At 53.2% G+C, this 66,896-nt stretch overlaps 6 protein-coding genes across 12 annotated transcripts in view; 2 read left to right on the forward strand and 4 right to left on the reverse strand.

Annotated features, from left to right (window-relative positions):
* Nucleotides 1–7,121, reverse strand: part of ZCWPW1 (zinc finger CW-type and PWWP domain containing 1) — a 25,236-nt gene extending 18,115 nt beyond the window's left edge. For both annotated transcript variants that reach the window (XM_059414535.1, XM_059414534.1), the window contains exons 1-5: nt 6,957–7,121; nt 6,465–6,543; nt 5,308–5,422; nt 4,856–5,007; nt 4,525–4,647 (exon numbers count right to left, since the gene is read on the reverse strand). In XM_059414535.1, coding sequence (XP_059270518.1) covers nt 4,525–4,647; nt 4,856–5,007; nt 5,308–5,422; nt 6,465–6,543; nt 6,957–7,121 — 634 coding nt within the window. The remainder of the gene's footprint in view (nt 1–4,524; nt 4,648–4,855; nt 5,008–5,307; nt 5,423–6,464; nt 6,544–6,956) is intronic.
* An 8,478-nt stretch (nt 7,122–15,599) lies between these two features.
* MEPCE (methylphosphate capping enzyme) lies at nt 15,600–20,749 on the forward strand. The gene is made up of 4 exons (XM_059414537.1): nt 15,600–18,264; nt 19,494–19,712; nt 19,885–20,011; nt 20,144–20,749. Exons 1-4 carry the CDS (start codon nt 16,582–16,584, stop codon nt 20,194–20,196), a joined length of 2,082 nt encoding a protein of 693 aa, XP_059270520.1. The 5' UTR covers nt 15,600–16,581; the 3' UTR covers nt 20,197–20,749.
* Nucleotides 20,750–21,711: 962 nt separating this feature from the next.
* PPP1R35 (protein phosphatase 1 regulatory subunit 35) lies at nt 21,712–22,956 on the reverse strand. Its single transcript, XM_059414538.1, has 4 exons — nt 22,596–22,956; nt 22,263–22,515; nt 22,043–22,179; nt 21,712–21,959 (listed from the first exon to the last, which is right to left on the reverse strand). The coding sequence occupies exons 1-4, from the start codon at nt 22,824–22,826 to the stop codon at nt 21,786–21,788; spliced, it is 795 nt and encodes a 264-aa protein (XP_059270521.1). The 5' UTR covers nt 22,827–22,956; the 3' UTR covers nt 21,712–21,785.
* A 21,982-nt stretch (nt 22,957–44,938) lies between these two features.
* On the reverse strand, nt 44,939–49,454 carry SPACDR (sperm acrosome developmental regulator). The gene is made up of 4 exons (XM_059414542.1): nt 49,295–49,454; nt 48,701–48,864; nt 48,192–48,515; nt 44,939–45,375 (listed from the first exon to the last, which is right to left on the reverse strand). The coding sequence occupies exons 2-4, from the start codon at nt 48,752–48,754 to the stop codon at nt 45,142–45,144; spliced, it is 612 nt and encodes a 203-aa protein (XP_059270525.1). The 5' UTR covers nt 48,755–48,864; nt 49,295–49,454; the 3' UTR covers nt 44,939–45,141.
* Nucleotides 49,455–49,932: 478 nt separating this feature from the next.
* Nucleotides 49,933–60,681, reverse strand: TSC22D4 (TSC22 domain family member 4). 2 transcript variants are annotated; one of them, XM_059414540.1, is made up of 6 exons: nt 60,214–60,681; nt 58,731–59,766; nt 58,126–58,191; nt 56,252–56,412; nt 51,016–51,064; nt 49,933–50,621 (listed from the first exon to the last, which is right to left on the reverse strand). In XM_059414540.1, the coding sequence occupies exons 2-6, from the start codon at nt 59,490–59,492 to the stop codon at nt 50,412–50,414; spliced, it is 1,248 nt and encodes a 415-aa protein (XP_059270523.1). In that variant the 5' UTR covers nt 59,493–59,766; nt 60,214–60,681; the 3' UTR covers nt 49,933–50,411. The 2 variants fall into 2 exon arrangements, with proteins under 2 accessions (XP_059270523.1, XP_059270524.1); XM_059414541.1 differs by lacking the exon at nt 58,126–58,191 and having other exon boundaries at nt 60,214–60,674.
* A 3,270-nt stretch (nt 60,682–63,951) lies between these two features.
* The window catches only part of NYAP1 (neuronal tyrosine phosphorylated phosphoinositide-3-kinase adaptor 1), an 8,373-nt gene continuing 5,428 nt past the window's right edge, over nt 63,952–66,896 (forward strand). For 4 of the 5 annotated variants that reach the window (XM_059414543.1, XM_059414546.1, XM_059414545.1 and 1 more), the window contains exons 1-2: nt 63,952–64,043; nt 65,317–65,468. In XM_059414543.1, coding sequence (XP_059270526.1) covers nt 65,401–65,468 — 68 coding nt within the window. In that variant the 5' untranslated portion in view covers nt 63,952–64,043; nt 65,317–65,400. Of the gene's footprint in view, nt 64,044–64,176; nt 64,280–65,316; nt 65,469–66,896 lie in introns of those variants that run through there. The other variant, XM_059414544.1, reaches the window with a different exon arrangement.

Consider the following 66,896-nt stretch of genomic DNA (forward strand, 5'->3'; position numbering starts at 1 on the left):
ATCATGTGTCCTTGATATGATAATATACAATCTGGAAACTTTGTATACATAAAAACAGAACAATACCATCCCAAAAAGCCAGAACAAACCAAAACAAAACAAAAAGAGCTGCCAATAATAGTTTTTTTTATGTTTACAGAGGAGACCAAGCAAGACTACAAAAAAGAAGGGGAGAAGAGGCCAGGGACCATAAAAATAAACACAGATCAATAAAATAAATGGTTGGTGTGAAAATAATGAATACTCATGAGCAAATGAATTGGGGAAAAGTCATCCTAATGATATAGAATTAGGTGTTTATGTGGCTTGGGATAAAATTTCCAATGACAGCAACACATAGTTCTTTCAAGTTTCCTTTCAAACAACTTAGATAAGAGGATGATGTGCTCCAGAAGGCTGAGGCTCACGACACAGCTCTATAATGCAGATTCACAGATACCCTAAGAGCATTTCAGTGGACACCCGTTTCCTTGGGTTCTATGATTCTCCCTCCTTCCATTTCTCCCTCACCCCCTCTTTCTGGCAGCTTCCTCCTCCTTCTCCACTCAGTCTCCAAATGTTGGGGTTCCAAAGCCCAGTCATGGGCCTTCACTCCTATGCTACACTTTCTCCTAAGACAAGCTCACGCATTCCTACAGGTTTGAGACCCATCTCCACACCCGACCATACACAGATGTATAATACTTCCGACTTTTGTTCTGAGCTCCAGATTCCCACAGCCACCTCGCTCTTCGACATCACCATTTGGACGTCTCACAAAGATCTCAAACCTAACAGGCCCAAACCCAAATGCTTGATCTTATCCCATAAATGTGTTCTTCCTCCACTTTTCCCCACCTTCTCTCATGTAACTGCTCAAGCCAGAAACCAAGCCTCTCTCTCACACAATATCCAATTCATTACCAAGTTCTGACAAGTTCACCTCTAAAACATATCGTAAAACCATCCACTTTTGTTTCCACTTTCATCATCCTCATCCAAGCGACCGAAGTACTAATCCTAGGACTCACTCGTCTACTCTTGTCCCTACATACTTCATTCTCCAATGAATCACCAAAGGGAGTCTTTTAAAACATTAATTTGATGACATCACTCCCCTGGGGAGGACTTGCCTGTGGCTTCCCACTGCATGGAGGATAAAATCTTCACTTTGTACATTCATCCAGATCCACTTTCCTGCCTTGCTTCCCCTTGCTCTCTGAACTCCAATCACGATCCTTTTAATGCCTGGATTATACCAAACTGTACTCTCCCTAAACTCTTTCTCCTACCCCTGCTCCTCCTTCAGATTTAAGCTCAACGGCCATCTACCTACAGCTGCATTCCCTGACGGGCCCAGTCTCGATTAGGTCTCCCTTATTTCCTGCGATGACACTCTATCCGTTTCCCTCACTTCACACAAACGAACTGTATTTATTAGATACTGCCCTTTCTCTTTCCTACTTCAGGAGGACTCGCCTGTCCCTGGCAACTGGCAGAAACTGGCAGAAACAGGAAGACCAGTCGTTTATAGCCAGAGGCTTATACAATCATGACAATCACAATTCAACTCAACTGCCTAAAAGGAGTGGATTTTCCATTTCCCAGGGAAAATCCAATCCTTCCCTGATACCAAGAGGTGAGGGAGATGGACCACCACCACCCAGACCACCCAACTGCCCACAGGAGACTTACACCTCCAGCTCCTTATGTTACCATGTCATTATAACAAGAGAAGTTTATTGCTTTGGACTATCCTGTGTGATGTCTACAGTTTTCTTTTTCTTTTTTTTTCTTTTTCAGAGTTTTCTTTCAAGTATGTACAAGTCCGTTTTTGATGCAAGCCTGTTTTCTCCAATTGTTAACTATATTTATTTTCAAAAATTTAAACATACTAACATATCATTTGATCTCTTTTATTTCTCATTCTAAAATTTCCCAAAATTGGGGTTCCTGAGTGGTTCAGTTGTTATCTGTCTTCGGCTCAGGTCATGATCCCAGGGTCCTGAGATAGAGCCCCGCATCGGGCTCCCTGCTCAGCAGGAAGTCTGCTTCTCCCTCTCCCACTCCTCCTGCTTGTGTTCCCTCTCTCTCTGTCTTTCTCTGTCTGTCAAATAAATAAAATCTTTTAAAAATCAATTAATAGGGGCGCCTGGGTGGCTCAGTCAGTTAAGTGGCTGCCTTCAGCTCAGGTCGTGATCCCAGGGTCATGGGATCGAGCTCCACATCAGGCTCCCTGCTCAGTGGAGAGCCTGCTTCTCCCTCTCCCTCTGCCTGCTGCTCTGCCTACTTGTGCTCTCTATCTCTCTGTCAAATAAATAAATAAATAAATTTTTAAAAAAATAATAGTAATAAAATAAAATTTCCCCAAATTACCATGGTTATAACTTATAGTTCTTTATTACCTAATACACTAAAACCATGAGTTCTATGAAAGAAAGGATTATCTAATTTGTTCACCACTGTATTTCTAATACCTAGCACGCTGCCTGGAATAGAACATAAGGCATTAATAACTATGGTTAAGGGACGCCTGGGTGGCTCAGTTGGTTAAGCAGCTGCCTTCGGCTCAGGTCATGATCCCAGCGTCCTGGGATCAAGTCCCACATCGGGCTCCTTGCTCTGCAGGGAGCCTGCTTCTCCCTCTGACTCTGCCTGCCACTCTGCCTGTGCTCGCTCTTGCTCTCTCTCTCTCTCTGACAAATAAATAAATAAATTCTTTAAAAAAAAAAAAAAACCTAATGGTTAAAAGAATAAATAAATCTATATCCATGCTTTATCTTCCTTCCTTCTAATCTCAAAGGCTAAAGTGTCCTAAGAGTAAGGCCTTTGGCTCTCTTCTCATTCCCTTCAATTTCTCCTTTTTCTTTCTTTCTTTCTTTCTTTTTTTTTTTTTTTTAAAGTAGGCTCCATGCCCAGAGTGGAGCCCAACACAGGGCTTCAACTCACAACCCTGAGATCGAGACCTGAGCTAAAATCAAGAGTTGGATGCTTAATCCACTGAGCCATCCAGTCACCCCAACCTCTCCTTCTTCATAAACAATTTTCCTTTGGCATATACATACGCTAAGGACACACAGGTCAAGTCTCTTTCTTTTAAAAGAAAGTTAAAAATAAAAGAAAAAGAAAAAGAAAAACCTCTCAACTCTATCCACTCCCCTCTATTTACCATTTTCTTTATTCTGGTTTTCACATCTCAACTAATTGAAAAAGTACTTATTCTTCAACTAACTAAACTGGCAATTCACCCTCACCAACCCATATGGGTGGTCTAGTCAAGACCCTAGTAATGTCCTAATTATAATATCACTGAGCATTTTCAAATCTTTATCCTCTTTGATGTGTCTGTAGCAGCACTGGACAAGGATAAACACTCCTTCTTTCTTGAAATTCTCTCCTCCCCTGGCTTCTGTGATGTCATACTCTCCTAGACTTCCTTCTACCTCCAAAAGTTTTCTCTTAGTTCTTCGTTTTCTCCCCATGCAGCTCATTCTCTGCTCAAGCCCAAACGTTATGTTCCACCTAAAAATTATGGGGTTTCTCCCCGTCACTTTTCTCTTTGCACTCCGTGTCTTCATCTTAGAATTCATCCAGATTCCCAAACCTGTATTCCTGGCCCAGACCTCTTTCTCAGATGCTAAAGCTCATCACAGACCCCCCTAACTTGTCCAAAGCTGAATTCACCATCTGAAATGTGTTCTTTCTTCTATAGCCTCCATTTCAAATGATGGTTCTTTCAGGTCAGAAAACAGGATCATCCTGAAGACTTCACTCTTCCTCACCTCCCAGATCTCATTGGTAACCATATCCTACTGATCTTTCCTCCTAAAAATCCCAACTTTGTCTCTTCCTCTTCACTGCTACTGTCTATCTTCCTCCCTTGGATCACTATTTCTACGGGTCTAGTTGTGTGGCAGGGTGAGCTTTCTAAAATACTAAATCTTACCAAGTTTTCCCTATTTAATGCCAGTGGTTCCTCTTTACTTTTAAAATAAAATTCAGATTCCTTAGCCTGATATGTAAAACCCTTTATGATCTGGCCCTTACATGCCTCTAGCCTTATCTCCCCCTACAACTTCCTACCCCCCCACACACACCCAAAAGCTACAACAATTAGCTCTCCTCCATAACTCTGCCAATAAATATCACTCTGACTCCCAACCCCACCTCAGTTCACCTGACTAAATTATAATTCTGACATATGGCTCAAACAGTATCTTTTCATGGAAACTTTTCCAGATCTACTCCCGACTTGCAGCTTTCTTGTTTGCCTTCCGACAGGCGTAGAACAATTTCTTCTGAGTTCATTCAGCACCTCCTCAAATTCCTGGTATACAGTAAGCACCCAACAACTACGGATTATATGGCTGAATAACTGAATTAATGAAATCTTTCTCTTCCACAGTGGATATCCCTGACAAGTAGCTGTGAGAGTTAAATTACAGTCTTTGCAGAAGTTCCTGCAGCAAACTAATCCTTGCCTCTCTCCATCTCTATCTTCGATTTTCAAGCCCAGGTATGTTTTCCAAATCATGCTGAGCTCACCAAAACCACTGCCTTCTCCCTTTTGTTGGTTCCTGGTCTGAGAATCATCTTGAACTGGTTTTTTCAGTTGGTCCTTCTGTCTCTGCTCGTGTGTATTTTGGGCCTTTTCCATTTTGTCATCTTCTGGGAAGACAAAACAAAACATTGTAGGGGAGGGAGATGAGGACAATCTCTGTAGATAGTAAGGGCCGGTGAAATAATGGAAAAGGAATCATAGCCTGATAGTTTCAAGTCCTGGGCTGAAGATTCTCTGCCTGCCCACCATCCCATTCCCTGATTCCATGCCAGAGGTTCTTGAGCCAGATGTCAAAGTACATCTGACTATACTTACGGGCTCCCTTCTTTCCTTTGCTTAGGGAAGTTCTGTTGAATTTCTTCTCAGAGGGGACAGGATCTGGCTGGCCTGGCTTAGACATCTTTATCACAGAGCTTACTCCAGCTTCCTTAGTGGCTGAAATCTCTAGAATATGAGGTACCATTACCCTCTCTCTGAAAATAATATTTTTTTCTTTAATGAAAAGGCAAAAAAGGAGGAATTTGTCATACCCTCCTTTTGAAAAGAACCCAAGGGTAAAAGTGAGGATGATAGAAGAATCCCAGGCTCTCTAAGGCCTCCTGAGGTCATGTTACCCATCTACTTGCCTATTTTTCCCAATTCAAACAGGTATCTCCTCTGAGCTGAGAGAAATCCATAGAGATACAAGAATGACTAGACAACCAGATAACCATGTACCAATGCTAAGTGCACCCTGTGAGCAACTTGCCTCGCTGGGATAAACTTACCCATCAGCATTATCATTTTCAGTAGAAGAAGCAATTCCTGGTTCCTTGTCTAACTGGGTGCATCTTATGGGCTGGGCACAGGAAGTCTCTGTAAAATCAAGGCTAGATCCCATCTCTCCCAAAACAAAATTCTATAAGCAGAGAAGCAATTAAGAAAATACTGACTCTGTTATTTCCAAACAGCAGCCTTCCACTAAAATGTCTTCCACTGATATCTGGAAGACTCCACCTCTGGGGTTTTGTCATATCACGAACTTTAAGCCTTTAAATTCTCGGGAAAAAACTACAAATCTGTATCTTTCAGCAAGCCTTTCCAGGGATAGCCAGGTAATGTCAATTTTATTTTGTGTACAGACCAGAAATTTTACATATTGTGTTTTATATAATTTGTTACTGAAACTTTGTCTAAGAATAGAAGTACATCTGGGGCATCTGGTTGGCTCAGTGGGTTCAGCCTCTGCCTTCAGCTCGGGTCATGATCTCAGGCTCCTGGGATAGAGCCCTGCATCAGGCTTTCCGCTCAGCAGGGAGCCTGTTCCACCCCACACCCCACACACCCCACACCCCCGCCTGCCTCTCTGCCTACTTATGATCTCTCTTTGTGTCAAATAAATAAATAAAATCTTAAAAAAAAAAAAAAGAAGAAGAAGAAGAAGTACATCTAAGAATAGCTAAAAATGTCAGACTATTCCCCTTCCCCTTCTCCTCAGGTCATATGGTGAAGTGCTCAGGGCCTACTACAGAGTTCTTTATTCCAAAAGTCAAATCCCTGAGCATATGTTAAAACAGTATTGGAAACAGAAATATACAAGAGTAGATGGAAACTAAATTCTTCCAATCTGAGAAATACAAATTATCTTTTCTAAGTAGATTGTAAACATGTAAAAAGGAATTTAAGTTACTTTTTTTTTTTTAATCTGAGACTGTATTTATATTCAAGTCAAGGTAGCTCACTTTTCTAAGAGCCTACACCTCCTGTCTAAGGTGGTTTAGCTATAGTCCTGTTGATAGAAGATGAACTATTTAAAAATATTTCAACACCCATCTAGTATTTCCTTACTTAGGAAACTGGAGGGAAGGAGAAAAGCTGTCAACTTACTCTACCCCTCAGATAACAGTCTGTCTAACTGAAATTCTTCTCTTACTATAAGCCATACCCAAGCACTCCTGGAGGGACTTCCGTAGCACAATCTGGACAATCTCCTCAAATTCTGCACTGGTGAGACTTGATCTTTCCTGCAGAGACAAGGGCAAAGGAGGAAACCCACTCATCTTTCCCCAGGCTTCCTCTCTGACAAGTCAGGGAAGACTCCTTTATATGAGGCAGTAAGTTTGCAAGGTTGCAAGCATGAAGTCAATGTCCCTAAGGATTCTATAAACTCTACCCCAGATTTCCTGAGAATAAAGGAGTCAGAGAAAAGGAAAAGTTTGTAAAGTCTCTGACCACTTCTACTCTTACCTCCAACCCATCTCAACCCCTACCATTATTTCAAGCTAAAGGCTTTCATCAAGATTTTTTATTCTACCTCTTTGAGAAGAAAATAGAAGCCCCAAGAAAGGAATAAGAAACTGCAAGTTCCCCTACATAAAAGATTGTCTGGATATCTAGGCGAAACTGTCCCACTAGAGCCCATCAATGAGACTGATACCTTTTCTTTCTTCTCTACTTGCTTGTCTTGAGGTTTTCCTTTATTCTCCTGGCCACTGCTTGGACCATTTTCTGTGGTTGCTTTCTCTTCCTTCTTCTCTAACCTGGCCTTTGGGGAACTGATCCCCACAGTGTCCTCTTTGGGTGGTTTAGGGCTATAGCACATCAGGCTATGCAATTTGGGCGCAGGTGGGGCAAAGGTTTTCTTTGGCCCCTTCCCACATGCTGAAAGAAATTTGATTATCCAATGGGATTTTTGAAATATAGAGTCTAACACAGAAAATGTTTGCACTGCCCATTGACTGGGCTTGTCCTAATTATCAGGAGAGCTTTTAACATAATCAGATTACCAGGCCTCTCCTCTCCCACCGCACCCCACCACCGCCCCCACCCCGAGATTCAGATGAAATAGTTGGGAATGAGGCATCAGAATCTGTTGTTTTTACAAGACCGTCTAGATTATTCTGATGCCAAGTTTAGAAACTACTGAGTAGTTCAAAGGCGACAAATATCCACATGCAAGAAGATGAGTTATTCAAAAGGAATTTTTAAAAATTTGCTCATTTTAACTTAAAACAGAATTTTATGGGAGATTAGAAAGATTGGGAGAAAAAGAAAACAAACTACAGCGAAAATTACACTGACCCTCCCAGGTATAAGTAATATCTTTATCTTCTGAGTTTCCACAACACTTCGTGCCTCTCTGGTGGCATTTACCACATTCAAATTTGTGTTCTAGATATTAAAATGTCTTTTGTTTCCCTATGAGCTCCTACATTTCCTGAGCTGGACTGCTTCTAAGTCACATATATTTCACTCAAAGTTTCTAGAAAAGTTAAAGTGCATGCAAACTATATATGGACTGAGCATCCCTTTGGTGGGAAGGGCCTCGAGATGACCAAAGACAGAGGAAAAAGGGAAAACTGAGAGAAACGTACAAAATGTGAACCTCCTCTACTCTGGACTCACCTTCTTTGCTTTGCAACGATGTCATTATTCAGCTCAGAAGCTACGCTTTGTTTGTGCCTCTGTTAGAAAAAGGAAAGCAACTGCTAGAATTCCAATTAAACATGATTTTCAACGTTCTTCTCTCTGTCTTCTTGGGCTCAGGCTCTGTGCCTGGGACTCCTGAACTACATTTTCTGCCCTCTTGACTATACTTCTGCCTTTTCAGTGCCAATCACATGCCAGAGGATAATGAGAGTTACTGTTTTAAAGATAAAAAACGATCCCTAGTGTTTTAAGTGCCTAGAGTCATGTCCAACATAAGGCAGGCACTAGTCAACAGTGGAAATGATAATGGTAGTGATGCATTAAAAAAAAAAAAAAAAATTCAGGGGTGCCTGGGTGGCTCAGTGGGTTAAGCTTCTGCTTTAGGCTCAGGTCATGATCTCAGACTCCTGGGATCGAGCCCCGCATCGGGCTCTCTGCTCAGCAGTGAGCCTGCTTCCCCCTCCCTCTCTGCCTGCCTCTCTGCCTACTTGTGATAGATCTCTCTCTCTCTCTCTCTCTGTCAAATAAATAAATAAAATCTTTAAAAAAATTTACTGAGGAAATTTTGAAGATCTTATTGGCTTTATATAACTTCATGAATTAGGCAGCATCTGATCTAAAAGATACAAAGTAGCTCAAAGAAGCTGTACGAAATGAAAGACTTGTACTGGCAGGAGAAGCAGGAACAAGGAAGTTACACTAGACACCAAGGAAAAAAAAATTAGCTAGAGTTTTCTTCATTAGCATAAACTCATCTCACAAGGTTCTCCTAAATACTTAACACACAAATAATCTGGCAATTCTCTGACCTAATTCAGAGGTCCCTATCCATAGGAAACCCCCCCTTTTTAACATCACTATACTCTTTATATGCCCTTTACTTCGATCTCCTAGTCCAATAAATTTTCCATCGTGCTGAATTCTAGCAATCTCTCTCGATTCATGGCTCAAAAATATTTGGCAACCAGCAGAGGTCCCCAGGGAAGCTAGTAATAGGAATCTAACACCTTCAATCTATATCCTACAGCCATCTTCTCAGGTGTTCTATACTACATCAGTATGCTTCGTTATCACTACCAAAATTGTGACTAATAATAATAGATGACACTTACTGAGCACCAGCTATATTCTTTACCCTTAACATATGTCATCTTATTTAAATAAGATTTAGTCTTATTTAATTTATTTAATTAAATAATATTTAATCTTATTTAATAAATAAGATTTAATCTTACTTAAATGAGATGACATATATAAACTTTATAAATTTAAATTTATGAAATCTGTACTTTTTTACCCTTGAGAAATTGAGGCTTAGGGGGATTTAGACATAATAGGTAATCGATAGGTGATAATTGATTTGAACCCACCTGATGTTAAAGTTTGCACTATTATCTACAGCATGCTATATCCCAACAGTCTAATTCAGTGCTTCAAACCCATTTTAATATCACAGCACACATAGAAAGCATCTATTAAAAATACACACTGAAATACCCCGAAAATTGTATCTCTGATATTCTGGAGTAAAAGGATCAGGCTTTTCACAGCCATAGACAACTGAGGGTTGGGAGTAGGGGGACCTCCAGCCATATCAAAGGCTAAAGAGATCAGTATCTGCACACAGCCGTAAGCCATTTGCTGTCTAGCAGAGTGCCAAGACTCATCTTGTAACATTGCAGTAATTTGTACATTATTTTCCAATTTGCTTTTCACTATTGTGTTGGGGACTGCCTCCGGCCGGGAAAGTCCCCACCATTACAAGAAGGTGCTTGGCTCACAGCTAGCAAAGTATGCGGCAAGTAAACAATGAACTTTCTGGTGCATTGTCGTCCTTGCGGGCCGAGGGCGACACTATTGAGACTATTTCTACACAGCAATTAGAAGAAAAAAAAAAAAAAAAGAAAAATGTCCTTAGTTTTATCAGCCTAAACTTCTTATAACCCTTCCACCCAGTTTTCTTTAGGCTTAACACATGTAAGCCATTCTTATTTTTATTTGTAGCTCTGGGAGGGTTTACAGAGGTCACAAAGTGCCAGCTCCCCTTTTTTACAGATGGAAGAAATAAGAAAAATGCAATTAAGTGATTTGCCCAAAGCCTCAGTGTTAATACATGGTAGAGCCAAGATGAACCCAGGCCTTTTCCTCTAAATTCTACTAATAACACATCTATTCTGCTCAATGATCTCATTTCTCACTGTTGGTTTTAAGTAACTTGAAGGCCCTGGACCTAAAACTCAATCTTCCAACTATGTCATCTCCCAATATAAAGAGACCCAAAAGCAGCATTAAATGGATCTTCTATAAAAGATATATACACAACCCTTTAAAGGATTTGACTGTTTTAAGACCATCAAATGACTAAATTATAGTGAACAATCAGTTGATCAGGGTATGGAGTTCCTCCCCCTAGATCCCAAGATAAATTCAAAAGATATTGGGTAGGGGCACCTGGGTGGCTCAATGGGTTAAGCCTCTGACTTAGGCTCTGGTCATGGTCCCTGGGTCCTGGGATAGAGCCCCACATCAGGCTCTTTGCCCAGCGGGGAGCCTGCTTCCCCCTCTCTCTCTGTCTGCCTCTCTGCCTACCTGTGATCTCTCTATCAAATAAATAAGTAAAAACTTAAAAAAAAAAAGATATTAGGGGCCTGACTTAGTATGTGTACAAAATGGCTAAGTGTATTTTCAAATTATCTTTGGTTATTTTTTTGTTCCTTGTCTTACTTCGTAAATGTGAATAATTCAGGTGTGCAGTTCTGTAGCAACTACTTTTCTTTTGTATCAAGGAGCACATTTCCTCACTATTTCCATCTTAACTCATCACCACCAGCCCCTAAGTCTATTTACTCTAAGAAAAAAAGGCAAGCAGGAAATCGGGGGAGAAGTACTACAGAAAATTGGTCTTCTTTCTTGATAATTCTACATAGAAGCTAGAAACTGATAGGCTGTAAAATGAATATTAATTTGACCACAAATGACAAACACTTCTCCCAGATTCCAGAATTCCAAAAAAGATCATGAAAAGTCCCTATGAAGGTAATATAAATTACAAGGTGAGCTATATACTAAATGGGGAAAGCAAAATGAAAATTAGTGTATTTGAGATGACAACATTTGGTTTTTTAAAATGTGCATTTACATAATATGCTTGTATATCCATAAACTGTCTCTGGAAGAATACACAAGCAGCTGACAAAAATGTCTCTATGAAACAGAACTCAGTGGCTGGGGGTAGAAGAGAGATTTTTACTGTACCCCTTGCATATTTCTAGCATTTTATTATATGCCAATGTTACCACATCAAAAGTAATTTTTTAAATTCCAAATTCTTTAAATAGAGTGTTTTGATCCACCTAAAAATGCAAAATTTTCCAGCACTTAGGTTCAAATCATTACCTAAACCTATACTGCCCTCTCTAGGCCAAAGTGTGTTACTGGCGCCCCAACCAACTGTCTAAAATCATGGATCACTGTTAATAAGATACAGTAAATTTAAAAGCAGTATTATATAATAATTCTCCATAATCTTTTTTTTTTTTGGTGCAGAATGGTGGTTTATTAAAGCACAGGGACAGAACCCATGGGCAGAAAGAGCTGCTGCCCTGGGGTTGTTAATTCCCCTTAATCTAGAGTGTGGTTGATGAAAAAACATTACTTTTAAAGAAAATATCTAACCTGATCAACAGAGAGGGGAAAGCCAAGAAGTCCCTCTCAGACAACTCAAGTCTCTGTTCCTCTGTTTCAGATGAATTTTCTTCTTCCACAATAAGAAATATTAAAATGTAGTGCAGAGAGAGAAAATTTTTTTTAAAAAAACAGATAGTTAAAAAATACACAAAATACCACCAACTTTCATCTGACCAGCTACTAAATGACCAGGGGCTCTGGAGCCAGGAATAACATCTGAAGGCTTTTTGGGTTTTGTTTCGTTTCTGTTTTCACCTCAGATTGGGGGACAGGGATCCAATAGAGCTTTAAGTATGGAAGTAAAATAAAATTCCACTAATCAGATCCTATCCACTCAACATAAGAAGGGTGAAAATGTGGAATAGAACTTGGAAATAAAAAATGAAGGGAACCAAAAGATGGTGAATGAAGTGTTCCCAAAAATAGTAAGTTTTCTTTCACTTAAAACACTAAACATCATGGGGTGCCTGGGTGGCTCAGTGGGTTGAGCCTCTGCCTTTGGCTCGGGTCATGATCTCAGGCTCCTAGGATGGAGCCCCACCTCAGGCTCTCTGCTTGGCGGGGAGCCGGCTTTCCCCACCCCTCTCTGCCTGCCTGTCTGCCTACTTGTGATCTGTGTGTGTGTCAAATACATAAATAAAATCTTTTTTTAAAAAACACTAAACATGGGGCGCCTGGGTGGCTCAGTGGGTTAAAGCCTCTGCCTTCGGCTCAGGTCATGATCCCAGGATCCTGGGATCGAGCCCCATGTTGGGCTCTCTGCTCCGCAGGGAGCCTGCTTCCTCCACTCTCTCTCTCTGCCTGCCTCTCTGCCTACTTGTGGTTTCTCTCTCTGTGTCAAATAAATAAAATCTTAAAAAAAAAAAACAAAAACAAAAACACTAAACATCATGATGGTGATTTTAAGATGAAATCATCTCCTTCAGCAGTTCTCAAAGTGTGATCCAAAGACCCCTGGGGGTCCCCTCCCCTTTCCAACTACTAATCCATGTTAGGATGGATTTTCTCATACACTTCAACCAAAACAAGATATCATAACAGATTGAATTCAGAAACAAATAAAAACCTAGCTGTCTACTACTAAGCCAGACATGAAAGAGACTTGCAAAAATGTAAACCACCACCCTTCTTCACACTAAATTTCATTCGGGAAAATATGTTTTTCATAAAAGTGTCATTTATGGGGCGCCTGGGTGGCTTAGTGGGTTAAAGCCTCTGCCTTCAGCTCAGGTCATGATCCCAGGGTCCTGGAGTCAAGCCCCGCATCAGGCTCCCTACTCATGGGGGAGCCTGCTTCCCCTCTCTCTCTGCCTGCCTCTCTGCCCACTTGTGATCTCTGTGTCAAACAAATAAATAAAATCTTTTTATAAAATGTAATTTATGTAAACACATGATTATTAATTATAACATAGTTATTTTAAAGTTAAATAATTTAAATGTTCTCAGTTCAAGTTCTAATATATTTATACCAATAGATGTAAAAGACATACATGTAGCTATAAACCAATCTTTGGAATCCTTCATAACTTCTAAAATATAGGAAGGTTCTGAGACCAATAAGCTTCAGAACTGATCTAGCTAAGTAACAATTCAGTCATGTTAGTATTTTTCAGAAACCCTTAACCCTCTTCCCCCCATTTAGAAAGTACTCACAAATTCCTCTCTCCTATCAATTATTCCCTCTTTCTATCATTCCTGGAATCTTTGGTCTAAGAGAATACATGTAAACCCTGCAGAATTGTCCTTAGACGCACAGTCTGCACAGGCTCCACTGAGCCTGGAAAACTTTAAAATCTCCTTTAAGCTAGAGTCTGATTGTCGTTTGGCATCAATGTTTAATGGCATTTGGACTCCTGCTTATTTTCATGTTCCCATTAACAACCATAGTGGAGTTAACTCTTTCCTCCTCCCCACCTCTCCCCTCAGCAAGCATAATTTCTCAAGAAAGAAGATAAAAACAAGATTCCGGCTACCTTTACTGCCCATACCTAACAAGACACCTACTGTGGTAACTACCTGAACTCAACCCTGTACAGAATCTTCTCAATAAATTAAGGATGAGGGGCGCCTGGGTGGCTCAGTACGTTAAAGCCTCTGCCTTCAGCTCAGGTCATGATCCCAGGTCCTGGGATCGAGCCCCACATCGGGCTCTCTGCTCAGCGGGGAGCCTGCTTCCTCCTCCCTCTCTCTCTCTCTCTCACTCTCTGCCTACTCCTCATCTCTGTCAAATAAATAAATAAATAATCTTTTTAAAAAGTTCCCTCTCCCTAAAAATAAATAAATAAGATAAATTAATGATGCACTGAAGCTTATTCGTTCAGAGGGCAAAGATTCGGCCACTCAGCACCAAAATCCTGGTTTTCCTTCGTGAGCGCTGATTTCACGCGGACTCTCGCTACCTGCCGGCTGCAACACTTTCACAAGGTGCCCGTTCCCGACCTCTCAGTCGCTTTTCTGGGTTGTTTTCACTTAAAAGAGCACATTGCCACGAACCCCGCCAGATCCCTGTCCCATCTCCCCTCACAACAAGGGGTCGAGGTCTGGAACAGTAAAAGCCCTAATTCCGCCTTTGAACCCAGAGGGAAAAATTTCTGAGGATCCGCATTTTCCTCGCTCTTTTCTCTCACCAACTCGCTCCTAGGACGGCAATAACGAGCGAAGGTGCCACAGAGTCCAAAGTCCTTCACTCCCCTCAGTGGCTAGAACAGTGGCTTGCTGGCCCCTCTTCCACCTCAAGAACCCCCGCCACGAGATCATTTCCCCTCAGCTGCCCGCCCGCACCCCCACACCCTGTGGGGAGCCAACAGCATCCTCATTCCCGCTCAGCCCGTCGTCGCCCGCCACAATATTGGGTCACTTTTGTCTGTTTGCTGAGGGCAGGTTTGCGGTAGGGATTCTAACGAGGGGTAAGAGCTCGTTGTCGTCCTGAAGAGAAAACTCCTCAGGCGACTGGCGCGAGGACTGGCAGCGCCGGAGAAGAGCCAGCTACCTTCTGGAACAAGGAGGACCTAAAGGCAAGGAGCAGAATGAGCCACTGCAGCAATTCTGCAAAACCCACCAACCCCGACCCAGTATCCCCACCACCAAGGAAAGGCGTGAAGACACGCACTAGCGGCGTTGCCACCCCGGCGGCAGGCTTCCAGGACTGGGGCTCATGCGCAGTTAAAGCTGCTTCTGCGTTTGCGCAGCTGCTACTTCCGCCATCTTCCAACCGAATGCCCCGTAAAACTACAAATCCCATAATCCTCAGTGGCCTCACTTTTTTAGGCGGCAGAAGCAGCGCCTGATCGCTCATGAAGCGCTTCTTTCTTTTACTAACTTTTCTCTCTACCCCAGACGGCCTTTTCCTTCCTCTTTTCGTTCCCTGATTCCTGTTCTTCCTTTTAGATCCTTCGCGCCCTATCTTGATATTTTAGTGGAGACGATCCGCAACCCCACTCTCGCTTCTCCCGCCTTCTTTTCTGCCACAGGACCCACTCCCCAGGCACTGTTGGCAGGGAGAACGCGGCACCTTAGCACCCTGTGGAAAGGGCGCCGAATAGCTTCTTCCCCATTGGCCGAAGCAGGGGGCCCAAAGCAGGCCGAACCCTCTTCCCCGCCCACACTCCTTTTTATATAAGGCTGCGTGAAGGGAGCGTGTGTTTGGGAGGGCCTGCGTGCGAGGTGGCGGTGGTGGTAGTGAATGTAGCGCTACTGGTGGCCGTGGTGGGCGTCTGGTCGCAGTCGGCGGGCTCGGGGCTCGCGCGCAGGCGTCGGGCGGTGGGAGGAGGTGCTGGTGCCAGGGCTGTGGGTGTGGATGCGGAGAGGAGGGCGTGGTGTCCCCAGGTGATCGCGATTGGGGTAACGCGGAGGAGCAAGAAAACGACTCGGCCATTTCGGGGGAAGAGGAAGTTGGACAACATCGGCTGTTTTAGTGCCTTTTTTTTTTTCAGTTCAGCAGAGAATATTTCCCAGGGGGGTGAGTTACAATGACTTATGGTATTTTACTGAGAACAGTTCGTAGGAAAACTATCTGTACGCTCCTCTCTTTCCCTTCCTCTACTTTTAGATTCACCCCTCCGTTCCCTCGGAAGCCTTTCTAAGGAGGGGGGGGGGGTCGATCGAATTATGAATAATTCATGAGGCCCACCCCCCATCCTTTGGCCACGCCCCCTCCAGATCGTGCTGACGCACGTTGCGTGTACCAAATCTGAGGAAGAGACGTAACAGTCCCCGCCCCTAAGGTGGAGGGCGGGGCATCATCTCCAGCACGTGCTGCATCTACCCGCGCAAGCCCAAAAGGGTGTGCGCAGGCGCTGCCCGCTAGGGGGAGGAAGGAGGCGGGGTAGGGAGGTTGCTGGGTTTAGAGCCGGGCGGAGACCGCTGAGACTCATTCCTCAGGAACAAGGGTCGGGTGTCAAGGAGACCTTTTCACACCAGCTCCCCGTCCCCCGCCTACGGTGGGTGGGATCGCGCGGCAGAGACAAAGGATATCAGTAGGGACGGACATAGCTGCGAAGGGAAGTAGGGTGTCAGTTTGGGGTGGTGGGCTTTTGGGGGGGCTGAGGTGGGCTATATTTAAACTCCCGGAGCCGTTAAGTTGGTTCGTACTCATGCGCGCGCAACCAGGGTGGTGGCGGAGTGCGCATGCGTGATTCAGGGGCGAAAGGAACGCGCTCTAGCAGTGCGCGCTCGCGGCGAAGCGGTAGTGGTAGAGGAGAAAGGGGTCGGCGCACGCGCGGTTGCTACCTCGAGTTGTTCGGTTCTCGCGGGCATCTTGTTTTGGTCTCGCGGGCGAGTGGGGCGCGCTTCGGGGGAGGTGCTTGGGCGCGAGACTAGGCGAGAAGAGCAGGGCTGCGCGCGCACCCAGGGAAGGGGGGAAGGGAGCGGGCTCTAGGGAGGGGGGGTTAAGCCCCCAGTTCCCCCCCCCCCCGTTGCCCTCTTCTGGGACGGAATAAGGGGAGGAAATGATCGAGATGGCGGCGGAGAAGGAGCCGTTTCTGGTGCCGGCCCCGCCGCCGCCGCTCAAAGATGAGTCGGGCGGAGGGGGCGGCCCCACGGTGCAACCGCACCGAGAGGCCGCCTCCGGGGAGCTCTGCGGCGGGACGCAGCGTGGGCCGGGCCCGCGCGCACACTCGGCGGGAGCCCCAGCTTCTGGGGCCGGCAAGGAGAACCCTGGGGCTACATCCACTCGGGGAGGCCAGTCGCAGCAGCAACGAGGGGGCGGCCCCCAGGCACAGTCGCATGGGGAGGCCCGCTTGTCGGATCCTCACGGGCGAGCAGCTCTCCCTGACGTGGGGGAGGAGCGACGGGGAGGGGGCGGAACAGAACTGGGCCCCCCTGCCCCTCCTCGACCCCGTAATGGCTATCAGCCCCACCGGCCCCCTGGGGGAGGCGGGGGCAAGAGGAGAAATAGTTGTAACGTAGGTGGGGGTGGTGGAGGCTTCAAACATCCGGCCTTCAAGAGGCGCAGGCGGGTTAATTCGGACTGTGATTCTGTGTTACCCTCCAACTTTCTCCTGGGGGGTAATATCTTTGATCCACTGAACCTGAATAGTCTCCTGGATGAGGAAGTGAGCCGCGCACTCAATGCGGAGACCCCTAAGTCATCTCCACTTCCGGCCAAGGGGCGAGATCCAGTGGAAATCCTCATCCCCAAAGATATTACTGACCCGCTCAGTCTCAATACTTGCACTGATGAGGCTCAGGTAGTTCTGGCATCGCCACTCAAGACTGGTCGGAAGCGGCATAGACACCGGGGACAGCACCACCAGCAGCAGCAGGCAACTGGAGGGAATGATAGCCACTCTGTGCTCCCCACAGCCCCCCTCACTCCCTCACTCCATGGGGAGGGCACCACACAGCAGCAGCGGCATAGGGGCCAGAACCGGGATGCCCCCCAGCCGTATGAACTCAACACCGCCATCAACTGCAGGGATGAGGTCGTGTCTCCCCTTCCATCTGCCCTACAGGGTCCCACAGGCTCCCTTTCAGCCCCTCCAGCTGCCTCAGTTACCTCTGCACCCCCGTCTTCCTCCTCACGACATCGCAAACGTCGCAGGACTTCCAGCAAGTCAGAGGCAGGGGCTAGGGGTGGAGGCCAGGGTCCCAAGGAAAAGGGCCGAGGGAGTGGGGGAGGCCGCCACCACCACCACCACCACCATCACCACCTCCACCCACTACCTGCAGCGGGCTTCAAAAAGCAGCAGCTCAAGTTCCAGTATGGGAATTATTGCAAGTACTATGGTTACCGCAATCCTTCCTGTGAGGACGGGCGCCTTCGAGTGTTGAAGCCTGAGTGGTTTCGGGGTCGGGACGTCCTAGATCTGGGCTGCAATGTGGGCCATCTGACCCTGAGCATTGCCTGTAAGTGGGGTCCATCCCGCATGGTGGGCCTGGATATTGATTCCCGCCTCATCCACTCGGCCCGCCAAAACATCCGACACTACCTGTCTGAGGAGCTGCGTCTGCCATCCCAGACTTCTGAGGGGGACCCCGGGGCAGAGAGTGAGGAAGGGACCGTAACCGTCCGAAAGAGAAGCTGCTTCCCAGCCTCACTGACAGCCAGCCGGGGTCCCATTGCTGCACCCCAAGTGCCCTTGGATGGAGCGGACACATCAGTTTTCCCCAACAATGTTGTCTTCGTCACGGTAAGAGGGTCCAAAGGCTCTTGGGATAGGGGCCAGGTGTGAAGATGAGATTAAATGGGAACAAGACAGAGGAAAGTTAAGACCCAGAGGGATTTATGCATGCACTCTGCTAGAACTGGATCCTTAAGGGTCTGAGTCTGTGAATGTCTGCTGAGGTTCTCCTTTTCTATAACCTGGAAAGGTGGGGCCTCTCACTTGGGCCCCTTTGTCATGACTACTGGCCCCAAGATGGGGTTTGACTCCTTTTGCTCTGCTCCTGGCCTGGACTGTAACCCAGACCAGTCCACCTTCCCTTGCTGGCTGCTGCTGCTTGCTAGATTTGATCCAGATGGAAAACTGCCCTCCAACGCACTGAATGAAGGTGCATGAAGGGACAGGTGTCAGACGTGGCATGTCTTGGGGTGGGTGGAGGGATAGGGTAGTGGCTGACTAATTTTGATAGGGACCTAGATCCGGAGTTGGTTGAAGAGTGTTGGTGATCAGGACCTCAAGTGACCTAGCCGGAGACCATCTCATGTTGACCCTAGATGGTGGGATAGGGAAGAGTCAGAGTGCTCTGCAGGAGGGGAGGGTACTGTCTTCACGGAGTGTCTGTCCCCTGACTACACAGAGCTCTCCACAGAACACTCTGGTTCGGCCATCTGCCGGAACGGTTGGTGCTGGCGGGTTGGGTTAAGCCTGCAAGAATGAACTTTGTGAGTGTATCACCTAGAAAAGGTTTCCTGAGGGCTGGGGTTCTTTACTTCTCCCTGAGAAAGGAAATGGGCCTGGAACTCTGCCAGCCACAACTCCAGGGAAGGAAGCACAGGTTGGTTCCCTTTCAAAACCTGGGTTAGGTCCCTTTGCATAACATTGAGTCACTCGGCTTCATGTTTGTGGGGTGGGACAGCGTCTCCGGAGAACCCCTGTTCTTATTCTAAAGTTTCACCCCAGTTTTGGAGACCTCGTGGGTAGTGTGCTCAATTTAAAATTCTCCACGCTTCCTTTTCGTTTGGCTTACTAGCAACAGAAAGCAGGGGCAAGAGGGTGTAAACAAAATGAGACCCAAGAGGGCACCGTTTGGGAGTTAGTCTGACAAGTGTCAGAGAAGGTTGTGGCCAAGGGCTGAGGCAAGGCTGTTAGGACTTTCTGTCTTACAGGCTGCAGAGCAGGTTGATGGCGGGTGGGCGGGGGTGGGCAGTGGTTCTTTCATTGCCTCTCTTGACCTTGCCCCCCATTCTTGCCCTTAGGGGAACTACGTGCTGGATCGCGATGAGCTGGTGGAGGCCCAAGCCCCCGAGTACGACGTGGTGCTCTGCCTCAGCCTCACCAAATGGGTGCATCTGAACTGGGGAGATGAGGGGCTGAAGCGCATGTTCCGCCGCATCTACCGGCATCTACATCCGGGGGGCATCCTGGTCTTAGAGCCCCAGCCTTGGTCGTCCTATGGCAAGAGAAAGACGCTCACGGTGAGTTGGGATTCGCGTGGATATTGGGATACCCTTCCTTTAGCTGGGGCAAGAAAGGCCTCGAGGAAGCAGAAAGAGAAGTACTTGCTGAACGAGGTCCCCTGGGTGGGTATCATTCTACACCAGGGGAGAAGCCAGCAAGCTGAAGCGGTCCCCTGCCTTTCTTCCCCAGGAAACAATCTATAAGAACTACTATCGAATCCAGCTGAGGCCGGAGCAGTTCAGTTCGTACCTGACATCCCCAGAGGTGGGCTTCTCCAGCTATGAGCTTGTGGCTACACCCCACAACACCTCCAGAGGTAAGGCTGGCTGACTTGGGGGAGGGGGGGGAGGCCAGGGTCGGTGAGGTGGCGGGTCCCGGCAGAGAGGGTACAGATGCTGTGGAGTGGGGAAGTCCCGCCAGCCCTACTGATGGCACACTCTCTCCTTAGGCTTCCAGCGCTCTGTGTACCTGTTCCACAAGGCCCGTTCCCCCAGCCACTAAGTGGCCCCCTGAACAGAAAGTGTGAAGAAGCTGCCCACTGTTCTTAAGGATCTGGGGGAAAGGGAAAGTATCCCAGGGTCTTTCCTTTTTGGCTCCAAAAAAAGAGTTTCCTTTTCATGGATCTGCAAAGAAAGCTTTTCCTGTGTTGCTGCCCCAGCCTCCTCCCTACACGTCTGGCACCCTAAGCAGCAAGCCCAGCTGTGCTGGGGTCACCAACATCCTCTCTCCCCCAGCTCACCGGGCTGGATGGCATGGACTGTTTGCTGACCTCTGTTCTCCTAAGGGAATGGGAGGTGGGGGGGGTATCAAGTTCTCTGGCCTCTTCCTCCTGTTCTCCAAAGGAGATTTCCGTTTCTCCTCAGCCCTTGTCCCTAGCTGCATTTCAGCGGACCACAGATAGATGGACTGAGGGTTAAGAGGGGGAAGTCTGGCAGGGAGGCATGCAGGTACTGTGAAAATCCTTCCCTCTGCTGACCCCCACCGGGAGGCGGGGTTGGGTTTGGAATGTAAGAACAGCACAATAAATTTGATGTTTAGGGCAGCGGCCCCCATACTTGTGTCTGGCACTTTCTATCTAGTGGGGAAGGGATGGTGCCTCCTGTTAGAACCTGTGCTTCCTCTGCCCAAACGGGAGTCTCAAGAAGACAGATTTTTCGGTGGTTGGAAAGACTGAGTGTTGAATGCTAGTCACATCTACACGCAACCAAAGAGAGCTCTAATCAGGAAAAAGTGTAAAGTGAATTTTTATGTGAAACTTGAAGCAAAGAGTCCATCTCCCCTCCCCCCAAAAAACCACTGACAATTTTTTGGTGGGAGCTTTGGACAGAAGGCTAACTGTAGAAGAATTAACAGTGGCACTGAAGTGGACCTAGAGAAAGTCACTACTGATGGGACCACCCACCCACCTTTTTTGTGCTGTGCAACTGGATGAATAGGCAATTAACATGAAACTCTAAAGCAGTTCAAGTGTTCCTGGAACCGTGAATATTCACCAAATACTGAGCCCTCTTGGATCTGGTGTAAACGAAATAAGCAAAGCCCCTAGAGGTAAAAGGAAGGAAGGAATTTCAATAACTGGGTGCAAATAGCTAGCTGTCTTGCAGGCTCCTTGAGCCAGGTAATTAGGGAAGGACTCCCTGAAGTATACAACAGAGGAGACCCACCCACATGTCCCAGTGATCAGAACTAAGTAGTGCGGGGCACCTGAGTGGCTCGGTGGGTTGAGATTCAGACCCAGCTGAGCAGAGTGTGGAACCCACTTGCAATGCACTCCTACCCCCCACTTTCCTCCCCCAACCCCTCTCAGGCATGCTTTCACTACCTTAAAAAGAAAGAAAAAAAATACTGCAAAGGAACAAACGTGGTTCTAAGAAGTCCGGGGAAGAAGAGGTGGGACAGTGTGCTCAACCTGCCATCACTACCAAGTTCCGAAAAGGCCAAAAACTGGACTCCGGGACAGCTTCCCACCCTGAGGCCTGACCCCATCTTAAGGCTCCCAAGAAGAGTCCCATTTGTTAGCAAAACCTTTTTATTCTGAAAAATAGTTTTAACACAAAAATATTAACTAGCAATCCAGGGAGCCTCCACGTCTACGCTTCCCAGCGCCTCAGTGTCCGGTGCATGAGGAAGGTATCCTCTGAAGGGCGGGGCCGGAGTTGAAGACGGAGAGGAGGCAGACCATCCAGGGTCAGGTGTGGAGACTCATAAAACAATGTTTCTGGGTCACAAAGGATGGTCATGTCTGGCCCTGACCCAGGTGGCTCCTGTTGGGAAGTGGAGCCCAAAGCAAGGTTACACTCGGGAAGGGGATAGGGGCACCACACGGAAACAAGCCCAGGTCCCTCACCTTTGGGGGCGGGGCTCGGGCCTGCGGTGGCAGCAGCGCCAGTTTCTCCCTCAGCGCAGCGTTTAGAACCTGTTCCTCGGGCACCTGCAGGCTCACCAGGTCTCGGAAGAGCCGCTTGGAGCGCGGCACGTTCAGCCCTGAGACCGCAGGGGGAGCGGAGGTGAGCGGCGCCTCTCAGCCCCACTTCCCGCGCCCCACCGGGCGTCTCTCTCTCTCTCACCCTCGGCCACGCTCTCCTCCAGGCCGCAGCGGGTCTGGAACGACTTTCTCAGCTGTTCCTCCACGGCCTTCGCCGCATCGAACTGGCCCTCGGCTGCAGCCCGCGCGGCCTGCAACTCGAGGCTCAATGCCAGGCTGCTCTGCTGCGCGGGCGCCCCCAGGTCCTGCGGTGCCGCGGGCTTCTCGCTAGGTGCTGCGGCGGCCGGCGTGGGGTCGGACCGCACGGGGGAGAGCGGCGCCAAGCGAAAGCGGACCTGGGAGCAGAGAGCGGGACGGTGAAGAGATGGGCGCGGGCTTGTCTGCCGGCTGGCGGCCAGACCTTCCCCCAGCTCACCTGCCGCCCCTTGCGGGCCCCGCCCCGCCGGTCCGCCCGCCCCTTCCGCCGGCCGGGGCAGCCGCTCGGCTGCTCGGGGGTCTCGGACCGCGAGCTCAGGCTCAAGTCCAGGCCAGGTTCGGGCACTGGGGCTCTCGGCTCCGGGACGCGGGGTTCTGGGGGGGGCCCAGGAGCCGATACGGCCTCCTCCCCTTCGACCAGCTCCTGCTGTGCCCCCCCACAGCCCATCATCTTGGTGTGGCTGCCGGGATGCAAGGTCTCGGGAGGCCGGGGGTCACGGGACACGAAATCGCCACCACCAGCCCACCTCCGCCACCCCTCCCGAACGCCGCTACCGGAAACCGCTTGCCCCTACCCAATGGGGCGGGAAGACCAGCCCCCGCGCCATCCCATTGGCGCTACTAAGCGTCATTTCCGTTGCTCGGCTCCCTTTCTCCCGCGAGCTTCCGCCCGCAAAACCTCAGCCCCGCCCCTAAACCAGAGTTTCGGAACCGCCACGGGTGGAGGCCCTACGGGTCCTCACGAGGGCCACTTCGCCTTTGAAACCTGGACGCGGCGTCTTTATCCTGCGGGGTGTTTACCTGAGTTCTGCCTGCTCGAGTCCAGAGTGTGTCTCTCCGTCCCTTCTGTCGAGGCGCCAAACAGGACAGCTTTAGGTCAAGGGGCCCCGCGTTGGCCCTCCCTCGTCAGTGCCTCCGCAGCGTCTCCCGGCCTTCCGGGACTGGGACCGAAGTGGGACCAGTAGAGCTTCCCAGGATGAGTGAGCGCGGGGCTCGCAGAGCCCAGTCCCGGGCTCCTTCCAGGAACTCTGGGCGTTCGTGGTTGCCCAGGCGAGGACTGCCTCATTGCGCCTTAGGGCCTTTTGTGACTTTGTCCCCGTGGAGGGCTCCCTAAAATATTCGTCTTTATAAAAATGGGTATCTGGGGGCGCTTGGGTGGCTCAGCGGGTTAAAGCCTCTGCCTTCAGCTCAGGTCATGATCCCAGAGTCCTGGGATCAAGCCCCGCATAGGGCTCCCTGCTGGGTGGGGAGCCTGCTTCCTCCTAGCTCTCTGCCTGCCTCTCTGCCTACTTGTGATCTCTGTCAAATAAATAAATAAAATCTTTTTTTTTAATAGGCATCTGTAGATGGAGTACAGTTTTTAAAAAGAAAGTTTCGGTGGATTTATTCTGGACTCCTAGACAGGGCAGGAGACTGAACTGCTTGTCCGCTTCCTGGGTTCCTTGGGGCAGGTCCTCTCAGTTCTGTGCGCCTGTTTCCTCTTGTGCAAAATGTGCTAACTCGGGCGCATGCCTCTTGAGGCTCTCCCCAAAAGGGGTTAATAGTCAGTCAACAGGCACGTTCTGTATACCACTCTGCAGTTTTTCACAAGTTGTTTTTTTTTTTAAAGATTTTATTTATTTATTTGACAGAGATCACAAGTAGGCAGAGCGGCAGGCAGAGAGAGAGAGGAGGAAGCAGGCTCCCTGCAGAGCAGAGAGCCCGATGTGGGGCTCGATCCCAGGACCCCGGGATCATGACCCTAGCTGAAGGCAGAGGCTTTAACCCACTGAGCCACCCAGGCGCCCCTCACAAGTTTTATCTTACTAGAAACTGCTATGGAAAATCAGGTGGAAAGCACAGCTGCCCTCATTTTACACACACAGAATGTTTGCGACGATCTCTGGGGTGACGCACTGCAGGCTTGCCTGCTGAAGAGAGGAATAAGAAAGTATGAAAATTCCCTCTACTGTTCATTTGTGAGAGTAGGGAGACACAAATGTAAATACTTTTGGGGGGCGGTTTAGAAGTGGAAGTATGACAACTACTTTTAATGGTTGCTGACATTGAGAAGGAGAGAACCGGGGTGCCTCTGGTGGCTCAGTGAGTTAAGCCTCTGCCTTCTGCTCAGGTCATGATCCCAAGGTCAGGGGATCGAGTCCCACTTCAGGGTTCCTGCTCAGGGGTGGGGAGTCTGCTTCTCCCTCTGCCTGCCGCTCTCCGTGTTTGTATGTCTGCATGCGCGTGCTCTCTCGCTCTCTCTCTCTCTCTCTGACAAATAAATAAATAAAATCTTAACAACAACAACAAACCTGCCCCGAAATCTTAAATTGTATTCAGCAGTCATATTAGGAACTGGTGAAAATTTGTAGGGTAGAGCATAATTATGTTGATATATCAGAAATGGAATTATGGCATAGTTGAAAGGAAATACACAGACAAAATCAGTGGTGTTATGCAAGTTCCTTTCGTCTTGAATTTAGGAAGTAGCTTAGGAACTCCTGTTGTATTTTTAATTGAAAAGTATATTCTAGGGACGCCTGGGGTGACTCAGTAGGTTAGGCGTCTGCCTTCGGCTTTGGGGTTGTGATCCCGGGGTCCTAGGACCAAGTCTCACATCAGGCTCCTTGCTCAGTGGGGAGCCTGCTTCTCCCTCTGTCTGCTGCTCCCCCTGTTTGTGATCTGACATGTAATGAATGGGATCTTTAAAAAAGGAAGGAAGGAAGAAAAGTATCCTAATTCTTTTTTTAAAGGATTTTATTTATTTGACAGAGTTCAAGCAAGGGGAGTAGCAGGCAGAGGGAAAGGGAGAAGCAGGCTCCCTGCTCAGGAGTCCCAGGACCCTGATCATGACCCCAGCCGAGGACAGACACTTAACCAACTGAGCCACCCAGGTGTCCCAAAAAGTATATTCTAATTCTGTCCACTGAAAAGCCATTAGAAACAATGATGGACCCAGTAAGCACCTGCGGTCTCCAGAATGTGGTAGCTAATTTCATATCCCTTGGCACTTCAAACCCTTTACACATCTTTATAGCAGCTTTATTCATAATAGCCAAAAACTGGAAACAACCCAAATGTCCTTCACCAGGTAAAGAGTTAAATTATGGTATATCCATTCCACAGAATACTACGCAGCAATCAAAAGGAACAAACTTTTGATTTATGACAACTTGGATGAATTGGGTAGGTTATGATGAGCAAAATAATAATAATATTTATTACATTATTATATATAATGATATGTGATATTATATTATAATATAATATTATTATATTAATAATAATAATTATTATTATTATCAATGCCAATCCCAAAATATCACATGCCACATGGTTCCATTTATGTCACCAAAATACAGAAACGGAAGACAGATTTAGTGATTGCCAAGTGTTAGGGATAAAGGGGAGGGGGCGGAGGGAGGGAAATGGGCATGGTCATAAAAGGGTAATACCAGAGATCCTTTGGTGTTGGAACTGTTCGTTTTCTTTACTGTGCTGGTAGCTGCAGAAACCTACACAGGTGATAAAATTGTATAGAATTAATATATACACAGAGTACAAAAGTAGGAAATCCAAATAAGATTGGTAGATTATACGAATGTCAGTATCCTTGAGATGGTAGAGTATAGTTTTGCAAAATGTTACTGTCTTTGTCTGCTCGGGCTTCCCTAACAGAATACTATACACTAGGTGGCTATAAACGACAGAAATTTATTTTTCTTTTCTTTTTTTCTAAGATTTATTTATTTATTTGACAGAGAGAGAGAGAGATCACAAGTAGGCAGAGAGGCAGGCAGAGAGAAAGGAAGGGAAGCGGGCTCCCTGCTGAGCAGAGAGCCCGGTTTGGGGCTTGATCCCGGGACACTGGGATCAGGACCTGAGCTGAAGGCAGATGCTTAACCCACTGAGCCACCCAGGAACCCCCAGAAATTTATTTTTCATAGTCCTATAGGCTGGGAAGTCCAAGATCAAGGTGCTGGCAGATTCAGTGTCTAGGAAGGAACCATTTCCTGGTCTATGGATGGTTTGCTCACTGTGTCCTCACATGGTGGAAAGGGAAGGGAGTTCTCTGGAGTCTCCTTCATAAGAGTAATAATCGCCTGATCACCTCCCAAAGTCCCCACTTCCAAAGACCAACACACTGGGGATTAGGTTTCAACAAATGGATTTAGGGTCGGGGGAGGAGACACAAATCTTCAGTCTCCAGCAGTTACCGTGGGGGAGCACTGAGGAAAGTGTACTAGGTATCCTTCTGTGTTATTTCTCACAACTGCATGTGAATCTACAAGGATCTTAATAAAAATGTGAATTAAGGGCGATGTTGGTTTGGGGAAGAGGAGCAGTGTGTGAGGGCGGTTGTGTAGGGAAACAGGACTGGCCAAATGCGGATGATTGCTGAAGATGGGTAATGGGTATGTGGGGAGTTACTATAATATTTCCCTTACTTTTGTATATATTTGAGCATTGTGATGATAAAAAGTTTCATTTGCTTGTTTAAAGGAAGCTGAGGTCGCTTTGGCACATGGGAAGTGTCAGAGCTGAAACTTGAAGGTACTCCACACGCCTGGGCCAAGCTGAGGGATGTAGAGGCCCTACAGGAGCCCTAGCCATGAACTCGGTATGTCCGGGTGCTCCATTTCAGCCTTAGAATGTAGCCACTACCTCGTCCTAGGCCCACACACAGAAATAAGAACAAGCCATTCGTGGGTGCCTGGGCAGCTCAGTGGGTTAAGCCACTGCCTTCAGCTCAGGTCATGATCTCAGGGTCCTGGGATCGAGTCCGGCATCGGGCTCGCTGCTCAGCAGGGAACCTGCTTCCTCCTCCCTCTCTGCCTGCCTCTCTGCCTACGTGTGATCTCTCTCTGTCAAATAAATAAATAAAATCTTAAAAAAAAAAAAAAAAAAAAAAAAGAACAAGCCATTCGATTTGCCGGCCTATGGGAGGCCTCCAGGAAGTAGAAAGCTCCTCGGCAACTGACATTAAAGAAGCAATACGAAAGTGAGAATGGGTGGGGGGAGAGAAGCGAACGAGGGGTCCCAGTCCTGCCCCCACTCTTCCTAAGACTTTGTTGGCTGGACCAGCTGAGGGGCTTAGAATTGCTTTTCCTCTTAAAAAAAAAAAAAAAAAAAAAAAAAAAAAAAAACAGGCGCCTGGGTGGTTCAGTAGGTTAAAGCCTCTGCCTTCAGCTCAGGTCATGCTCCCTGGGTCCTGGGATCGGGCCCCTCATAGGGCTCTCTGCTCAGCGGGGAGCCTGCTTCCCCCCTCTCTCTCTCTGCCTGCCTCTCTGCCTACTTGTGATCTCTGTCAAATAAATAAAATCTTAAAAACAAAACAAAACAGGGCGCCTGGGTGGCTCAGTGGGTTGAGCGTCTGCCTTCAGCTCAGGTCATGATCCCAAGGTCCTGGGATCAAGACCCGCATCAGGCTCTCTGCTCCGCGGGGAGCCTACTTCCCCGCACCCCCCACCGCCTGCCTCTCTGCCTACTTGTGATCTCTCTCTCTGTCAAATAAATAAATAAAATCTTTAAAACAACAACAACAGCACTCCCCTTTGAGAAGGTTCTGACGAGAGACTCCTTCTCTACTCTTAACTCTAGAGTCTCCTCAAGGTGGCATGTTCTAGAGCTGTTCAAGGTGGCATGTTCTAGACCCTCTTCTGCAAAGAGGGATTTCGATGCCATGTCACACCAAACCAAGCCCTGCTGGGGACGGCAGAAGGTGGGAAGGGGGAACCCCGGAGGAAGAAGTTAGGAGAGAAATTTAAAATATGGTCCAGGAACTGCCCATCCCCCACACTCCAAGCAAAAGAGGGGAGAAGGAGAGAAGCTTCCCTGACCCACCACCTGAGATTGCCAGATTCCTCCCTCTACTGCCCTCCCGCAAACCCACGCCGCGGAGGTCCCACCTCTGCATCATCTCCCATCCAGGGAAGAGGGAAAGGAAGGGGTCATGCTTGAGGCCCTTAGGTTCTGTCTTCATGGATTAGACCCCGCCAGGTATTGGGGTTCCCTTTGGTCATCTGGGAGGGGTGATCCCAGACCTGGATCCTCGTTTGGGGAAAGTGAGTCTGAGTGCTGGCAGGGGTCATTCAAGGTCATCCTGAGCTTCTGCTGGGCCAGGTGCTATGGCGGGGTTGGGGGGGGGGGTAGGTAGGACTGGAGACAGGATGGAGTAGTCAGAGGTCCTTCAAGGGACCAGGCTGCTGAGGGGCAGTGGGATGTCTCCAGTGCAGTGACCCACAGAGTGGCTGGGACCATTGCAGAGGGCAGCTGAGGAGCCCTACCAGGGAGGAGGGGCCAGGGGAAGGGCAAAGTCCCCATAGGAAGCTACTCTCTGGTACAGCCAAGCCAAGTCAAAGAAACGAGGCAACAGCCCTCCACCACCCCCCTTCTGCAAACCCCACCCGCAAGGACCCTCACTTCCCATCTCCCAAACTGGGAGCTGCCTACAGGTGGGGGTCAGCCCAGAGACATGTCCACACTGTGCCCCTGACACACAGGGAGTAGTGAAGAGTGAGTCTCTGACTTGGCACTTCCAATGGCTGTGATCCACGTCCACACACACATACACACACACACACACACACACACACACACACACACCCGTTCCGAGCCCCCTTTCCCATCCTGCCTCATCTCAGGGCTGACAGGGTAGACCCTCCCACTCCCAAAAGGTCAAGTCTGAGACACCGTGGCCTGAGCGCACCGCTCCTTTCTCCTGATCCAGGGAGGAGAGAGCAAGGTCAAGCTGCAGGCCAGCGAACTGACCGCAAGCTTCTGACCTGCCCCCTCCCCTCCCCCAGCAACAGGGAAAGAAACAAGGGGGCCAAGATGAGACCCCTTACATGTGAGTCTCCAGGGATAGGGAGGTGAGGCCGGCTTCTGGGGTGGGCAGTTGAGGGTGGGGAATAGGGTTTCATGCAACAGAAGTTGTCTACAGGCTGGGCAGCGTCCAGGAGAATGAAGAAGGGGAAACTGGAGGAAGCTGGGCAAGTAGAAGCAGATGTGCAAGGCTGGGGCGTGCAGAACTGAGTGGAGCTGGGCTCAGCATGGCGGAGCCTACTGGGGGTGACGGACTGGGCTGGCTGGGAAGGGAAATATCCTTAATGTCAACATAGGGAATAAAAAATGAGCATCTGGGTGGCTCAGTGGGTTAAGCCTCTGCCTTCAGCTCAGGTTATGATCTCAGGGTCCTGGGATCGAGCCCCGCGTCGGGCTCTCTGCTCAGTGGGGAGCCTGCTTCTCCCTCTCTCTCTATCTCTCTGCCTGCCTCTTTGTCTGCTTGTGATCTGTCAAATAAACAAATAAAATCTTTAATTAAAAAAAAAAGTGGACGCCGGCTACTTAGGGCCTAAGAGAGCCCGGGGAGAGGCTGGAGTTACAAGAAAGGGGATGGAGGCCATGAACAGGGCCGATGGGGTTAGAGTCACGAAAGATGCAGCCACAGTCCGGGAAGATGGGACCACGTGTCAGGGGGAATTTTTGCAAAAGGACATGCAGGAAGCTGCTGGCCTTACCTTGGGACACAGATCTCTGCTTAGCAGGGAGTCAGGACCTCAAAACAATGAGCTGGAGGCAGTGTGTTACTCAACGTGACTGGACACTGAGGCGATGTTGGGGGTTCTCAAGGGCGAAGGGTGATTTCAGGGAAACCTCTAGATCAGACAAGGAGGGTGCTGGTGTGAGGCCCTCCCATAGCCCGAGGGCAGCTGGTGCAAGAGAAGGATCAGATTCCCTCCACCCCCCGCTCTGTAGTAGCTCCAGGACCATCTGCCCCATGCCAACCAAACAGGACATGACAGGGGGGCGGCAGAGGTGCCGTAGGCAGAGAGGAGAGATGGAGGTCACGGGGGCAGAGGTGAGGTAGTGGGGCCTTGGGACACTACAAAGGGACCGAGTGGTCCCCCGCAGTAACCTCAGCTTGGACAGCTATGCAGAAACTTAAGGAGGGATGCGGTGGAGAGGGAAGGAGGAGGCTGAGGGGACCCAAAGTCTGGGGCCAGAGGTTCCAGCAGGGGTCCAGGCTGGCAGAGAAGGAAACTGGGCCCAGTGCCCGCTGGTGTCCGTCACTGCTGAGCCTGTGGGAGTCTTGGGGAGCAAAGGGACTTTTCTCCCCAGAACTACTGGGACATCGGGCCCAGCCCCCCACAGACCTCCATTCTCTCTCATTCAAAGCTGAAGCCAGCCTCCAAAGCCTTCCCCTTCCGGGCCTGTGTCTCCGCCCCCACACTGTCCCCACCTCCCCCACGCTGCCCCCATGGGTTGCCCAGGCACAGACTGGTCTCTCTCAGAACCTGGGGGCTCAAAGCAGAGGAGACATCAGAGCTTAGGAGACCCCTGGTCTCCATCTGGTAGGGCCAGAGGGCCAGGGCCCAGGGCACCTGTCTGCCACTTAGGCTCAGACAAGGGAGTGGGGGCCCGTGTTCCCCAGAGCCCAGGACAGGGTCTGCCACACGGAGAGAAAATAAATGTTTGTCAAATAAGAGTAAAGTACTCTTTTCAGGTTGTAAACACTAGCCCTGATTCCAACAATTTGGGATTAATTTAATTTTTTTTTTTTTTAAATAACCAAAATTTCTTTGCCGCTCCGTCGCTTGAGAGGTGGGGTCTGGGTCCCTTCCCCTTGAATCAAAGAAGGCTTGTGACTCAGTTGCAGCTTCCCTGAAGAAACTGTGCTGCCGCCAAGCCTCTAGCTGAGAGCTGGAGCGGGAGAGGGCCGGCCTGGGGAGAGCTGTGCTAAGGGTTCCCGGTAGGAACCCGGTGGCCTCCTTTTGTTATGTAAATTAAGGAACTCTCAAGATAGTAACCATCCCTTTCATCCTCTGCCCCCCTGCTGCCAGAGAGCTCAATGCCTCATTTTGGGCTGGTTTGCAGTAACTAACCTTGGCCTAGGTCTCTAAACATATTTCTCTCCCTTCTGGACTTCAAATGAATGTTAATACCTACATCACAGGATTGCTGGGGAAACTACAAGGAGAGATTGAACGGCTTTCAGAACCTCCTTTAAGCTAGGCATGCTGCTTAAAGCAAGACCCCGGGGGGTGTCCTGATTCCCATTTTGCAGGTGAGGAAATAGATCTTCCAGCACAGAGGCCAAGCCGTCTGCTCCCTGGCATGCGGCAAGTGAACATAGGTAAGAGACCATATACTCGTGTTCTTTTCAGAGTTGCAAAAGATAACACACATCTGAAAGCATGAAAATCCACAACTAGTTCCTCCTTTCCATCTGTGGGCTCCTGGACAACCCATCCAAACACCCCCTGGCTGGGGCCCTTCTCACCCCGCATTGCAAACATCTGTTCACCCCCCTCTCCGCTGCCACCTAGCAATGTCAGGGACTCTGGGGAATTCCCTTTCGCACCGGGCAGACCCCAAACGGACTCGGTAAGTGTTTGTCAAGTAAGTGAAAAACACACCATCCGTATTCCATTATTACTCATTGAATGGCTCCTTCATTCATGCTACAAATATCTTTTGAGCAGCTACCCGAAGATTTAGGCACGCGGTACGGCCTGCCTTCTTTTCATTCTACCAATCACTGTGTGTTTGTTGGAGGTCTTATTCACATTTTTTTTTAATTTTTAAAAATGATTTTATTTGTTTAAGAGAGAGAGCAAGCCGGTGCCCAAGAGGAAGCAGGGGGAGGGAGAGGGACAGGCAGACTTTGCACCAAGCACGGAGCCGGACACAGGGCTTGAACTCACAACCCTGAGATCATGACCTGAGCTGAAACCAGAAGTCAGAGGCTTAACTGACTGTGCCACCCAGGTGCCCCTAAGAAATTACATTTCTTTTTTTTTTTTTTAAGATTTTATTTATTTATTTATTTGACAGACAGAGATCACAAGTAGGCAGAGAGGCAGGCAGAGGGCGGGGGGTTGGGGGGAAGCAGGCTCCCTGCGGGGCAGAGAGCCCAATGTGGGGCTCGATCCCAGGACCCTGGGATCATGACCTGAGCCGAAGGCAGAGGCTTTAATCCATTGAGCCAGCCAGGTGCCCCAGAAATTACATTTCTAATAAACTCCCAGAGTCATCCTGCTGGCCGTGGCCCATACTTTGAGAATGACAGCTGGTAAGTGATGATGCCCCAGCCCATCCCCAGGGGTCTGACTACCCAGGTTCTTACCCACAACCCCTAGTGCTTCCCAACCTACAGGTGGGGCAGGGGGTATGAAAGGGGGCTCTCGGCAAATACCATTTGGGATGCACAACTTGGGGAGAAATGTGGTCGTTCCCCTCCAGACTTTGCTGGTATAGGAGGCTGAATAATGACCCCCCAGAGATATGAGGCCCCATCCCTTAAAAGAGGAAGGCAAAACCGGAGATGTGACACAGAGGAGGAGGAGACAGTGGGACAGAGATCCGGGTGATGTGGCCACTAGAGGCTGGATGAAACAAAAAACACGTTCTCTTCTGGAGCCTTGGGAGGGAGCCCAGCTCTCCTCACACCTTGATTTCAGCTCCGGGAAACTGATCGCAGACTTCTGGCCTCCAGCTCTGTGGGAGGATGCATTTCTGGCGTCTGACACCACCAAGTTTGTGGCAACTTCTCCAGCAGCCCCAGAAAACTAACTCAGCTGGGGGAAAGGTCTGGATTGCACCCCAGGCTCCAGCCACCGTGTTCCCCGGGATCTCAGCCACACTCTTACCTTGGCAGCGTCCCCATAGTGGGAAGGATTTGGTCTTGAAGGACCATTTTTGTCCTGAGAGGGGTTCGCCAGGCTCCAGAGAATTGTCAAAGCAAACAGCTGAAGGCAGAAGAACGAAGAATGGGGCGTAGGAGACAGGCAGAGTGCTGGAGGCACTGGGGAGGGGAGCCTGCTGTTGACATGATAGAGGAATGACTGACCGGGGTGCGGGGGGTCCTTCTGTGTGGCGAAAGAGATGGGGGAGCCCTATCAGCTCCATGGGAAGAAGTTAATGGGGAGGGTCTATGTCTAGCCATGCCCGTCCAGTGGTCTCCAACATCTTAAGATCTGGGGTTGGGGTGGGGGGTGGTCACGCAGCTGGTGTCTGATCACATCCACAGTATCAGGTAGCCGTGGTGACCAGGTAGCATGCTCAAGAAACCGAGGCCTTGGGGCGCCTGGGTGGCTCAGTGGGTTAAGGCTCTGTCTTTGGCTCAGGTCATGGTCCCAGGGTCCTGGGATCGAGCCCCACATCAGGCTCTCTGCTCCCCCAGGGAGCCTGCTTCCTCCTCTCTCTCTCTCTCTGTGCCTGCCTCTCTGCCTACTTGTGATCTCTCTCTGTCAAATAAATAAATAAATCTTTAAAAAAAAAAAAAAAGGAAGGAAGGAAGGAAGAAAGAAAAGGAAATCGAGGCCTTAGACACTGAGTTTTAGGAGAGTGAAACCCTGGGCTGTGTGAGCAGAGCCCTAGGAATCAGCACCGGACCCCCACAAGTTTGTCTCTGCCATGCGCAGCAGTGTCAGTCCCTCAACCTAAGAAAACCCCCAGATTCCCAGTACCTTCCCTATCCACATACTAGGCTGAAGAAAGGCTTGTTGCTCTAGGGCCAGCGGGCTGAGCAGAGAGCGGGAGTTGAGTTAGTGCTGGGCTGGGGGCATGGACGGGCTGCGAGGAAGAACTGGGTAGCCCAGCAAGAAGTGAACTTGGCAGAGAAAGAGGCCTTCCACACCTTCCACACCATGTGGGGCAGCTGAAGAAGTGTGTGTGTGCACAGATACCACATTTGCAGCCCCAGGTCCAAAGTCTGCTCTTGGGGACAGAGAGAGGAGTAGGAGGGACTCACATCCCACACAGGACTGGGCCTGGGGCCAGAAGCCAAAGGACCGGCCTCCCAACCCGAGTCCCCTCCAGCAACACCATCTGTCTCCTTTTGGGCCTCAGTCTTCTCATTTTTAAAGCGGGGGGGGGGGGGCGGCTATATAAATTGATCTCTGAGCAGCCTATATTCCAGACAGGACATCCCCTCCCCCAAACCACACACACACACACACACACACACTCACAAAGTTCAATCTTTTGCCTCCACCCACGGCCTGGTCTCCTCCTCTTGGCATCTCCTGCAACCAGCCCCTTCCTCTCTCCTGCCTAGGACCCTCCCTTCTCCCCAGGATTCCAGCATCTCCCTGCCCCACTGGCCAAGGCAGCCTCTCCATCCAGCCCCCCAAGCCTCACTCCCAGCCTTGAGCAGCAGCACAGGACGTCTGTACAGATGTGCCCACAACAGCCAGGCCCACCAGGCACCGCGGGAAACAGCATGTACTCTGATGCAACTTGAAAGAGTTGAGCCTGAGGTCCTGGCTGCTCCTTGGCAATAGAGAAAATCCTAGAAGCACAAAGTGGATGCAGGGATTGCCGGAGGCATGGAACAGGTTCTGTGCTTTGGGAGCCATCCAGTGAGCAAGGAACTGAGGTAAGACAAGGTACAGGCTCAAAGGGAGGAAGAGAGGAAGCCAGCTTTCCAAGAGAGCCCCACCACAGCCCGAAGCTAAGCCGGCACACGGGGCACGGAGACCAGAGTCCCCTAATCCCATCAAACTCTCTCTTCCTTCCCCACCCTCCGGCCAGGGGTCCCAGTCTAGGGTGTCCCCCCCGCACCCAACGCAGCCTCGGTATCCCTCCCTTCCTCCACTTCCAGGAGACTGGCCCTCCATAGCCTTTGCTCCTCTTTTCCAGACCCGAGGCCAGCTTCTGTCACTCCACTCCCAGCGTCACCTCTGCCCCACTTGGTGCTGGAACCATCCATGCAATGAGCTCGGTGGTCCTGAGACCATGTCCCCCCTCTCAGATCTCCTCCGTGTCCACCCTCAAATCTGCGGGGTGCCCAGTGTGGCTCTGGGAAGGGGAGGATTCCTCCCTGTAGCCCATATAGTATCAGCTTAGAGGCTCAACAGGCCTGGCTCATGGGTCTCGTTCCCCTGGCCTGGGCCCCACCCCCCAGGAATCCCACCAGGAAAATCTCATCTTGCTCACAAGACGCTCTCGCCTCTAAGGGGTAATGCTCTCCACGACACTTAAAAAGGCTTTCGTGTCCAACTCTGTGTGTGTTTTAAAATAAAATAGCCTTTGGGGGAAAAAAAATGGCAGATGAGGTGACCCCCCCACCCCAACACACACAGATCCCACTGAGGAGTAGTGCCATGCCCTGTCACCTGACATTAGATCCCTTGGGCCGGGCTCTATGAAGACCTCCTTGCTCCTGCAGAAAGCCCAGTGCGATGTGGAATCTGGATGCCAGATGTACCTGCTGGGAAGAGGAGGAACAAACTTGGAGAGGCGGCCACAGGGAACACTAGGGCAGCCCAGAAGACAACTTTGGGCAAATCATAAAAATGTGCCCCCTCGGTAAATCCCTTCACTGACATGCAATGGAAAATTGCCCTAATGTTTCGAGAGATCTACCTTGATTATAGAGTTGCACAGTGCACCACCTACACAACAGTAACACGTGGCCCTGAAGGATAGAGTGGGGCTGAGAGAGAGAGTAACATGGGCTCCAGCCCGGCAGACCTGTGTCCTATCCTGTATCACTAGCTCTCAGAGGAGTTACCAAACCCCCCCCTAAAGCGCAATTTATTGATTTGGGAAAGGGCGGTGATGGCTTTAAAACCTAAGGGATGGCCTGCCTTCAGGACTAAACGAGATGATGGATACGCACACAGCCCTGCTAGGCCTGAAGTAAGGGGCCCGTGGTGGTGGACATGGCAGCAAGACAGGAGCTGCTGACACTCGGGAGGAAAAGGGGACAGGGGCCGGCTGTCCCCGGACAGGGTACGGGTCTCACTAGCTGGGGGGCGGGGCGGGGTAGTCGTTTTTACTAGAAATGAACTGTCCCATGGAACCCGTATGCCACGACCCACGTCGCCACGGCGGGCGGACCCTGCAGACACCAGGCAGAGGCTCCTCCGTGGGCTAACGCCGTCGGGGCCACCAGGAGGAGGGGCGGGCTCACACAGCGTCCCCTCCCTGTGCGCGGACACGGCCACCTCCGCCGCCGCCGCCGCCGCCCCCGCCCCCGCCAAGGTCGCTGCCAGCTCCAATCCCGGGGCCCAAGGAGGCGCGGCGAGAGGGCGGTGGCGGGGCCCGGGCGGAACCCGCGTCCGCGCTCCGCAGCGCCACCTGGAGCCCAGGAGCGTGAAGTGACGGGTCGCGCAGGTCCCCCAGCTAGGCGGCCGCCCTGCTGTCGTCCCCAACTCCCTCCTCACCCCAGATCGTGGTGCCTTCGGGCCGGGTCTCTCCCCACCTGCAGCCGCCGGACCGAGGGAGGAGGCCGGAGAGACCCCAGGGCGGCCAGGGCCCCCGGGCTTTGGGACTGACGTCACGGCGTTGGGCGGGTGGCCAGGTCTGGCACGCACTGCCCTCATTGTGTGCCCGTCCTCCCCCTTACTCAGTGACTTCAGGGTAAAGTGCAAATTCCTTCAGTTTCCAGCTTTATATACCCTCTCACCTCAAGGGGTTCCTCAGCCACCCCCACCTTCAACTACCCGAAATCCTTCCATGACGTTCTCCCAAGGCGGCCTCTGGGGCACACGCCTCCTCCCTCTTCAAATTCATCTCAGGTTAAAATATAGTTCCCAGGTCTCACCTCAATCCCTGGCTTTGAGCCCAGGAATCTGTATTTTTAACAAGCTCCCAGGTGATTTTGATGTGTCCTAGACTTCAGAATCTGATGGTCTGCACGTGATTCTCCAACTTCATCTGTCTGGTTGAAACAGATTGCTGGGCCCTGCCCTCGGAGCTTCCGATTCAGTGGGGCTGGGGTAGGGTCTGAGAGTCCGCATTTCTGCCAGCTTCCGGGGTGCTGCTGGCCTGGGACCACACCCTGAGAACCACTTCTCTAATATATTTAGAAGCCCTGTTCACCTGTTGCCATTCACTAGGTACCACGCCCTGTGCCGGGCAATTCACATTCCTACAGCCACGTGAAATAAATATTTACCGTAATTTCTGGATAAGGAAAGTGAGGTTCAGAGAGGTTCACTCACTTGTTCAAGGTCACAGAAGCCAGGAAGGGCAGGATTGGAACCCAGGTCTTTCTGAGTTGGCTCCGCCTCCTGCGCACTGCTAATTATCTGTTGGGGCGGGGGGGGGGGGGGGGGCTTGGTCTGTCTCTAGAAGTCAACCTGGCACTCCTTGCAGCCTGAGAAGGTACAGGATAGGGCTTTGAAGTCCCCCTCCCACACTGCCCTGGGTTCAGGGGACTGAGTTTGCTGGGCGCCAGGTTCTCTGCCCAGACGGCTCATGAAGTAGGCACAGAGAAGCCAACTTGGGGTGTGTGCTGACCCCTCCTCCTTTGCTCGCATTCCCATTGGGAGTGGAAGACCCTCTGACTTCCCCCTGCTTGGCCCCAGTTTCCTGGACATTCACCAGGGAACAGGAGGAGGGGGCACAGAGAAATGGAGGCAGGGCTGCTGGGTCCCGAGAGGGGAAAGTGCCAAACAGGTGCCCAGGTCTTGGAGCTGTTGCCGCAACAGGTCCTGAGTAGTAAGCACCCTGTTATCAGAGGCTGTGGATGGGCTGGAGAAACGAGCAGGTAGAGGACAGTGTGTGTGTGTGTGTCGAGGGAAAGAATGAGTCTGGGTGGGTTGTTAGGGATGAGGAGGGCTCTCCCCGGGGACTCCCTACTCCTGTCTATTTCACACCACACCCGGGGGACTCCCTACTCCTGTCTATTTCACACCACGCCCTTCTTTTTTTTTTTTTTTTTTTAAGATTTTATTTATTTATTTGACAGAGATCACAAGCAGGCAGAGAGGCAGGCAGAGAGAGAGGGGAGGAAGCAGGCTCCCTGCGGAGCAGAGAGCCCGATGCGGGGCTCAATCCCAGGACCCTGGGACCATGACCTGAGCCGAAGGCAGAGGCCTTAACCCACTGAGCCACCCAGGCGCCCCTCACCACGCCCTTCTGGACAGCCCTATTCTCCCCTGCCTCTCCCTTGCAGCACCCCCCACCCCACTTTGTGCTTCGTCCTGCTCTCCCGCGGGTCTTAAAGATCTTCTTGGGAAGGGGAGCCCAGTCAGGGACACCAAAGGGAGTGAGTCTGAACCCCAAAGCCCATGCTGAACTCATCGAGCAGACAGGCCAGGCCCAAGCAGTGCAATCCCAATGAGTCAGCCTTCCCGACCCCAAACATCCACTGCACCCCTCTGCATTCCAGGCTCTGTGCTGAAGTAAGCCCTGGGACACAGCCCAGAGGACCCGGGGGAGGGGGCAGGGACTCCGGAAGGCCTGTCCGAGGTAGCTGGAGAAGCAGCAGCTGAGAGAAAGCCAGGCGGAAGAATGTGGGGGAACAACTTTCAAAACTGAAGAATCAGCATTTGCAAAGGCCCAGGGTAGGAAGAGGAAATAAATGGAAACCAGCCAAGCACTGTGCAAATGACAGCACAGGCAAACCTGGAGCGATTAGGTCAGGCCCGTGGGCAGGGACCCCAGCCAGGAGCTGAGGTAAGAAGCTTGGATTTCATCCTAACTGCTCCAAGACATCCTAGAAAGGTCTTACATGGAGAGATGCCATGCTCCGAGTTACACCAAAAAGATCTCTCTGATCCCATAAGAAATTTCAAAACTCGGGACACCTGGGTAGATCAGTCAGTGAAGCAGCTCAGGTCATGATCTCCGGGTCCTGGGATCGAGTCCCACATCGGGCTCTCTGCTCAGCAGGCAGCTTGCTTCTCGCTCTGTCTACCGCTCCCCCTGCTTGTGGGCTCTCTCTCTTTCTGACAAACAAATACATTTTTTAAAAAGTCAAAACTCTATCTGTGTGGAAAAAAGACAAGAATTAATAAGTGTTGGCGAGGATGTGGAGAAAGGAGAACCCTTGTGCACTGTTGGTGGCAATGCAAATTGGTGCGGCCACTGTGGAAAATGGGTGTGGAGGCTTCTCGAAAAATTAAAAAGAGAACCACCATACCATCCAGCAAGTCCACTACTGGGGATGTATCGGACGGGGAAACAAAAACACTAACTCAGGGGGCACCTGGGTGGCTCAGTGGGTTAAGCCACTGCCTTCGGCTCAGGTCATGATCTCGGGGTCCTGGGATCGAGTCCCGCATCGGGCTCTCTGCTCAGCAGGGAGCCTGCTTCCCTCTCTCTCTCTCTCTGCCTGCCTCTCTGCCTACTTGTGATCTCTCTCTGTCAAATAAATAAATAAAATCTTAAAAAAAAAAAAAAACACTAACAAAAAGATAGCTGCCCCTCCATGTTCACTGCCGCGTTTTTTATAAGCTCATTGGTGAATAAATGAAGAAACTGTGTGTGTAGAATATTATTCAGCCACAGAAAAAAGGAAATCCTGCTATTTGTGACCACATGGATGGAACTTGAGGGCATCATGTTAAGTGAAATAAGCCAAAAGGGGTGCCTGGGCGGCTCAGTGGGTTAAGTGTCTGCCTTTGGCTCAGGTCCTGATCTCAGGGTCCTGGGATCGAGCCCCTGCATTGGGCTCTCTGCTCAGTAGGAACCCTGCTTCCCCCCCTTCTCTGATTCCCTCTCTGCCGGCTTGTGATCGCTATCAAATAAATAAATAAATAAATAACATCTTAAAAAAAAAAAGGTCAGAGAAAGACAATTACCAGAAAAGCTCACCTCAATAATGAATGAATTTTTAAAAATATAGTGTATATATACCCAAATATTTTTTGTAAAGATTTCACTTCTACATGGGAAAACCGGATATTATTTCTGATGATTGCATGTGAATCCACACTGTTCCAGAATAAAACGTTAGAAGAAAAAAAAAAAGAGGACTGTTAAAACATCTGCAACTTGCAGGGTGCCTGGGTGGCTCAGTGGTTTAAAGCCTCTGCCTTCTGCTCAGGTCATGATCCCAGGGTCCTGGGATCAAGCCCCACATCGGGCTCTCTGCCCCGCAGGGAGTCTGCTTCCCCCTCTCTATCTGCCTACATGTGATCTCTCTGTTAAATAAATAAAATCTTTTAATAAATAAATAAATAAAATCTTTTAATAAATAAATAAATAAAATCTTAAAAAAATAAATCTGCAACTCGTATTCCAGAAAGGGTTAACCCTCTTGCTATATAAAGAGCTTCTAGATATCGCTAAGAAATAATAATAAAAATAAGCATGTCTACAGCACCCAATCCATGGCAAGTCCTGTTCTTTTCTGTGCATTTTTCTGTGCATTAATGCATTCAATCCTCCCAACATCCCCGCATTACCTCCGTTTTGCAACTAAGGTAACTGAGGCCCAGAGGGGTTAAGCAATTTGCCCAAGGCCATAGAGCTAGTAAGTGGTAGAGCCAGGACTCAAAAACCTGGTAGTCTGGCTCCGGAGGGCAGGCTCTTACGCTCTGTATTGAACTCTGCAGGCCTCTAGAAAAGACCTGTAATCCAGTGAAAAACTGGCAGAGCATATAAACAATAAAGGAAAAACAGCTGGGTCTTAAACTCGGAGGTGGAGAGAGAAAGCCAGCGAGCGAAGGGTGCTATGCAGCCCTGCATCCTGGGGACCAGGATTCTCAGGGCCTCCTCCGCCCCAGCCTGAGCCAGCCGCTGCCACACCTCAGCTGTGCACTCCTCCTTCAGCACAAAACACCAAGCCTGTCTTGCAAAACCTGCCTGTCTACGGCCACTCACCCCCAGGAGGCACTGAGGGAAAGGGAAACGGGCAGAAGGCCATGCCTCAGCGATCACAGGGACACAGACCCAAGCAGCCCCCAGGGAGGTGGGAAGACAGGTTCGGGGCGGGTGGGCTCAGCTTTCGAAACAAAGAGGACGGAGAAGGGAAGAGGCAATCTCTACCTTTGGTCCATTTCCCCCTTGGAGATCTTTTTTTTTTTTTTTTAAAGATTTTATTAATTTATTTGACAGAGAGAGATCACAAGTAGGCAGAGAGACAGAAGGAAGCAGCAGAGAGCCCGATGTGAGGCTCCATCCCAGGACCCCGAGATCGTGACGCAAGCCAAAGGCAGAGGCTTAACCCACTGAGCCACCCAGGTGCCCTCCACCTTGGAGATCTTAATAGGCTGTCTGCCCAGTACCCCCAGAATGACCCAAGGAGCAGACAGGCAGCTCCCACAAAGGGGAAGACAGCATTACCAGCCCTGCAACGTACACAGTCTTTCCGTCCGGTTAATATTGGTCTTGCCACTCCTGAGGGGGAACACGGGAACAAGTCAAAATATAGCCACAGACAGCCACAGGACATACAGGAGTGTGTCTGTGCACACACGGCTGTGTGCACACCCTGTCTGGGCAGCCGAGAATAACCAAGGTCAAAGCCTCCATGCCCGGGGCCAGCCCCCTGTGGGGCTCAGGAGGGGCTGACTTCCCCCACCCCAGCGCTCAGATACCAGAGCAGATGGGGCCAAAGTGGAGGGAGCAACATCATGGGTCAAGAGAAGACCCGGTGTCCAGGGCTGAGACTTTGTTTCTGGGCTCAAAGGCTTAAACCAAGAATGTTTACCTAGTTCGACTCTCTTGGTGGCAGCTCTGGGCTGTCAGGAAGCAGAGTTGAGGGGAGCTGAAGGCACATTTGCTTTCTTTTCTTTTTCTTTTTTTTCTTTTTTAAAGATTTTATTTATTTATTTGACAGAGATCACAAGTAGGCAGAGAGAGAGAGGAGGAAACAGGCTCCCTGCTGAGCAGAGAGCCCGATGCCGGACTCGATCCCAGGACCCTGAGATCATGACCTGAGCCGAAGGCAGCGGCTTAACCCACTGAGCCACCCAGGCGCCCCCACATTTGCTTTCTTTTACTCAGTACTGTTTTAGGCCACGGGGACAGCAGCCGTACACTGCAAATCGTAACCATTACCATCATCATGGCAGCTAACATTTCTGACTCCTTGTCTTGTGTTAAGCATCATTTCCTTCATCCTCAAGACAGCCCTGAGAGACAGGCACTACTTCCCACTTTCCCCATTTTACAGATGAGAAAACCAAGGCCCAGAGAGGTTAGCCGATTTACCCAAGGCTACACAACCAGAAAGCGTCCGTTCAAATCGCTTCCCGTGCTCTTCACTATGACACGGCACGGCTGCCTCCCAAGTATACTGGCCAACACGTAGATAACATTTCCGATCCTGTGAAGTACTAACCGAAGATAAAGCACGACGAGAGACACAGGATGGCCAAGACAGCGGGTCACTCCTGATCTCTAAGTCAGGTCATCAGGGAAAGGGTTTGGGAAGACGTGGTGACATCTGTACACAATCCACACCGGCAAGAAGCCCAGGTGTCGGGATCTGAGAGAAGGGCCTTTTAGACAAAGGGGACAGTATGGGTTTTTTTTTCCCAAGAGGGATGGAGAACTAGGGGAAGGTTTCAGCAGGGGTGCGACAGGGGTAAGCATCCTTCCCTGCACACATCACTACCCCGGGAGATCCGTTAGGCTTCCCTCCCAGTTGGAAAGTTCCTCCCCAGGGCCCACCACAGGCCTTCCCCGGGGTTCTGGGCTGGATTACTAGGAAGGCGAGGCAGGAGGCCACCCGCGCACACTGAGACATCTAGGAAAAGCAAGTTCTGCAGACTTCTCTTCCATCCTGGCCCCTTCTCTCCCGCAAGTCTCCATTCCCCTGCTTGGCCAAGCCCGGACAGAACTCCATCACATCTGGGGAGGGAGAGAGGAGTGGGAGGTGCTAACAGCTCCCTTGGCTGCTGGCTGAACTCACCTTCTTCCTTTCCTCCTCTCCCACTCCCAAGATGCTGAAGAAGCCAAAGAAAAATGAAGGCAGTATTCTTTCCCACAAGCCCACAGCCTCAAGCCTGGGTTGGCTCCTGGGCCTGTAGCTACTTGCAAGGCTCCTTACCCGTGACCCTCCGGGCCACCCTTCACCCTGCCCCACCATCCTCTCACTGAAACCTTCAGGTAGAGGAGCCTGTCTCTAAGGACTTGGAGGGGCTGATCTTGAATTTCACACAGCGAAGCACCTTCCAGCCTCTGGGCACCCGGGGGCACACAGACGCTGCACCAACGCCATTGGGCCCCAGGATGGTTCCCTGCACACAGGGAGAGGGGAGGAATAATTGGTTGACTGAAAGCCCCAGAGATGAGCCACTGTGTATCAGCCTGTTTTGAGGCCCCGCGTGAACACAGGCTTTGACTTCATGCTAAACCAAGACACATTCCCAGAGAGGCCATTTCATGTACTGAAGACCTACACTGTGAGGTGTGTGTGTGTGTGTGTGTGTACGTGTAACATGTATGTTGCAGTCCGGAGTAAGCTAGACTCATCAGTTACATCAGTGAAAGCCGCATGACTTATTAAACACCACCTTTCTGTCCCTTGGTTTCCTCCTCCCCAAAAATGAAAGCTATTGTGAGAATTACTTAAAACGAGACCTAAAAGGAGTCACAGTAGGAGCTCAGTAAGTGGTGGCTGGTACTCCTGTGGCTGGCAAGGTTGAGGTGCGGTAGGTTCAGGGTAGCAGAGCTCCAGGGCTGGGCAGCCTGGTGCGGTTTCCAGACTTTGGGGAAAGGCAAACCCGAATTCCCAGCAAAGGGGCAGTGGAGGGTGGGGAGGGGTCCTGGGGAGAGGAGAGCACTTGCCGACTTTTCTAGGGAATTGGGTGCTCCTCACTACCCCAGCTTTGCTCACGCCTCCCACCTGCCCGCTATTCACACCAGCTCCGCCAGCAAGACCCAGCAGCACAGCCAGCCGCAACGTCCCTCCTCCTCCCCCCCCCCCCCCTCCCCCCGGGGCCTCTGCCGGCATCCCTTCCACCTTCCCCTCCGCACCCCCCAAGCTCCCAGAACACCCTAATTTGGCAATCTTTGTGAAATATCCCTGCTTTTCCTTGGGGAGCCACCTCTGCGTCTTCGTGTGGCCGTGCAAGAGGGCAGACTAAGTATCCGTGAGGGGACCTGCGGCTCCACGACCTCTCCTGTGTTGCCTCCGGCTCCCCAGCCTCCTCCAAAAGGCCACGGCCTCCTGCCGAGCACCTCCCCTCCCCCTCCCCAGTCCCCGGGAACCAGGCTGACACCCTCATCGGCGCAGACTCGCTGCCGCTGCCCCGCCCCCGCCCTCCCCGGCGTCCCCGCCCCCGCCCCCGCCGCCTCCCGGAATCCTGGGAGTTGTAGTTTTCGGCCTCTCGGGGGGGGGGGGGCGGCCAGTAGGGCCTTCGAGCCTTCTGTACCGATGAGTGTCCAGCTGCTGCCGCGTCTTCAGACCCACTGACCTCGCCATGGGGGAACCCCAGAGCGCCAGAGGGGCCGGGGCAGGGACCTGGCTGCCCAAGCGGGCAGTTTCCAGCAGGTCTCGCCTGCTCCAGGATCCTGGGCAGGTCCTTCAACCTGTGCACAACACCTGTCTTGGTAGGATTGCCAGGGAGAGCCTGGGCTCAGGACCTGGTGGACGCCACGTATCTTCAGTAAAGGGATGCTGCTGTGACAGGTGCCCGGAGTTGCTGGTCTGGCAGAGCTGCCAAAGGCAATCAGCCCCCTGGAAGTGGGTTTGGGCCCAGGGCCTGGACATGGGGATCCAACCCCCCTCAAACCCCCAAGTTACTCCCGCACATATTTGGGCCAGTCCTTGAGGAGCCCCGCCCGGCCCCTCCGAGTTCCCCTCTTTGCCTCTCGCCATCCACAAACACACTCTACATTTACTCAGAAATATTTGATATTTATTTCCCAATATTTTGATAACTTTTTTTTTGTTTTTGTGTTTTTCTTTTAACAAATTGAATAAATGGAATGAAGGGGAATAAGTGGGACCCCAGGCCTGCACTTGGGCTCCCGATGAGAGGTGACAGTATGAAAACTTCTCCTCACCCACAACTCCCGGCCTGCTGCCCTAACCTCTCCTATCAACCTTACCTAACAGTGAGGTGGGGGCTTTTTGGAGGATGTGGGGTCCCCCCCTAGAGGGGACTCCGGGCATCCTGTTTCAGGCCCTGAACTGCCTCAGGTTGGGAGCCACCGTGGGCCCGGATGTGGCGCCGCCTCCGCCTCTCCTGCCTGCGGGCCAGCTGTCGCAGCTGTTTCCGGATGGCCCACAGCACCAGGTAGACTTCCCGCAGCATCTCAGCCTCCGGCGTCTCCAGAGCGGACCCAGACTTCATCTGGGAGGAAATGGAGGTAGAGCTCACAGAGGACTATGAGAGAAAGAGAGAAGATGTGCACATGTCAATAGCTTGGTCTAGGGAGAAATCACTGGTGACGAAAGCAAAGGCTTGTTCAGTGCTACCCCCTCCCCCCAAAGCAGGCCTAGCTCAGGCACCGCCTCCTCCAGGAAGCCTTCCCAGGCTGCATTAGGTGTTCTTTGTCTCTACCCTTGGGTTTCCCTCAAAACCTGGCATGTCATACACTCTTTGTTCTGCAGACCTGTTTGTTTTGAACTCTAGGATTCGAGCTCCTGAAAGACAGGCACCATGTCTCACCCATCTTTGGGTCCTCACTATGGTTGCTGGAGACTGTGTTAAAATGAAAGGCGTGTTGGGGCACCTGGGTGGCTGTTAAGCCTTCAGCTCGTGGTCATATCCCATGGTTCTGGGATCAAGCTCCATGTGGGGCTCCCTGCTCAGCAGGGAGTCGGTTTCTCTCTTTCTCTCTCCCCCTTTGCCCTGCACCCCGGCTTGTGCTCTCAAATAAATAAATCTTAAAAAAAAAAAAAAAAAAAAAAAAGGACAGAATGGCCCCCTGACCTCCAACTCCAGTCTAGAGCCCCCTCCTCACCTCCAGGCCTGTATATCCCGCTGCCTTCTAGATATCTCCATGCAAATGTCCCACCAACATCTCAGCTCATCTTGCCCCAATGCCCTGAACTCATCACTTGTTCCCCTAAGTCTGCTCTTGCTCCTTCATTCTCCGTCCCAGTGACTGCCTCCAGCCTGCCTGTTCCGACTTCTGTCTCTCCCTCCCTCTTCACCGTCATCCAACAAGATGCTACAACAATTCTACCTCTTAAATACCCTGCCTCTCTTCTTGGCCTTTTTTTTCCTTTTTTTACCTTTTCAAGATTTTATTTATTTATCTGACAGAGATCACAAGTAGGCAGAGAGGCAGACGGGGGTAGGGGAAGCAGGCTCCCCGCCGAGCAGAGAGCCCAATGTGGGGCTCGATCCCTGGATCATGACCTGAGCTGAAGGCAGAGGCTTTAACCCACTGAGCCACCCAGGCGCCCCTCCTCCTGTCCTTTTCTGACCTACCCATCACAGGGTGCCAAGTGAACTTTATTATTAGTGCTGTAATATTTCATTCAAGGCCAAAATAAGTTGGCTTGGTAGTCATCCAGACACTTCCCTTTTTAAAATTACATTTCTGACTTTGAGAGACTTGTAGTCCAATGAAATTGTGAAATACCAGATGCCTCCTATGTTCTTCACCCAAACTCCCCCAATAGTAAAATCTTGCGAAACTCGAGTACGGGATCACCGTCAGGATACTGACATCGACACAATCGCGGATTTATCCACATTTCCCCCTTCGCTTGTACTCCATTGTGGGTGTATTACATTCTACCCAATTCTATCTCACAAACACAAGTTCATGTCGTTCACTGCCACAGAACATTTTCATCAACTCAAGAATTCATCATGTTGGGGCGCCTGGGTGGCTCAGTGGGTTAAAGCCTCTGCCTTCAGCTCAGGTCATGATCTCAGTGTCCTGGGATCGAGCCCCACATTGGGCTCTCTGCTCAGCGGGGAGCCTGCATCCCCCTCTCTCTCTGCCTACTTATGATCTCTGTCAAATAAATAAATAACTCTTAAAAAGAATTCATCATGTTGCCCTTTTACAACCAACCTACCTACCAACATCGCCAACCCTTACCTTAAGCTCTGACAACCACATAATCATTCATCAAGTCTCCATTTATATAATTTTGTTATTTCAAGAGTGGTATAGAATATAAACACAATCATACAGTACATATAGAGGGGAAAGAGCAGGGTCCTGAGATCAAGTCCCGTGTCGGGCTCTCTGCTCAGCAGGGAATCTGCTTCTCCCTCTCTTTCTGTGCCCCCTCTCTCTCTTGCTCGTTTTTAAAAATCTTAAAAAAAAAAAAAAAAAAACAAAAAACCACCAACAGGGGGGATGCTTGGGGTGGCTCAGTCAGTTAAGCCGCTGCCTTCGGCTCAAGTCATGATTCCAGGGTCCTGGGACCAAGGCCTGCATCAGGCCCCTTGCTTGGTGGGGAGCCTGCTTCTCTCTCTGCCTCTGCCTGCCACTCTGCCTGCTTACGCGTGCTCTCTCTCTCTCTCTCTGACAAATAAATAAAATCTTTTTAAAAATAAATAAATAAATAAAATCCTTAAAAAAAAAAAAAGAAAAGAAACTATCAAAATGTTTCCAGGGCGGCCACACCACAACCTATGAGAGCATGCAAGCTTTCTAAATTCAGATCTGAGAAGCTGAGATACACTCTTCTGCTCAAATGTCTACAGGGGCTCCCATCGCTCTCAGGGTCAAATCCAAACTCCACAGACGGCCAAACCACTCTGCCTTGTACAAGCTGGTCCTTGGCCCCAGGACTGCCCAAACCCATCCCCCGCTGGGCCAGACCCCCACCCCAGCCCACCTGCTAGTCTGTCTTCATGGAATGCACCCTGTCACTCCCTCCCCCACTCCGCCCCAAGATGGGGCCAAAACCTTCAGATCTCAGCTTCACCCCCTTCTTCTGCTAAGGATGGTCTTCCTGGATGCCCCGAGTCTGAATGAGATGCTCCCACAGACCCCTGACCTCCCGTGTCACACTCCCTAACACACTGAACCAACAACGCCCGTGACCTTGTCTGGAGCTCCCTTAGTCGGGGTAAACCTTGTTCACCCTGTACCCTGGGCTGCCCACCTCAGTGCCTGGCAGGCACACAAAACCAATGTCCGCCAAGTGGCTGGAGCGGGGAGGGAGTCATGGGGGGGTCAGGGAGGGGGGAGGCCCCCTGGGAACCAGGGGAATATGGTGCCGACTGACCTTCCAGCTGCACATCTGCCAGCCGCTCTGCAGGGCCGAGACCATGAGTGAGGAGACCGACTTGACAGCTGTCCGGGGAAGCTGCAGCAGGGATCGGCCCCCCCGTTTCTGCTCCACCTCGACGCGATCCACTGATTTGACCAGCGTGACGGCATCAGCTGCCTTGGGAGGCTCCTTGGTCTTGGAGACCTTAGCCTCCTCGCAAAGCTCAACCAACTTGAACGTGTCGGTCATTTTGGGAGTCTTCTCCACCTTCACTACGCTTTTCTGGGAGTCAGAGTGTTCCACGACGGTGGACTTAGCTTTGTGTTTCCAGAAGAAAACCTAAGACCCAGGACAGGGAGAGGAGGGGGGCGGGGCACAACGGTTGGCAGAGAGGCGATCACAGATGGGAAGGGGCCACGAGTGTCCCCACCTCCTCCCCAAATGGGTTTCTGTGACCTAGAGGTCACAGCCCAGCGCCTCCCACCCCAGCATGGCACGAGGAAGGGAGACTCTCTGAAACTCACCCAGCGAGTAATCTTTCGCCAAATCCATCGGAAGAACCTCATTACCACAGCCATTTCCCCCAATACACGAGCACCAAGTAGGGGGCAGGACAAGCATGCGGTACCAAGGGTGGAGGGGAACAGGCTGCGGGCCAGTGGCCACCACCTGAGGGGTCTCTTGGGGCCTTCAGGCACAGCCGAGAAGAAAGAAATAGAGAATCCAGGGGGAAAGCCTTCACTGACAACTCATCCTGAGTCCTACCTCCCCTCCCTGAGACAGGGAGAGGAGTCAAAGTGGATGAGAACTCAGAGGAAGGCAGAGTTCTAGCCCATTGTGTGACCCTGCCTGGCCCTGACCCCAACCCCCGAGGCCCTTCCAGGACCCACGGAGCCAATCCCTGTGCCCTCAGCCCTCCTTCCCAAAGGTGCAGGCAAAGGAAATTAACATTTGCCGAGCGCCTGGTAGTCACTGAACAGTCCCCACATATGATGTCACGTGATCACCCCCGCAGCACTCCGGTAGGTATTTTACCCAAGAGGAAGTGGAGATGCAGAAAACACAAGAAACCTGCCCAAGGGCATCAATCTAGGGAGCTATAGGGTGGAAAGTCCAACCTGGGGTGGCCTCCGGTATCCCACTGTCCACGCGGGTCCCCTTTAGTCTGGGGCCAAGCTGCTCTGAGACACAGGCTGCTGCTTTCCCCCCTTCCCCGCTAGATGGGGTCCTTCTCCCTACCTGCCTCTGCTGCCTGTGGCAGAAGCCCAGCCTAGGCTGTCAAGGAGGGGCCCCCCTTCACCCACAGGGCCGGTCCTCAGCCAGAGGAGGGTGGAAGCCACGGAGGCCGGCCAGGCCTGGCGAGGGCACTGTGTGCCCGGGGGAGCCTGGCCCACACCCAGCGCTGAGACAAGGGGCCCATTCAGGGCCCCCAGCCCCGCCCCCAAGCCGCCACCGGGATCCAACCCGCAGAGGGGACACACTGGGAAGCTGGAGGTGGATCCTTCACAATCACCAAAGGCCTCATTGTTTCCCTGCCCCCCCACCAGCACGTGGGCTGACGCCCCCCCACCCCCTCCGGCCTGCCTGCCCCTTCTCAGGACCCAGGCCACTGACTCCCTTTGGGCCCTTGGCACACCACCCCCAACTCCCCTGACCACTCTAAGCCACATTCAACCCCCCCAGTCTGGACAAGCTCTCCGAGGGAGCCCCCAGCCTCCGTTTTTCCCCCACAAGCAACAAGATGCCAACCTCCAGATTCAAGTTTCTTCGGATTTTTTAATTATAATTATTATTTTAATAACAACCTGAATCCCAGAACTTGCAGACTGTCCACACTCCCTCCCCTGGGCCGAGAAGGGGGTACTCTGAGGGAACAAGGTGGGGATGGGGTGTCTGCCAGGGAGACTCCTGACTCCCCCAGTCCCCCTACGGCCAGGGGCCCCAGAACACGGACACCTCGGGAGGGAGGAGGAGGGCTCCATCTAACACCCCATCCCGAAGCCTGCCCTCCCTCCTCCAAGGCCTGGGGATGCCACAGCCCAGTCCCTGGGCACCAGGGGGAGATTGAGGAGGAGTGGGGGTGGGGGGCAGGCCAATTCTGAGCCTTCAACTCCCATCCCCAGGGATCAGGAGGCATTAATTAAAGCTGCATAGGAAGAGGGGGCAGGCAGGCAGCTGGCCCAAGGCCTGGCAGCTGTGGGAGCCCCCAAAGGCACATTGTGAGGGAAGGGAGGCTCAGACGGAGGGCCCATTGGGTGCAGGGGGCCCAAGCCGCGGGACTCCCGAGGAGGGCAGCTGGGCCAGCTGCTCGGGGCTGGCCAGGGCACGCAGCAGCCCGTTCTCCTGCTCCAGCGCAGCATTCCGCTCAGCCAGGTCGCGGATCTGCTCCTTCAGGACCTCCACCTCCTCCCGGACCGCAAACATGAGGTGGGACTTCACCAAGTCCTGGGGGCCCGGGGACAGACAAACAGTCAGGGGTCCTGCTACCCCAACCCTATCCCTGCCCCATGCCTTAAGGGCCTGGGTGTGACTGATGCCCCTGTTCCCAAGGGATGAAGGACCACTGGAGAAGGAGAAAAGCAGGGAAGAGGCGGGGGCGGGGGGTGGCGAAGGTTTGTGGGATACAAGGATGCTGGACAAAGACAAGGTCAGGGCCTGAAGACAGAGATGGGGGCAGGGCCAGGGGCGGAGGGAGAGCAGGAGTTGCGCTGGACACAGGAGGGAACCCAGCTGGGAGCACACTGAGGAGCTAGGAGTTCGTCCTCCCTAATGAGGACAGCAGGGGTGGGGCAGCAGGACAGGAGCCGGAACCTCCTGGAACCAAGATGGCTTCTCTTACCATGGCTTGTTCGATCTTGTTGTCAATGCCAACCAGGCTTCCGGAGCCGCTGGAGAGACACAGGGAGTTGAGAGGTGAGGAGGGAGAGTAGGGGCCAAGACAGGTGTCGGGACACCCCAGCCGGCTGCCTTCCAGGTGCTTCTCCGAGCAGGCTCCGGCCTCCTGCACAAACCCCACTCGCTGCAGCCTCCCGCCCACACCCCTGCCTGTACCTGTGACAGTAGAGAATCAGGGAGAGGAGGGTTTTGTCCATCCCCCGGCGGGGTGAGGGCCGCTGCCCAGGCCCCCCCAAGCCCCGGTGGGGTGGGGGTGCAGATGCCCCCCGGATGGGGGATGCTCCCCGAGGGGAACAAGGAGAGGAGACACAGCCCCTTTTCCGGGGAGGCCCTGGAGCCATCCCCACCACTCGGGTCTCATAAGATGACACCAGGGACTTGACAGAGATGCCTGGCTGGGCCATCCCCAAGGAAAAGGGCTTTAGGCCCCCCCCCCCCCAAAGGGAGAGGGCTGTATCAGAAGGACTGCCTGGGGGGCTCAAAGCCCCCCGCGGCAGAGCGGGGTCTGGCTGGTGCCAGGCAGGCAGAGAGGAGAGAGTGCCTAGGGGGTGCTTGTCTGAAAGATATACACCGCCCCCCAGGGCAAAGCCTGGCTGCTATTGGCTCCTCGGGGACACGGGGACCCCCTCCCACCGACTCCACGGTGGGCGGGAATTCCCAGACGCGGTCAGTGCCAGTGTCCCCTTCTCACCCTGGCACCAATCCCAGAGCAGAGGGAAAGGGGCAGGCTGAGGGAAGTCAGCTGGTGGGCCGGGTCAGGGGAGGGGCTCTGGGGCCAGAGGCCTGGGTCACGGAGGGGTGTGAAGGGTGAGGGACAGTCTGGCCTGGGGAGACCTACCTGAACCTCACCCCGTCCGCCCCTCTGGGCCAATACTGGCCTCCCTCAAGCTCTCAGCTGCACTCAGCTGGGATGGTGGACATTTCTGACATACTGGTCATCTTCCTTGGACTGTCAGCAACCCACACGCCCATCCCAGATGCAAAGCCCACATCGTGGGTGACCCCTGCAGCCTGGCCAGAGAAGGTCTTCCTCCCCCCCCTTCCAACCCCACGATCAGGGAGAAGGGAAATGGAAGGGTCACCAGGGCAACAAAAACAGCACTGAAAGACGAGCACAGGCTATGGGTGTGGAACCTGGGTCTCGGGTCTGCAGTCTGGGGTCTTGGAGGGAACAGAGGCTTGAGGAGAGGTGGGAAGATGAGGCTGGAGGTGGGAACTGGAGCCGGGGCTGCTGATCCTTGGGAGCAAGGACAGGGGAGAGCAGGCCTGGCTGCAGTTTGTGGAATGGCCAGCAGAGGTCGACTCAGGCCCGGCGGAATGGTTCCCAGGGCCAGCCTGGGGATCCCTCAAGCACGTCTTATGCTCTGAAGCCAAGGGCCTCCGGGGAGCCTTTCTGGCTTGCCCTACCCAAGTTTCCCTCTTGTCACCACCCAGGTCTCGGGCTCCTGGCTCATCCCAAGCCTCAAGAAACATCCCTCTCCAGCTTCTCCCTTGGCCCTGGGGCCAGCTCTACGCCCAGGCCTCCCGGTGCTGCAGGATCCATCCTGCCCTGAAGCCCCCAGCTTTGCCCCTCTCGGAGTGGGTGGTCTCAACACGCAGCACCCCCCCCCACTCTTGTGCTCCCTCGTGGAGCCCTTTCTCCCGATTGTCGGCCCCAGCTCCCTTCCCTGAGAGGGGAATGAGCGCTCCATTCAAGGTGACCCTCGGAGGCAGCCCTGGAGCCAGGAAGGGGAGCAGGAGGGAGCTGGGAATTTTCCATTTCCTGTCCAAGCTCTGGGTGCAGAAGGCGCTGACAGGTGGAGGACCAAGGGGGTGACCAGGCCTGAGAGAGTGGGACAGGGCAGGGTGAGGAAAGGACACTGGGGCTCCTCGGGCTGGGGGGCGGGGAGGTGAATGGGACAAATTTAAAAGTGGAGGCTGAGCCAGCCAGCTGGAGAGCCAGGGCAGTTTTTAAAGCTATTTCCATCTGAGACACCTGGGTGGAGACTGGGCGACCACAGGACCCACCCCCCAACATACACACACACACACACACAGAGAAGGGGAAGATTCACAGGAACAGGAACAGTGGCCTTGCTTGGCGGACACTCAGGTAGAGATGCCAAGTGAGTTGTTTGTACTTGCCAGAAATAAAGGAATAGTACAACAATAAACATTTGTTGGCTGATAGATGACTATCTCCCGTTTGTCTAGCGCTGGAGAGTTTCTGACAGCACTTTCCACGGTCACATTCTAACGTGAACACTTCAAGGGACCAGGACTCTGGCTGGCAACCCAAACCCTCCCTTTTAGAGCCTCTCCCGTCTCACAGTAGGTAAGCAGGAGGCACTGTGCGGGGATTCCCAGGCAAAGTCAGGACCCTGAAGCTTGGAGCTGGCCGGGTGGGATCAGCCCCAAAGACGACAAGCCCAAAAGAAGACTGTGTGCATTAGCACAAAACACCCCCTCCTTCAAGACACCTGTTGCCACCTTCTGGGAAAATCATGACTTTAAGGGTCCAAGACAATGACTTCCAATGTGAGTGGGGTTGGGCCTGCTTGATATGCACAGCGTAGGACTCTGGCTGTCAGGAGGCCTCTTGGGTTCTGGGACAAGGACAGCCCTAGAGGCTGGTCTTCCTTTTTGAAGGTCAAATGAAACAGCCTTAAAATGCGATCAGATGAAGAACAGGACATCTGGAGAGGTGGAAAGGTTCTGATCATGGGGACAAGGGCCAGCCCCACTCCCTAGCTATGCTCTAAGGAGCCTGCAGGGGATGGGCCGGAAGCCAACCTAGTGGCATCCGGCTGCCCTCACTGTACTACTCTCTCCCGGATCTCTGGTGCCTTGGGGTGGGGCCAGGCCAGAGTGTGTGTGTTGTGTGTGTGGGGGTGGCTTCTTGCCCAGCTTAGGAGAGCTGTCCCTGCCCCTGTCCTGGAGAAAAAAGGCACCCTGGAGATGACGGCCTCCTCTTCTCTTGGGACACAGGCATCCCAGGAGGAGAATGGAGAATCCGGCTTTGGGGTCAGACCCAGGCCCTGAAGGCAGTCCTGGCACTTAACTAGCTTGGGGACCTTGGGTAAGTTTCTAAAACCTTCTTCCTGAGTTTTAGCTGCTTCATCTGGGAAGTGGGGATCATGCGGCTGCTTCAGTGACACAAGGCTGCTTGTGGGAAGTGGGGATCATGCGGCTGCTTCAGACGACCCCAAGGAGGCAGTGGATAAATGTACTTTTCCTTTCCCAAGTCCTTGGGATTCATTCCCTACATAATGCCTAGGTCCCCCATCCTGGCCATCTACCCCCCAACCCCATCCACTTATTGAAGTTACGTTGCAACTGCCAGGCCCTGCTGGGGACACCAAGGTTCTTGCCACCCAGGAGCACGTGAACATTTACCATTCACCAGGCACCCTCTGTCCTCCCAACCCCCGATTCTGAGATTGGCAGGGATCCCCAATTTCCCATCTGGGATCCAGGCACTCAACTGCCCAGCCCACTTTCCCTCTTGAAAGGGAGATTCCATGCCACTCAGACCCTGTTCTCCTGCCAGCTCTGGGCACACCAGAGAGAGGAGGTGGGGGCTACGTGCCTCATTCCAGGGGGACCAAGGGGGTGGCCCAACCCAGTCCTACCTTCCTGGCCCAGCAGGGTGGGGCAAGAGAGGGGCTGGGCTAAACCAGAGCCCCAGAGGCTCCGGAGTGGAGCAGGATAAAGTTGAGGCTGGGTGCCTGACCGGTCAGACTGGGGTGTGGGGAGGGGGTGGGACAGAGGGAGGGAGGGAGAGAGAGAGGGGATGAGCCACAAGAACAGAGCTGACTGAGAAGGTTCCTGGAGGCCGAGCCCTCTAAGGAGATGCAGAGAGGCTGGGCTCGGAAATCAACAGGGGTGGAGAGGGATAGGGAGCCCTCCTGCCAGGGAACCTCCCAAGTGGGAGGGAGTGAGGGTGGGAAGCGCTGAGAATAGCAATGGGGGCAGGTGACTTGCCTGGCCCTGGCCAACCTCACACCTCATACATTCCTGAGAGCTGGGAGCCCAGAAACAGCACCGCCCTGCCCCGCTGTGTCCCTCATTCTCCACCAGCCACCACCAGGCCCTGGCCCTCCAACCCACTCCCCCCCCCAACCCCTCCCCTTTCCTCTCTGCCACCGCCTCCCCGCAAGGCCACAAGCCCCTTCCCAGGGCGAGACTTAGTCCCTCATTCCGGGGCAGAAGGGGTGGCTGCGGCGGGAGGGCGGGGGGGGGTGGGGGGACGACGCCTCCTGCGCAGGCAGACAGGCAGGAGACACTCCCTTCTGCAACAGGTGCCCCCATCACCCACAAAACTCAGGGCTAAGCCCCACCCCCTAGTTCCTTCCAAACAGGAAGTCCCTCCCCCAAGTCTCAAACAGGAAGTCCCACTCCTCCCTCCAAAATAAAAGCGGTGACTCCCCAGTCCTATCAGTCCACAGCCAGAAGGGAGCAGCCCGCCTATCTGACTCGCAATTTCGTTCCTCCCTTTTCAGCTTGCTGACATTCCTATGTTGAAACCTGGCCCTCGAAACAGGAAGTTCTGCCCACCGTGCCTCGGATCTGAATGGACATTCTCCCCTGATGGGCGAACCCCTGCAGATCCTGCTGTGCTGGGGCTCCCCTGTGCCCCACAACCATCCTCTCCCAGCTTCCGCTTGGCGGCAGGAAGGGCTCAGCCCTCCTGGTCTCCCTAGCACACGGCACAGAACCTCAGGGACGCGCTTTCTTGGTACTACAGGTCCTAGGATCCTGAACTGATGCACGTGGTCCCTAAGGATGTCACTCCGAAGGCAGGAGTTCGGGTCCCCTCAACAGTAGGGAGAGGGAGGCTCAAACCGGAAGGAGACCCACTCCCTTCTCCTCTCCAGCGCATCTGCCAGTAAATTCTTAGGGTTGACCAAATGATTGCTAAATCTGCAAGAGTTCTGGAATTTGACAACAATGACTCCCTTCAAACTCTAAAAAAAAAAAAAAAAAGCCCATGATTTGACAATCCTAAGCCAGGGAGTCCCACCCAGCTCTCTCCACAGAGAGGGAGTGGGTCCCAGATCAACTCTGCCCAGTGGTTGTGGCCAGGCCAGGTTTCTCTGTTGAAGAGGTCCTCTCCAAATTTTAACTTGGGGGAAGGACACCCACCAGGCAGTTTCATGCGGCCATCCCAGAAGCTGGGTAGGGACCCAGAGACCACCTACCTATCATCGTCGCTGTCCAGGTGGCCACTGATGGCCAGCATGGAACGGGCCAGACTCTGGGCTGCCGCTGCTCCAAAAGGGTCTGGAGACTTGCGAACCAGACTGGCGTCAGAGAACAAGTAGAGGGCTGGGGAGCCAGGGCGGGAGTCGAGCGGGGGCACCTGAAGACAAGAGAGACAGGAACGATCACATCAAGGGCAAGAAAGAAACCAGCCACCTTACAATCTGCCTAGCAGTCCACCTCCCCAGCTCTCTCCACATACCTCTGCTCTCTTCTGAGAACCCAGGAGTCCTGCCCCAAAGGCCTTCTCTCCCCCAGGTCTGGTGGAGGCACCAAGCAGGTATCAGAGCCAAGGGCAACAGTGTCCATCCTGAGGACTGGGTGGGCAGCTTCCAGAAAGCGGCCCATGCGGAATCAGAGTACCAGAGAGGGGCTCTGGTCTGCACCCAGCACCCTTCCACCAGCTGACCCAAGACCACCCCAGTCAGAGGCTAGTCAGAGGGTGTCTATCTCCTGTCACGTGACTTAATAAAGCGACTCAAATGTCACTTCCTCAGAGGGCCATTTCCCCATCATTCGACTAGTGAATTCCATTGAACTGTTCTTTTTTTTTTTTTTTTTTTTAAGAGCACAGAATAGTATCTGAAATTAAAGTATTTTTGCCTCCCTGCTGCTGGAAGGTAAGCTCCAGAGAACAGAGTTTATGGTTTGTGCAACAGCTATTTGTAGAATGAATGAATCCTCAGAAACTTGTCCTCCCCCTCCCCCAAACCCACGCTATCCATTCTAGCCTCTTCTCTCAAACTTCTCTCGGACTCAGGTGAAGTTCTGCTCCTGCGCTGGGCCCTGGGGCAGGGAGAGAGCAGTTGGGTGGCGGAGATGGGGGCGGGGGAGGCGGAGGCTGGGCATGGACCCACACAGCCCAACAGGCGCTGGGGGTGGCTGCAAAGGGCGGGGGCCACAGGAACAAGCCGCCTCTGTGAGGCCCCAGGAGGTCCGGGCTTCTCGGAAAAGCCAAGAACAGAGAGTCCAGAGTGGTTAGAAGGACAGAGTAGAGGAAGGGGGCCCAGGTGGTGTGCCCCCTCCCCCCACCTCCTCCCAGCCTCTCCCTTGAGAGAGAAGAGACATAGGGGAGTGTGGAAGGTAGCCAGACTCGGGGCCAGGAAACAGCCGCACAGATGCGTGCACACAGGGAGGGATCAGGATGTGGGGAAAGGACAGGGGTCTGGGGTGCTGAGCAGAGAGGAAGGTCTGCAGGCCCAAGGGAAGCTCAGGCAGGGCTTAAGGACAGAGAGACTGGGGCAAAGGGGGCTTGCGCTGGAATAGCCTGGGGACAGAGACCAGTAAAGGAAAGAGCATCTTCTCCCCTGGGGTAGGAACGGAATGAAAGCTCCAGAAAAGTAGGGGGCGCAGCATGAGAGATGTGAGCTTGAGGCCAGGAGGGGGTGGGGGGAGCCGGTCCTGACCGGTCCTGACAGGGCCCAGACATCCAGTCCCAGGTTATTTTTATACTGTGGTTTGTGCCCAAGGCCAGGAAGGGGGGAAAGTTCTCATCCTCACACTCCCTGCCTCTCCTCCTGAAGTCCAAGGTGTTATTTTCTCCTTCAGGACAGACACATCCATCCCCCACATCCCTGGCTGCCCACGCCCACCCCAGGGACCCAGGCATCCTGCCCCCCAGCCCAGACTTGTTCCTCTTTTGGAGACAGGAAGCAGAAAGAGCAGAGGATTTAACTCTTTCTCCATTGCTTCCTGCCTCTCTCCCACTCCCTGGTGGCCACCCCCCTGTTATCAGTGGTGGCGAGGCCTAGATGCAGGGACCAGAGACAGACAAGGGGGGGTGGAAACCCAAACCACCAAGCCCACAACCCACCCAATTCCTCAGGTCCTTGGAGACATCGGACTTGGACAGGGCTGCAGATGGGGCTGGAATGGGCAGCTAATGAGAAGAGAGACCCCCCCATCTTTGGAATGGCACTGCCAGGAGACTCAGTGGAATCCCCCCCCACCCCCTGCCAACCTAGGCAGCTCCTCTCCGAGAGACCCAAGCACCCAGCCCCACCTGGGACCGCCACCCGCCATGCCAGAAGCCAGAAGGGTTTGTGAAACCAAGACAGAAGGTGAGGGCCCAAGTGAGGAGGCCACGTCTTTGTGATGGGGGGGGACAACACTGGGCTACATGAAAATGGAGATTGTGGGGGGCAAAGATAACAAAGACCAAAGAGACAGAAAAAAATGGCAGAATGTAGGGGCAGGGGGAGAGAAAGAGAAGTAGGCTGTGTGAAAGGTAGAATGAGTTTCCCAGGGAGAGGGCAGGAAAAAAGGGGCTACCAGACCTGACAGACAGATGTCAATCAAGTGGAGAAAGGGTGGTGTGGAGGTGGAGGCAGGAAGGCCCAGGCTGGAGGTCAGGCCCAGCACCCCCACCCCCACCCCGGCCCTCAGGTGTCTCCCCCAACCCCAGAACCCAGCTCTTACCTGCCCCATCTCCTCTGGAGCAGCCAACTCCATTCTCAGCCGCAGGGTGCCATCCTTTGATCGGGACAGTGGAGGGGTCCCCGACGCCGAGCCCCCGGCCTCCGCTTCCACCCTCAGGGAGGGCAGGGGCGTGGCAGCCCTGGACGTGCCTGCGCTCTCCCCAGTCCTGGGCTCTGGGGGGCGCTGCTGGGGTGGGGAGGCTGACAGCGGGGGTGTCTCCCCCTTGGCCTTGCCAGGCACGGCCAGCTGGCCCAGCCCCCCGGTGAAGGAGCGGGCTTGAGGTCCAGGGGAAGAGGGGGGCGGACGGAGCCAGGAGGTGGGGCCCTGGGACAGGCCAGGCTGCGGGGTCGGGGCACCAAGGCCCAGGCTGGCCAGCTCCAACCTGGAATCCAAAGACCTGCCCCCAGTGCCTCCCGAGGCCCCTCGAACTCCCTCCAAGAGCCGGCTGAAGCCGGGGGTCTCCAGGTCTCTCTCGTAAACATCCACACACGTCCAACGGCCTCGGCGATAAGGCTCTCCCAGGCCGTGGGGCAGCTTTACCACCCGGAAACGGGAGGCGGGGGCCCCAGGCGGTGGGGAGCCGTTCCGGGGGGTGCTCTTGCCCCCTGGCTCGGGGTTGGGCTCCCCGTTAGGCAGACGGGGTGGGGGCCCGGTGGGGGCCGGCAGGGCAGGGGGTTCAGAAGCCCCTGGGCTCCCTGGGCCCTCATAGTCCGTGGTGACGCTGGTGATTTGGAAACTACTCTTCTTCTTGCCCCCACTCATGGTCCCTGGGGCTCAGGATACGGCCAAGGTGGGCGGGGGGTGCAGCTGGGGCTCCTCGAAAGGGCTCAGGCACCCCTGGAACAGGGGGGCCACATGGCGGGGGCATCAGGGCCCCTGGGGACATCTGAGTCCGACATGGCAGGAGGGCCTTGCAGGAACTGGGGGCGCCTGGTTGGTGAAGGGAGCACAAGGCAGGGGAGGCGGCGGGAGGTGGGGGCAGGGGCAGGTTTTTCCTGCCGCTGGTGCTGCCCAACTCCAGAGCTGAGTTTGCAAACTGGAAAAAGAGAGAGAGAGAGAGAGAGAGAGAGTGTGTGTGTGTGTGTGTGTGTGAGAGAGAAAGCAGTGGGCAGGCCACCTCCGGGGCTTCCTCTCTGGGGAGCAGGATGGGGGAGGAAGGGGAAACCACCAGAGACCCAGAGACAAAGAGACAGGCAGAGACGGAAGAGACCTGAAGACCCCAGCGGTCCCAGAGAGTAGGAAGGGGCGGCCCAGACCCAAGGTTGGGCATTTCTAGTCTGGCATTCAGACTCACAGGACCGAGTCGCCCAAAGGCAGGGGGACTCCAGGGCCTCGGCTGAGCAGGGGTGAAGCTGCTGCTCAGCCTGGCCCCGCCGCCCCGAGGCCTCTGCTGGGTGTCCCGGCCCCCCGCACCCCAGCTCCCCCATCCCTGGGGCAGGCCCTGCCCCGCTGCCCCGGCGCCCCGCCCAGCCCAGAGCCCTACCTCTCGGCCTCGGCCACCGAGCTGGGCCGGGGGTCCCGGCCGCCTAAGACGTCGAGCTGTCCTTCCCCTGGGGCCTCTTGGCCCCAGCAGCGTGGGGGGCGCAGCGGGCGATCAGAGGCTGTCCGGTTCTCTTCGGGGGCCGCACTTCGCCCCGGAAGGCATCTCCGTAAAAAGTTTGCTCTCCGGAAAAGACGGCACCCCCGCTCCTCGGCGGAGCCCCGCGCGGCCTCTGAAGCCCCGAGGGTCTCCGGACCGGTGCGGAAGAGGCGGCTCTGCACCCCCCCCCCCCACCGGATCCTCCAGGTGGAGCCGCCTGGGTGGCTGGGGCGAGTGGGTCTCCCAGATCTCCCCCGCGTGGCTCGGCTGGGTCTCTCTCCGCTCCTCAGCGCCTCTCGCTCCGGTCTCTCCGCCTTTCTCTCTCCGGGCTGTTGACAACCCCCACACCAGGAAGTCCTGCCTCCTCGGGCCTGCTGACTGCTCCTGTCCTCCTCCTCCTCCTCCTTCCCCTCTTCCTCCCCTTCCTCCGCCCTCCCTGCCTCCTGGGGCTCCCGGCCAGCTGGCCCGGGGCCAGAGCTGCCGCCACCGCTGCTGGTGCAGTTGCGGCTGCCGCTGCTGCCGCCGCCGCTCCCGGGGCCCCCGAACGGGCTTAACCCCACACCTGCTGGGCCCCAGCCCGGCGCTTCCTCGGAGGGAGGGGCCGTGGAGGGCGGAGTCAAAGGGGAGGAGTTTGCGGAGGCCCGGGATTCCCTTACTTGTAGGCTCTTGCTGCCATTGGCCTAGCGAGACGGAGGAGAGCGGGAAGGAACTTGCCCGCTCGGGGGGCTCCGCCGGGCTCCCCGCCACCCCGTAAGCGCCCCGTACACGTTGCGGTGCTGCTCCGCCGTTATTGTCGTATCTCCAGCGGTCTCCCCAGTAACTCTGTGGGGAAGGTACCGTTACTCTCTCCTGTCCTTATTTTGAAAAGGCGGATCACGGTGACAGTTCGCAAACAGGCCCCCAAGTAGAGAGAGAAAGTACGATGCACTCCCGGGTCCCCATCGTGCAGTTTCAGCCACGATCAACTCACAACCAGCCTCGGTTCATCTCTCCTCCCAGTACCTTTGGGTGTGTCGTGCTGGAGAGTTTGAACCACGTCCCAGGCGTCGTTTTGTCCGCCTTCTTAGATGTGGATATCGAGACCAGAAAGGTTCAGAAAGGCTGTCCGTGGTACAGCTGGAATATTCTACACACTCAGGTGTGCCCTTGTCTAGCCCCCATGGAGAGAGACAAAGAGGGCTGCTCAGAAACGTGCTGACTTGCACTTTCTCTCCAGCCCTGGTCACATACACGGAGAGATGTCTGGGGCACACAGTCCCCCCGCACAGATGCACGCCAGGACAAACCTGGATAGCCCCAAGCACCCCACCTCTGCCATTCCACCCCCCTTTGCTCTTGGAGGATCTTCACACATACATGAAGGGCCCACTGTGTGCTTGGCATGAAAAAAATAAACCTCCAACGTCCATTTTTCTCTCTTTTGGCACCCTCAATCTGCCATCTGAGCAAAAGCGGGGTCTAACGGCCACATCTGCCCTCACTCCTAGCTTCAGAAGGAGATGGATTCTACTTAATTTTGGTCAAATGGAACTATTCCTGAGGACACTGGAAATTCCTCACATTCGTCTGCTTTATATAGTGATCTCACAGATTCTCCAAACAATCCAGGGCAGGGATGGGGTCGGTTTTGAACTCCAGCGTTTCTGCCAAGGAAACAGACGCTCGATGGCATTTAGTTATTTATTTGCCCGAGGCCTCAGTTAGTGTTTGATGGCACTGAGGCTTGGACATGAGCTTGAGCTCATGGAAAAAAAATTTTAAAGATTTTATTTATTTGACAGAGCGAGCAAGAGAGATCACAAGTAGGCAGAGAAGCAGGGGGCGAAGTAGGATCCCTGCTGAGCAGACAGCCCGATGCTGGGCCAGATCCCAGGAGCCTGAGATCCTGACCTGAGATAAAGGCAGAGACCCAACCCACTGAGCCACCCAGGCACCCCTAGCTCACGGAAATTTTTAACCACTCTTTAGGGCTGGGGGGAAAACAAAATGATGACGCCTGTCTCCACGTTTACATATCCTGAATTTCTTTGTTAAGATGCATCTGTACTCTGCCTCTCTCCCTTCCTGGTAACAGAGGCTACCTCAGCCAGGTCCTAAAGGCCTCCCAAGTTCTGAGGTCCAGGAAGCAGCCTCCCACACACCCCACAGGCCCCCCCCCCACCTCTCTCCCCTCTGGCAATACTCAGAACACAGCCCCGCTGCTCCGCCCCCAGATCCTCCTTCCTTCAGCGCTGACTCGCTACAAACGACTCAAAATTTATCTCTGGACTCTCCCCTTCCCACCAACTCAGACGCTCAGCCTCAACTTGGGACTCCTCCGTATCTGCAGGCCCTGGGACGTTGCTGGTCTCTGCAGAAATGTTTATTGAATGAATAAATAAAAATTCATTCACACTAAGGTGTGAATGTGAAAGGGCTGTTATGTATTTTAATGTATTCCCTCTCCTGGGGCTAATAATAGCTCTTTAATGTATTTTACAGCTTACAAATCTCCTTGTATTCCTTTGCTGCCCCCCAACAACTTCATGGAGGTAGGTATGAGATGAAGCATCTCTCAGAGAGGTGGTATGATTTACCCAAAGCCACACAGCACATCTGCAGAGATTTGCCATGTAAAGTAACGTAAAGTAACGTTCGGGGGTTTAGGGGTGGGGGATCCATTTTTCAGCCACTTAAGGGTAAAACCCGGCTCCTCTCGCAGCTGATGTTCGGCAAAGGGATTTCCGAGGGAGGATTTCTCAGAACTAAAGACAAAGGTGAAGAGGCATTGAGGAGGGGGGTGCGAGGTCGCGACCCTTTAGCGGCCGCCTCGACCACACCCGGGGCCGTTGCCGCGGTGGTCCCAGTCAGAGGCCGATCCCCGGGGCACCCAGGACCTGGTGGGCGCCGCCGTGGAGTCTAAGGTTAATAGAGGATGACTTGAGCCGCTGGGGCGGACTGGAGTTAAGCCTTGGAGCCCAGGCCATGAAACAAGGTCCGGGCGCCGGGGAGGCTCCAGTGATACGCGACCAGCTTTAGAAGAGCCAGCTCTGGCGCCCTCCCCGCACCTGGGGGGCTGCAGGAAGATGGGGTGCAGCCAGGGGAACACGCCCCCTGCTGGGCAGAGGCTCGGAAGGTAGGGCTCACGACTCTCCGAGCCCCTCCGCCCGGAAAGCGGCATCCCCTGCCGGCCTCGCCGCCTCACTGCACTCGGGGCCCCGCAGCCGCAGCCTCGCCCCGGCCGGACGCGGGGTGCGCACCCGGAGAGCGCCAGGCGCACACGGGGTACGCGCGGGGGTGCAGGTCCCGGGCTGCCACTGGGGGGCGCCGCTACGCGCTGCGCCCCGCTTCGCTCCGCCGGGGCCTCGGACACCGAACCGAACACCGCCCGGCCGGGCAGAGGCCGAGGGGCGACGAGGAGCGGCCGCCTCAAAGCGGGGGCGGGCCGGCGGCAGGTCCCCCGCGCCTCGCGACCTTTCTCCGAGTCCCCCCGCTGGCTCGGCTGGCTCTGCGGCCCCCGCGCCTCCCAACCCAACCCGGCGGCGCAGCACGGCGCGGCCGCTCCCACTCCGTCCTTGGAGGGTGTGGAAGGGTGGGTTTGGGGCCGGGGGCGGGTCTGGGGGCGGACCCGGAGGCGGGGCTGTCTCTGCGGCAGGGCCCAGCTCGGCTCCCCCCGGTCTCTCTCTGTCTCTCCTCCTCCCTCCTCCTGCTCCGGGCGGAGCCCGGCATGGGGGGGCCGGCGCCCGGCAGGCCAGGTACGGTGATGTGGAAATTGGGGAGCCTTGGTGCGGGGAGGTGGGGTGGGGGGGACAGGGAGTAGTGAGGATTGGCGGGGCGAGAGACGGAGAAACCCAGGGTAGCAGGACAAGGAGAAGGGGAGGGGTGCCCGGGAACCTGGGGCCCTTGGATGGAGAGGGGGATGAAGCCGCCAGGTTTGGAACAAACAGGGAAGGGAGAGGACGGCAGTGAGGAGGGGCGCCTAGGAGGAGAGGTGAGGCCGACGGCGGAAAGGAGAGTGTGTTTGGGGGGAGGGAAACCAGAGCAGGTCTGGAGGCCGCAGCTCAGAAGGTAGCTATGGGGCCAGACGGGAGACCCCCCGGGTGGGATTGAGGGCAGAGACTGGAAGAGGGAAGCCGGGAGCCTCCCAGATCCTGGAGGAGGAAGAAGGGGATCTGGGCCATCATCGAGGGAGGTGGAGACTGTCACTGAGGGACCGGGACGCAGGCATAGGGGTGGACAGAGGCCCCGGGGCCCAGGCAGAGGACTGGAAGGGAAAACTGCCCGCAGGGAATGGAAATGGATGGTTGGGTAGTATTGTAGATGCCCAACTCCGAGTGCCCCCCACCCCTTTGCCAGAATCCTCACCCTGCCCTCATGACATCCCCAGCGTCAGGGCCCGGGAGGGGGTGGGGATTCTGACCATCTCCCCCTTCCCCAGTGGGGTACAATGTACGCAAGTAGGCCGTAGCAGAACTCCTTGTCTGTAGGTATGTCCAGCTCCCCGTAGCCGGTGTGTGTGTGTGTGTCTGGAGGTCTGTGTGTGCTGTGGGTGTGTCGGGGGTGTTTATGTCTGTGTGTGTCTGCCTGTTCCTAGGTTGTGTTTACCCATCTGATCTGTGTCTGGTCCTCTGTGTGTAGATATGGGTCTGTGGCCTGGTGGTTTGTGTATCTGAACGTGTATTTGTGTGGCTGTGAGGCTGCTGTGTATTTGCGGGGCCTGTCTGTGTGGTAGATCTGGGTGTATTTACAGGATGGGAATCTGTGTCGAGCTGATCTCTCCGGGAGGTGTATTTGTGGCACTGAACACCTTTGTCAGGGTGTGTGACTCTGTACACATATCCTGTGTCTGTCTGTCTGTGGGTCCTAGAGGCGGTGTTGGGTTTTCTCTGCCTCCATCTGTTTGCCACTCTCTGAGGACCCAAGTCACATCTCCACTCCTTTCTCTCTCTCTCTTTCTCTTTCTCATTCATTCCTGGCCCCCACCCACCCCACATCTTTCTTTTTTTCCTTCCCCTCTCCCCCACCAAGTGGATCCGGGACCCAGGGAGGGCCGCCCCCCGGGCCTGGTGGCGCTGAGCAGGGCCCCCCAGCCCCCACCTCCTGCCCCACGACATGAACCTCCTCTACCGAAAAACCAAGCTGGAGTGGAGGCAGCACAAGGAGGAGGAGGCCAAGAGGAGGTAAGGCCGTGGTCCTAGAGATCTGCCCCGTGGGCTGTCCCACCTCCGCTTCCTTGGTGGCTGGGCCACATCCCTCTGCCCTTCCTGGGTCCAGCCGCCTGGTCAGGAGTCTGATCTGAGAGTCTGTGCTCAGTACAGAATTGCTGGATTGCATACACCCTGTCCCCACCCTGCTGCTGGCCCCTGGTTCCAGCCCTTGTCCTGGCCTTCCAGCTCAGGAGCACCCTGTTGGCTCTTCCCCACCCCTGGAAGCCCGAGTCACTCCTTCCTGACTCACCTCTGGCCTGTAGTCTTCTCCTTTCTGTCAGTATGGGGTTGGTTCCAGGCTCCCCCGTCACCTGACCTTGGAAGGGGCAGGCCCCACTGCCCTCCTGGTCCAGGGACAGGGTCACTCGCGGGGTACCAGAGAAGATCCGTTTGGCCCTCTCCCCAGCTCCGCTGCTGGGGGCGGCGAGTGGCCAAGGGGCAGGGTTGTGTGAGTGTCGTGGTGGGAGTCGTGAAGGCTGGGCCCTGCCGAGGAGCCAGGCCCGGGGACCTCTCCCTGCTTGGCCTCTCCTTGCTCTCCCAGGGACCTGGATCCTGGCCTCTCCTGCTCGCTCCCCTCTCTCTTCACTCCCATTGACAGCACAGCCTCTTGGAGCCTGAGTCAGAGCCACCTCCCCGCTCCCTTCTCCCTCCTCGAAACTGTGGAGTTTAATTCTTGTTGTTAATTAGATTAATCAGAGCTATGACTGCAGTGATCTCTCCCTAATGAAGGGTTAGCAGACAGGGCCTTAATGAGAGCCCACCCCGCCGTGGCTCTCCCCTCTCCCCTGCCAGCCGCCCCTCCCTTCACTCGCACAGAAGCTCAGGGGCAGTGAGAGGGAATGGGGGTGAGCCTGGGAGGGTGACAGAGAAAGGATGGCACCGGCACCCAGGGAGAGGCAGAGCCAGAGGAAGGGAGAAGGACCAGCAGGAGGAGGCCGCTCTGGCGATGCGGCTGTACAGCCCTCGGCGGGGAAGGGAGGCGCGGGTCGGTGTGGGAGCGGAGGCCGCGGCAGCCGGACACGCTGGGAGGCCAGAGGCCAGGTGTGGGCTGGTGAGCGTGAGGAGCAGAGCCCTGGCGGCAGGTGTCTGTGCCCGGCGGGGCTGTGCTGCCTGTTTGCGTCTCTCTACCTATGCATGAAGCCATCCACACAAGGGCCCTGTGCCAGATATGCCCAGGCTGGGATCAGACAGCTCCAGGGACGCTCCCCTGCACACATACTGACCCCTTCGCTCATCCCTACTCGCTGTGCCTCCCCGATTTCCTTGTCTGTTCTAAAGCCTAGGGATTCTGCCAGAAGTTTCTACTTCGCTGTCCTAGACCTTCAGGCAGCCTCCCATCCCCACCCCAGGCCCCTTCCTCCTCCTCCTCCTCCTCCTCCTCCTCCTCCTGGGAAGGCACAG

The sequence above is a fragment of the Mustela nigripes genome, chromosome 11 (assembly GCF_022355385.1).
Source record: "Mustela nigripes isolate SB6536 chromosome 11, MUSNIG.SB6536, whole genome shotgun sequence".
NCBI lineage: Eukaryota > Metazoa > Chordata > Mammalia > Carnivora > Mustelidae > Mustela > Mustela nigripes.

Excerpts from the sequence above, each read along its gene's own strand:
- MEPCE (XM_059414537.1), top strand. The coding sequence starts at position 16,582 with ATGATCGAGATGGCGGCGGAGAAGGAGCCGTTTCTGGTGCCGGCCCCG. Across the intron at positions 18,265-19,493 it reads ACAATGTTGTCTTCGTCACG|GGGAACTACGTGCTGGATCG; the intron begins GTAAGAGGGTCC and ends TCTTGCCCTTAG. Across the intron at positions 20,012-20,143 it reads ACCCCACAACACCTCCAGAG|GCTTCCAGCGCTCTGTGTAC; the intron begins GTAAGGCTGGCT and ends CTCTCTCCTTAG.
- PPP1R35 (XM_059414538.1), bottom strand. The coding sequence starts at position 22,826 with ATGATGGGCTGTGGGGGGGCACAGCAGGAGCTGGTCGAAGGGGAGGAG. Across the intron at positions 22,516-22,595 it reads GGGCCCGCAAGGGGCGGCAG|GTCCGCTTTCGCTTGGCGCC; the intron begins GTGAGCTGGGGG and ends CTCTGCTCCCAG. Across the intron at positions 22,180-22,262 it reads GGAGGAGAGCGTGGCCGAGG|GGCTGAACGTGCCGCGCTCC; the intron begins GTGAGAGAGAGA and ends CTGCGGTCTCAG.
- SPACDR (XM_059414542.1), bottom strand. The coding sequence starts at position 48,754 with ATGGCTGTGGTAATGAGGTTCTTCCGATGGATTTGGCGAAAGATTACT. Across the intron at positions 48,516-48,700 it reads GGCGAAAGATTACTCGCTGG|GTTTTCTTCTGGAAACACAA; the intron begins GTGAGTTTCAGA and ends CCTGGGTCTTAG. Across the intron at positions 45,376-48,191 it reads GGCAGATGTGCAGCTGGAAG|TCCTCTGTGAGCTCTACCTC; the intron begins GTCAGTCGGCAC and ends TTTCTCTCATAG.
- TSC22D4 (XM_059414540.1), bottom strand. The coding sequence starts at position 59,492 with ATGAGTGGGGGCAAGAAGAAGAGTAGTTTCCAAATCACCAGCGTCACC. Across the intron at positions 58,192-58,730 it reads CTCCAGAGGAGATGGGGCAG|CTGCCCATTCCAGCCCCATC; the intron begins GTAAGAGCTGGG and ends TCTTCTCATTAG. Across the intron at positions 56,413-58,125 it reads CCAAGGACCTGAGGAATTGG|GTGCCCCCGCTCGACTCCCG; the intron begins GTGGGTTGTGGG and ends TCTTGTCTTCAG.